The sequence below is a fragment of the Aulonocara stuartgranti genome (genome assembly GCF_965226115.1).
Source record: "Aulonocara stuartgranti genome assembly, chromosome: 16".
In the NCBI taxonomy this organism is placed as follows: Eukaryota; Metazoa; Chordata; class Actinopteri; order Cichliformes; family Cichlidae; genus Aulonocara; species Aulonocara stuartgranti.
In genome coordinates, this window is record NC_138952.1 from 11,615,729 (window position 1) to 11,687,817 (window position 72,089).

Below are 72,089 nucleotides of genomic sequence, written 5' to 3' on the forward strand. Positions count from 1 at the left end.
TGAACCAAAACATGCTAGGTAAGTGTGTTTTCATCTCATGATTCATATAATACTGATGATGGATTTTTAGGCTAATAGTTAGGCCTCCACTTCTTTTAAGTGTCTCCAAGCGCAATTATTAGCATATTTTGGTTCTGGATTTAACTCAAACCTTAGGCTTTCAATGCCTTGTGCTTTTTATTTTTCATACTAAAATTATATTTATACTTATTAAGGTCATTCTTGGTTAAAAAAAATCATGCTGTTGGGGGAGGGGAATAATCTTATATAAATCGGAATTTAAAAAATTAAAGCTGGAAGTTTACAAAAATGTCCTCCTACAGATTTACTAGAAAAAATGAGTAATTTCTTTTTTAAAATAATTTGCAGTAATATTTAATAATAAGAAAATACTTGCTATTTTATTCCAGACTTACCATATTATATATCTAACATATCTTAAGCATCCTTGTGATCTAAAAAGACTTCAGAAGTCTATTGGTTCTAGCAAATTGAATTTACAAAGACATTTTTTTAAAGTTTGACCCAATTCAGTGCTGTAGTTCAATAAATAAACAATAAATAAATGCTAGACAAGATGTTTATCATCCATTTCAAACTAAATAAAGACAGTAATCTAGTCAAGGTCATCCTACTGAAAGCTTTGACTCTGTGGAGTCCAAGGACCAGTTAAAAACTGTTGTTCTGGGTTGGGACAATAAGGCTTAACCCCCCAAATCTCTGTCTTAATTACCCACTGTTCTGATGTAACAGTTAGAGACACAATACACCATCTAGTCAGTTTGTTGATTAGATATGTGATTTATACCGAGTTCACTCAGCAATGTTGTAATGACTTTTGGGTGCATTTTTTCCCATGGTATGAGCAAATTTGCTTCTCATCCTCAATAAATTTATGAGGCTCAAAGGATTTACCCTGCAACGGTAAGCCCATTTTCCTATTCTTTATTATTGCATTGGCACTGAGGGAACACTCGATAATATGTGAAGCTTTATTTTGTTGCCCAGGGCAAGGCTGACATTGAATATTTTCAAATAGCGTTGCACAAAATAGTGACAGAAGAAAAACAATTGCTCAAAACCAAACTGTGATTACACCCAGATTCTAAATTGCCTCCAACAATTTACAGTCTGTGTTGTCTTCCAATTTATTTTTCACAATCAAGTTCAGCTTTTGATTTACATGATGTGTGTGTACAGAGTTTGCCTGACCTGTAAACAAAGGCTGCTGGAGGGCCTTGAACCTATACATATGCAGATATTGATCTACATAGGGATGTGCACTGCTGCAACATGTCAGTGAACCTCTTGCCTGCTGGGCAAAGCAAGGAGTTCAAATTTTGTTTCTGCAAGGACATTTTGAAGAAGGAAAAGATTCATCACTAGTATTAACTATCTGGTTATGGAAACAAACCGTAAAAGCAAAAACCGACATAGCAACACCTTTGATATGGCAAACATTTTAGCATGAAATAGCTTATTACCACTCACTCAGCAATCTCATGATTGGTTTGCAGCCACCTGATAAATATCCGGTATTTACTCTCTCTGTTCTTGTTTTCCATCTTCAGCGTTTCCTGGGGAAAATTTCTGACACTTTAGCAGATAAGTGCTAGTTACTAGCTTTGTTCTGCTGTTGTACTGCACTTTTAGTGCAAAATGTTTGTTAATGCATTTTCTTGAAAACAATTGCCCATTTTGGAAAAAAAAACATATCAGAGAGTGATCTGAAAAGAGGCAAGGGATGGGTATCTATCTATCTATCTATCTATCTATCTATCTATCTATCTATCTATCTATCTATCTATCTATCTATCTATCTATCTATCTATCTATCTATCTATCTATCTATCTATCTATCTATCTATCTATCTATCTATCTATCTATCACAGGGCCAATGGAACAGTGTGTTATTGCATAACCAGAATTTCATTTAAATTAAACTAAATATGTGGACAGGTTATTTGGCTATATGTATTTTTGTGTATATTTTAAGCATATTTTTAAAGGTTTTGTGTTTTCATTGGCTGTTGGGTATGTGGTCATCAAAAAAGAATGAAGCAGAAGAGCCAAAAAGACAATCGTTTTAACAGTTACTTGAAGTGCCTATCTTACTACACACAGGCATGCACACACTTACACACACTTGTGCTACACCATCGAGGTTGCCCACCTCCCTGGCTGCCTAATGGGCCATAGGCTCTAATCTGGATGGCCACGGTGCTCAGGAGAATGAGCAGAGCAAATACAGAGCAGCTCATCAGCCCAGAGAGCCCGTGTGTCGGTAACCCCAGCTGTTAAAGACACATCCGCCCATCGTTCAGAGATGAGAGGAGGAAATGGGGAGACTTCACAAGCTGGGGTAATTTCCAGGGACTGACAGCAGATCCTCATAAACCCCTTTCCCCTCTTTATACCACGTCGTATTTCCCCTTTACTGAAATATTGGCATAGAGTAGAATTACCCCATATGTATCCTATGAAACCATTAAGAAAAATGCTGTTGTTCATTAATGTGTACCTGATCATTTCATATAATGATAATTTGATAGAAAGGAAGACACTTTTAATGTGATCCTCTAGTCGTATGTCTTCAGGTGAAAGGCATTGAAGAATGTCTGAATAGTTCATTGCACACTGAATATCTGCATATTTTCACATAATTCCTGCACATTCTTTTTCTCACTGAAGGTGAGAAAAGGATTTAAGTTTAAATCTTTAAGTTTAAAAAGGTGTCAGGGATAAAAATCGTCTCTGTCTTCCACCGTTCACTAGAGACTGAATATAATTTCTTAACTCAGCTATTCAACAGCAAGTCACTTGTCTAGCTTATTAGCCAAGAAAGCAAGGTGCTGCATTCAACCAGTCATGTTCAGAGCACAAATACAAAATGAATTCCAAATGGAAATGACAGTGTTGATAATAATCATAATCACAGTAAACATCATAACAAGTATCACCCACTACACCTCTGTGTGGATAAGTGTTTTCATTACATTTCAGACAGGTTCTGTAATTACAGGCAGCAGTGATGCAAGGTGGCATTCAGTGACTTGCCAGCTCCTGAAACCTGAACACCACCCCATCCTCAACCTCAGAATTTCCATTAGTAATTGACAAACAAATGGATTAATGGTGTATAAAATGACCCATCCATCATAGGGACTAAATGGGGGTGAGGGTGCACCCTTCTGTCAGACATGCCTTTTTAGAGTCTGGCACTTATGACCTCTGTGTAGCTGACTATAGCAGCCACTGCTATTATTTCACCTGTGAGCTGAAATACTTCTTTTAAAGTATTTCAGCTCACATTTCTCTACTGTTATAATATGTGAGCTAACTTCATCTTTATTAAAAATGATACTTTTGTGAAATGAAGATAGAGATCATCGTTGTCCTCCATCACACTAGCAAAAACATACTGGAACTGATTTTAGATAAGGGACAAGTTTACAAGTTATTGCCATTTTTAAACCACTGATCTTTTCTTTCTTAAAAACGGGCTTCTAAAATAATTTGGTGCTATATGTACGTTGTGTGATGTTGAATCCATAATGAGTTTCCAGTTATTGTAATAGAGAGGGTTTTCTATTGTGTGTGTTTTATTTGTCACATGAAACAAGAAAAACACAGCTCACATGTTTTTTTTTTTTAATTAGTTATTTACAGCCTTGAATTGACTGTCAGTTTCCCTGGGAGCTTATTTCCTTTTGAACCTCTTTTTTTTTCTATCCACAGTTAGTTCACAGTCATTTAACACATGCAGGGAACAATCATTTTTATGTTAAAACAACAAAAATAATGGTTAATTATTGTTATTATTGTCATAATATTAACGCATTTTAAGTTCTGTAGAAATAACCGCCACATGAAACGATCAATCATACGCTCCCTGCAGTAAACGAGACACAATCTAGTTTCTTTCGACTACAAAGCCATCACTTTCTATTTGTCAATTTGGGTCTCTAACCTACAAGTTATATAGATATAGTTAAATGTTTAAATAATTACTTTAATGGAGAGAAAAATAAAAAAAGACAGAGAAGCCCTTTAACCACAGGTCCTCACAGAGCTGTCTGGATGAGGTCATCATACCAAATAAGCACAATTATTTATACAACTGAACAATTATTCCCAATGGACCAGCATCTAGATAGATCATGCACACACATATTATAGTATGAGTGAATATTTTCAACAAATATATGGTAATAATTGTTCAGTCCATTCACCCATGAGACCCAGATTACGGGCCTTGCATTCAGCTGAATCACTGACAACACTACTCATGTCCTGGATGTATATTCATCCTGCTTTCTTCTCCTGTTTCTCTTTAGAGCAGCACTTTTTTTGCTTTGGCTTGCTAAACATAATTTGTAATGCTACTGTCCCAATAAACTATTCTATAAGAGACTTGCTGACATCAACAGGTTCATGTACATTTTCCACAAGGCCAGAAAGTACCAGTGATGTATTTCCAAGCACATCCCCTGTAAACAAAACTTTTAGGAAAAGGCACTGTTTTTAAATAATGGAGTGTAAAATTATAGTTCAGGAGAAAAAAGAAAAACATATCCTGGATATAAAGACTGGGTTTAGGTCAATCTTATAATCTCACCAACTTTAATAAAGTTAAGTTATATACATTCTGTGCAATGTGGAAGGTGAGGCCATAAAACTCTGCCCAGTCTGGGCATGGGGGGAACCACACCAGCTGCCGATACCTGTACATCAGCACTGCTACAGTGAGCTGATGGATTCTCTGAGAATTTCATGTCCCTTTAAGATACCTGTCCATCTTCCTGCTTCTTTTTTTTAAAAGCAAAATTCTAATAACCCGAGGGATTAGAGAGACCTCTCCTATTCAGTTAAATCAATGTTTTGAGTGAGATAAACAATGACAAGGCAAAGTCTGCAGTCAATCCTGGACAGGTGCAAGCTTGTGTGTAGTCCAAGCACTTCTAACACTTGCACAATCATTGTGAAAAGCATATTCACTAACATTTAAGTGCTGCAGCCTTCTGCCTGACTATACATTCATTATTTGACAGTTACAGGGATAGGCCGTAGCATAATCATAGTAGCACAGTATAATAATAATAGGAAGTGAATTTCTAAATTGAAATAACAAAAACACATTTGAGGAAAAGACCGTTATAGCTGTAGCAGTTGTTTGTGACTGTCTAGCTTCCGTTTTAACTAAATCTAACTTTAAATGATTGCCTTCTTTTATAAAGCCATTATTGAGATACAGAAAAAAGAAATGGTTTAAGAGTGATGTCACAATGATGTAGGTTTTTTGAAGTACTGTCTCATTAGGCAAATGTTTTATACATGAGAAAAACAAAAGCGCTTGCAAGTATCAGCATCAGACCACAAAAAGTTTTAAATGCGCCTCACAGCAGGGGACCACAAATTGCAAGCGGTGGAAGGATACCTGACTGACCTTTGATTCCGCAGTGATTTTGATGAGATAATGTTACGCCATAAAATCTTTAGGAGGTATAACTCAAAGGAATGAAAGGAAACTTTCAATAAACTGTTCACTTCATCTTTTCAATGGAAAGTATAAAAAAACAAATCTATGCAGCAGCGTGAGGAATATCACCTATATGTTTTTTTTCTCTTTTTCATGAGCATAGAAGTAAACAGAAGTAGCATCCACAAAAGCAAAGGGAAAAAAAGTGACAGGCCCACTCTGCCAAGCTACTTTTTAAACTTATAAATAGAGCATTTACACTTCAAATGCGTAGTGCCATTCCACTAAAAACAGCATTTCCATCAAGAGATCACAACAAAGAAAGCTTTCGATTAGATATAAGTTGCACTGAGGCAAAAATAAAAGCTCATTTATCAAATATTATGTACATTTACGGGAAAAAATATAATAATAAGAATTGAAAATGATTGAAAATCCTGATATTAAAGCTCATCAACTGAAAATGATTGAAAATCCCAATATTAAAACTCATCAACTGCAGCTGACTTCTTCAAAGTTCAGTACTGAGAGTCATGAATATGATTTAATGGTAATGGCAATATATAATGTCCTAAAAAAAAAGGCAAATATATGCAGAAGTTATAATCATTTTCAAGCAGATTTTTTTTTTATTTTTTTACTGTCACTCTTTGAGTGACGAAAGTAATACTTTTCTTCCTACATTGTTTGATTAGCTGACAGAAGAGAGCACAGCCGTACATGTATGAAAAGCCTTTTTTTTTGTGGTCTAAATAAACAGAAAAATAAATATCAAAAAACTTAAAACAAGGCTAAATAGTCTCCATGAGGTCTGCAAAAAATTTGTGGGCTTCACCGAGTCCCCCACGTGGTGAGATATGATGCAGCCAGTCTTTCCCCAATCAGTGTCTCTCTTTAATATAATAATATTTTGACAGATCTGGCAGAACGATAACATACGGGGACCAACATTGCATATTTAATCTGTCGTTAGTTTTAGTCATTACCACAGATTTGTCCATTTCACAGTTTCTTTTTCCCAGTCCTCCTCCTTCTTACTGACTGAGCTAGAAAGAGAATAATTAGCTTGAGCTATTTTCTTCATGTTAGCAGTATTGCAGCTGACACGGTAATTGCAGCCTTTCAGAGAAGGGGAAAGTGTACAGAGAGGAGTGCAGCTACTCAGAAAACTACTGCTTTATTTAAGACCTCTTCACTTGCCTCAAGTTAGGCTCTCTGCCAGCAGCTGCCATGCTATCATCATGCTCACACATCTGTGCACATACAGTCATGCATGGCGAAACACACAGATTCATGCACATGCAACAAAATAATAGTTCCAATCAAACATTTTCTTTCATTTCAAAGTTAATTTGGTTGTTTTTGTTTGAAGATAATTCCACTAGATAATACAGCATCAGCTATATTTAATATGCTGTATATTCCATCCCCGTTTTAACCTAGTAAAGCACTCAAGTTCTGGAATAGATTACAGATAGTGTAGGGACAGTTGCTGAGCCTAAGGCATATAACTATAATTAGTGTCATAATAGATAACCACATTCATACTCTTCATTTCTCCACACCCTACGGCTGTGTTGATGAAGCTGTTATCACTTCAATTAGATCAGTGATAACACACAGCAGTCTTTTTGAACTACTATTCTGCATTCTGGGCAACAGTTTTATGAGGAAATTGTTGGTAGTTTTTGCACAGATTTCTTACTGGTGAAGTGCCAGTTAGCTATCAATCTGGAAATAAAATAGCCTTTTTGTATCTAATCCAGGATATGCAAATCTAGGTAGAAGAAGGATATTGTCAAAGTCGCTGTACCATTTGTGCAGCAGTCTGCCTTGGTCTGACATTTCTGTCAAACAGTCAGACACAGTCGCTCAGTCCAATCTTTGTAGTCATCAGTAAGAGGAGTGCTCCAAAGTAATGGGTTTGATTTGTTCCAGAGCAGCAGGCTTTCTCTACCAATACACAGTTTGCGGGAGGGGAACAGTATGCATGGCTTCTTAAGAATGACAAATATGCAAACTTGACCTTTTCTTCTGACAAAATTGATTAATTGGAGTTCTGGAGTACGCAAAAAGAATCATGGATTTGTAAAAGCCGGCATTTTGTTTAAAAGAAATGCAACAACTTCCAAATAATAATAAGCACAGTGTAGAAAATGTCCCACATTTCAGTTGGGTATGTTATTTACTTAAATATGCTGCACAGAAACGACCCAAGAAGACAATTAATAACTGTTCAAAAATAAATCATTCTCATAGAATAATTCACTGACAGGCATTAATCACTTAGGACTATTGTGTACTTTTAGACTTTGAACCAGAACATTTTATTTCAAGACATGGGCTTGTTTTAGGCCCTTGAGAAGTTTTTTTCCATGATTGATGGTATTATAAGGATTTTTACCATTATTATTATTTTTTTTTTTTTATCGAGTCACAAAGAGTTTGCTTTTAAAGATCAGAGGCTGGTAAATATATGGTAAGAGAAATAATTTTTAATATGAAAGTCTTTCTTATTTTGACCCATGGAGTTGAGCACTCCATGTGTATTGTTTTTATCAATGGTAGTTGCAGCTCTGTGGTCCTGAAAATTTAAGCATAAAAGTAATATAATAACGAATGTAAAAAAAAAAAAAAAAAAATAGTAAAAGAACTTTCCACAAGCAGATTAAAAACTGTTGAACTGGCTCATCAGTTTACAGGGAGTGCAGAATTATTAAGCAAGTTGTATTTTTGAGGAATAATTTTATTATTGAACAACAACCATGTTCTCAATGAACCCAAAAAACTCATTAATATCAAAGCTGAATGTTTTTGGAAGTAGTTTTTAGTTTGTTTTTAGTTTTAGCTATTTTAGGGGGATATCTGTGTGTGGAGGTGACTATTACTGTGCATAATTATTAGGCAACTTAACAAAAAACAAATATATACCCATTTCAATTATTTATTTTCACCAGTGAAACCAATATAACATCTCCACATTCACAAATATACATTTCTGACATTCAAAAACAAAACAAAAACAAATCAGCGACCAATATAGCCACCTTTCTTTGCAAGGACACTCAAAAGCCTGCCATCCATGGATTCTGTCAGTGTTTTGATCTGTTCACCATCAACATTGCGTGCAGCAGCAACCACAGCCTCCCAGACACTGTTCAGAGAGATGTACTGTTTTCCCTCCTTGTAAATCTCACATTTGATGATGGACCACAGGTTCTCAATGGGGTTCAGATCAGGTGAACAAAGTGGCCATGTCATTAGTTTTTCTTCTTTTATACCCTTTCTTGCCAGCCACGCTGTGGAGTACTTGGACGCGTGTGATGGAGCATTGTCCTGCATGAAAATCATGTTTTTCTTGAAGGATGCAGACTTCTTCCTGTACCACTGCTTGAAGAAGGTGTCTTCCAGAAACTGGCAGTAGGACTGGGAGTTGAGCTTGACTCCATCCTCAACCCGAAAAGGCCCCACAAGCTCATCTTTGATGATACCAGCCCAAACCAGTACTCCACCTCCACCTTGCTGGCGTCTGAGTCGGACTGGAGCTCTCTGCCCTTTACCAATCCAGCCACGGGCCCATCCATCTGGCCCATCAAGACTCACTCTCATTTCATCAGTCCATAAAACCTTAGAAAAAATCAGTCTTGAGATATTTCTTGGCCCAGTCTTGACGTTTCAGCTTGTGTGTCTTGTTCAGTGGTGGTCGTCTTTCAGCCTTTCTTACCTTGGCCATGTCTCTGAGTATTGCACACCTTGTGCTGTTGGGCACTCCAGTGATGTTGCAGCTCTGAAATATGGCCAAACTGGTGGCAAGTGGCATCTTGGCAGCTGCACGCTTGACTTTTCTCAGTTCATGGGCAGTTATTTTGCGCCTTGGTTTTTCCACACGCTTCTTGCGACCCTGTTGACTATTTTGAATGAAACGCTTGATTGTTCAATGATCACGCTTCAGAAGCTTTGCAATTTTGAGACTGCTGCATCCGTCTGCAAGATATCTCACTATTTTTGACTTTTCTGAGCCTGTCAAGTCCTTCTTTTGACCCATTTTGCCAAAGGAAAGGAAGTTGCCTAATAATTATGCACACCTGATATAGGGTGTTGATGTCATTAGACCACACCCCTTCTCATTACAGAGATGCACATCACCTAATATGCTTAATTGGTAGTAGGCTTTCGAGCCTACACAGCTTGGAGTAAGACAACATGCATGAAGAGGATGATGTGGACAAAATACTCATTTGCCTAATAATTCTGCACTCCCTGTAGTTGTTGCTGCTGTCATTGAGTGATACTACGATTCACACATATTGTTTTTAATTTGTGGGAATTAAGAAAAACAAAGCAATATTGACTACAAAAAGTATGTAAAAATTATAAAAAGTTCAAGTTGTAACCCATCAAATATCTTAGCATAAGCTAGATATTAACATGTTTAAAAAAGTGAAATTACATTTTGTAAGTTTGCATTTATATAAAAACAAATTTATGATACAAAAAATATACTATGGAAATTACTATTATAATTTTACAGCTATCTTACCATAAAGTTAAACCCAACACTGGAAAAATAGATATTAGGATAGGGGTAGTATATCATTAAAGAAATGCTAGTAAACATAAACATACCCAGTCTTTAAGTGATGTCTTATGAACAAACTACTCTTCATTTATTAAGGCTGTTGTGTTTTTAACATGTTTTAATGCTTTGTATCTTATTCTCTTTAATTTGAACAAGCCTAAAAAAAGTTGGTAATCACTGTTTGACTCTCTCAGTTTTTATCACCACTATTCATTTTAAACCTCAGTTTTTAAAACCTTACTGTGTAACTACAGCCCAGACCAAGCAGCAATATATTGACTAACCTCATACTGTGGATGGATTATCTCAGTTGTTCTGCTGACTTTAGTTTGGTCCATTGACAGATTCCTGCCATGCGATTTACATTTGTCCCTAACCATCGGGAACCCTCATGTTAACTTTCATCAAGTGGTAAAAGGTTACCATTCATCCTTCAGCTTCAGTGTGACAATGTGTTTATATTATGCTAACCATAGGTATGTAGCTAGCCGCCATGTAGCACATCAGTTATATACCAGCTAGCCCAACTTTAGTAACCCTACAAACATCACTGTTGTTTAGTTTTCTGTCTTCATTTGTGCCGGAAGTGATAGCAGAGCTGTATGTTTTAATTTTTTCAGAAATCTCTCAGTCATATTTAGGTGGAACCACCAAGCTAACTCCCTGCTAACTCCATTAAATTTCATAAATTCTGTTTTCATGGATGCCTGGATTTTAAACTTAATTGTTAGACCTGGTAGAGCAGCCACAGTGATCATTTTATTAAAGATGAAAAAATGTAGACCTTTTGTAACTCTCAGTGATGTGTTCATTTGACTTTGGGACCTAAAGCGGAGTTTGAACCCGGAAACGGCTAATGATGTCAGACTTAAAGACCAGAAAGCTAACTATGGCTGGTAAACATGGTAAACATACAGGGTTTTTTTGGTGTTTTTTGTTTGTTTGTTTTTACAGTATATTAAGCTTTGTTTATAAAACAATAACAGCACTAAAGACGCATTAAGAGACCTTTCATCAGATGGACATAAGCTATCATTTGACGCACACTAGCTTGCATGCTAAAGCATTAAATCCTCAAAATGGATGAAATCTGTTTTAGAATGACAGGAGATTAAATGGAATGAATTTAAATCTTTTAAATCTGCTTAGTAATTGCAGCATATGACAATCCAAAAGGGGGAAAAAAAGATAAATACAATAAGTCATTGAGTTCGTAAAGCTGAAACTTAAACTCAGAAAGTTTAAACTAACTGGCACAAATGACCTTAATTAGAAGACACGCTTATAATATAAACGACAATGACAAGCAATGACATTCATCCAAAGTTAACTTCTTTTTTCATAAGGCAAAAAGGAGAATCAAACTCTCAAATCCTGCACAAATATGTGTGATTATTACAGAATCATTGTATGCTGTATAACATAAAGAAAATATTAAACTTGAATCTTTCATCAGTATTCAACTCAGACTGACATTGTGTGTGTGTGTGTGTGTGTGTGTGTGTGTGTGTGTGTGTGTGTGTGTGTGTGTGTGTGTGTGTACTTTTCGGTCAAGTGGTGACAGTTGGACAAGCCCCTAAACACGTTTAGTTATCTTGTCAACACACACACACACACTCACACACACCCACAAACATACACACACACACCTCCTCTCTCACTCTCTCTCTCTTATTGCTGTCATTCTGTCCACCTTCGTGGCTTCTGACCAATCTTAAAGCTGGGTCACTTATAAACGAGTGTGTGTTTGGGAAGCCAGGATTCAGCCTGTTAGAGCCAGGAACCAATAATCTCTCACTCTGTGTACATGCATGTGTAGTATTGTATGTGTGTGAGTGTGTATTTGTGTATGTGAGAATCAAAAGGCCAAATCGACAATGCTGGATTCAGCTGACAATCATCTGGTTCAGTGGACCAAAGGCAGGTGTTAAGAATGACCTTGACTGTCCTAGTAACGAAGCAGTCAGGTACTGAGAGTCTTGGTGCCTCTTCATCATTGAGCAAAAGAGTAAATAACTTCCTAAGAAATAATTAATCCAAGTTGATTTTGTTCAGATTTTTGAAAACTAAAAGATAAAGAGAATTATGTGCTACACTGATAGAAAGTAGATTACTACCAACCAGCATGGATTTCCCAAAAATTTAAGCTGATTAAAAAAACATATCAATGGCAGAATGGGGAGTATTTAGTGAGAAATGACTCAGGCGTGTTTTTGTCAGCTGACACATGCTTATGCCTTTAACTCAAATGAGAAATTGTAGTAGTTGAGTACAGCCAAAGCTTTGCTGATCAAGAATCTGCATTTATGATATAACTGCTGGAGCATAGCAGCCCAGTGACGGGGACTTAGTGAGAGATTCCACCGTATTGCATCCGACCAGCAAGTTAGTTTTCCACTTTTCCTACTCTTCATTTGTTCAAGAACAGTGGAAGAAGAGGCGATATCATTTACATAAGCATAACCAAAAAAGAGCATAATAAGTAAAATTGATCAGTTTGACTACAACATATTTTTCTTTTCTTCATTTTGTACTTTTTTGTTTTTTCTTTTTCATTGTTTTTTATACCTGTTATATAAGTCGAATGGTTTTAATTAGGCAGTTACACAGTTTTCTCTCATTTTCTGATGTATGCAAAGCCATCTAAAGATGTCATATAAATAAGATTTGTCTTAAAATATATAGTTATTTGTGTATTATTTGAATGAGTATACCGTATGCAGTCATTACTATTGCCTTTAATGAATAAATTATAGGTACAAAATCAGACTCATTTGTTGTTTTTATCAATATGCTGTAAGTCATTGAACAACTGCAAACTTATTTCCAAAAAAGTTGGAACGCTGTGAAAATGTAGGTAAAGCAAGTATGAAATCATTCAAACAATAACTTAACTTTGTTTTGTTTTTTTATAACAAAAAATGCTTTTCATTTTTAGTCTGCAAGCAAGCCAGTTTACCAACCATACTTTAGTGCAGAGTAATACAGCTGTAATGCATGCATAATGTAATCTGTCAATAAGTGCATTGTAATGTATATACGTTGAATAGATTTCCCCAGACAGTATATTTAACTGAAAAGTAAACCACCTTCGAAGTACAGAAACCACAGGGTTAACCTGGAGTCATAACTCAAAATTCTGCCTCGTTGTACATGCCTCAAATTGAGTTGTCCATGAATATCTCAATATACCAACATATTCTAACGGGAAATGTAAAAGGCATGTGTCTGACAGCTAAAGCGTGGCCAAAATTGGGTCATGCAGCAAGACAAATATTGTGTTTGTGTATGTTGCTAAGCATTCATCGGAATTTAGCCATAAAATCAACAAAAGGCACAACACAGTATTATTAAATTCCCTTTATGCAGGTTTCATTTATATGTGGTAGTAGATCTAATTTTTTAATCTGAAATCATTAATGAATATTTTACACTCTTAATGCATGATTCCTTTTATTTCTCTTGCTGTCTCTTTTATCTAAAATATCATGCTCTTGTGTACCTATAGCTTTAAAGCCAATTATTTAAATAAACAATTGACATCATGCACAGCTTAAATTTCTTCTTTCGTAAAAGGAGCAAATTGCTGCCTAACTATTTCAGAGAAGTTACCAGGACAGATGTCTGCCTTGTGGAACATGAGACTTTCATTGCCATGCACTTCTGAAATGATGGATGTGATGCATTTAGTTTTGTAGCATAACTGCTGTAACAAGAATTTACTGGAATGCCCAATATCCCATTACTATTGTGCAAGAAGTAAATACCGGTACTTTAATCAATTTTTTAATTTGTATTTTTTGGTACTATAGTACCAAAAAATACAAATTAAAAAAATTTTTAAATTTAAAATACAAATTTAAAATACAAATTAAATTTTTTTTTAAATTTTTTAAATACATTTTGTAAATACATTAAATGTATTTGTAAATACATTTTGAAATACATTTTGTTTTCATTTTTTTCCAATATGTTACATTTTGTTTTGCTTCAATATATTGAAGCAAAACAAAATGTAACATATTGGAAAAAAATGAAAACAAAATGTATTTCAGGGCCACAGATAGCATTCAATCTATCAACCCTGATACCAGCAACATCTTTATGATAGGTAGGTGGAGATATGAAAACAAATGATCCATTAACCATAACATGATATTACAGCACACATGATGCATATCTTGTGCTTTACAAGGGATTCTTTAATTCAGGTAAATTTTATTCTCCCTGTTAGACAGACAGAGTGAGTTAAAGACAGAGTCAGGGAAGAGGACACCCTGCTCCTCCTCTTTGGCTTCCGTGACTATCACAAAGATTCAGAGCTGACTCTAATTCAACAGGACTGTCATAGCTCATGAAAAAATCATGTCGTATAATCAAATCGGAGTAAAAACCCTGCGCTTGGCCTCATGGGAGTCTCCGTTCGCCCTGAATATTTCATGTAATGGAGGCTCTCACCACCATGGAAACTCTCAACAGTTCAGGATTGCGTGCAAATATTGACTGTAGTGTGCAGGGACGGAGGCCGGGAGAGTCCGACTTCGCAACCGAGCCTGAGTGAGTTTTATAAATAATGGTAATCACATGTGACACCACTAGCAGTAGGGGGCTCGCGGCCACTCATATCCTCTTGCTCGATTGATGTTACTGAGTGCAGCAGAGCTAGAACGAAAGGAAGACACAACAGAGAAAGAAAGCTGAGGAAAATGAGAGGGAGGGGGGAAAAAGTGCCCTGATGCATATGAATTGACAAATGTCTGTTTTGGCTGCTGAGAATGGAGCTCAATTGTGGGTCTGAAGAAACATCAAAACACAATTCAGGGCTGACATCCAGTGGGTGGGGGCGGCGGGGGGGGGGGGGGAGCTGACACTGTACCCAGGCTGCACTGCAGCTAAGCTGCTGGCTTAAGAGGACCTTCTCACACTGGGGCATCAATAATCAGTGATTATATTCTGATGCCATATCTGAACACAGTGGCACATTAGACATTAGAAAACCAAATCATTTTCTCCTTGTTTTTTTTCCTTTTTGTGCTGCTTTTTTATGACATATATCAATACATATTTAACAACACACACCAGGTGATTCTAATAATATTATGTGCGTTTGAGAGAGAGAGAGCAGGAAAGAGAGAGACAGTAAGAATTGAGAGATGTGGTGAGAAAACATTTGCAACTCTTCAATCTCCATCACCACACACTCATTATCTCTTCGTTCCATTTTTGTTTTGCTCACGTGCTTCCTTTGTTATTACTCTTTGGTTTTTGTTTCTCCTTCTTTCTCTTTTATACAATATTTTCTTCTTTTTGCACATTGTTGGTCTGCAGCCACTAAATGCATCCCATTCAAGCTTTGAATTAAAAAAAACAAAAAAACAAAGAGAAAATCAAGTCAAGCTCCAAGTCTCATAAAGCACATTCAAGCAAAGTCCAAGCCAAGTCTCAGTGCATTCGATACATGTCTAAATTTAGTTTTCACAGCTTTAAGGTCACACTCTTACATAACGGAAACCAGAATGCTTCAGTACATAAGCATAATGATCTCATTTTCCTGGCGCAGTTTGGCTGCTATTGTCTGTTGAACAGCTACCTTGTCAATTACACATTATAAAAACAAGACTAGAACAAAAGTAGCATTTGCATGTGATATAAAGTTGTTTCACACAACAATCTCTAACATAATATAAAAATTGCTTTTTCTGACTTTTCTATCTGCTTCCTTTCAGATGAAACATTGGCCTGCAGCTTATTAGCTCTCATAAATGCCCAACACACCACAAGTAAAAGGGAAAAGTGACATGAAAAATATAGCTCAATGGTACTTTATATCACAGGGACTCTCACCTGGCGCCAGGTATTTTAAATTATGCAGACTCTTTGAGCATAAGAGAATAAACCACATAATCCCTTTAATTTATACTATTGCTTGGCACACATTTGTGCACATGCTCAAACATGTGCAGCAGCAGCAAACAAGTACACACATATCGTCCGTTCATCTTTTAGCGGATAATCACTTGACTATAAATGCTACAACATTGTTCAATGAAGTGCAGTTCAGACAGTGTGAAAAGCAAACTCTATATATGTGCTGGTAATGGTTGGGAGTGGTGCCGTTTGCATGTATTATCTGCACTTCTCAGACGTGGTAATTGAGGCTCAGTGCTGTTATGAGTCTGGGTGAGAGGCAAATAAATGCATCTCCTCACTGCTAATGCTGAAATCCGATCCTGTCTGCACATATTTACTGTGGGCTGCGTGCTGTCTGTGCCCGTAAGCCTGTGCATTACGCCTGATTCATCAGGCTGTTTATCTCGCCAAGTGAGCAAGAAAAAAAGACCTGCAGTAAATTTCCATTATTAGATGAAGTGTGAGGATGCCATGGGGGGAAAGGAGACAGACAGCAAGACTTTGATACCTCAGCAACCCTTCAGACAGTGGGTCTCGTCAGCTGGGGCAGATCATTAGTGGTATCACTCTGAGATGATGTTTTATAGTTTGGTGAGTTGATTTACTCTGATCAATGAGGGATCTGACTCCAGCGAGTAGAAACACAGTAAATTTTAACAACAGTGATGTTATTAGCCTCATGGTTCCTGGACTGCGAGGCCAACAAAGAGTTTACGACAAGCTGCCTCACATTAGACCTTGGCACAGAAGGCCAAGTTTTAAAACTGCAACTAACTACTTGAGTGTTAAACAGCCGTACACAATCCCACAGAAATTGACACATATTACACAGCATTTGACATCAATATTTCCTTGTGCTTTTGATGATGGCATAGATTAATTAAGTATATATTTCGTTGCTGTGATTTTGTTTCATACATTATAAATCCACCTGACAGTTAGTCAATTTGGGGTGTAACACTGAAGAAATCAAAATCCAGAACTAAGTACTTTGTTTAACTTAGTCAGAGATATTTTAATGGAGAGATGTGGCAGTCAAAGAATCCTCAAAGAATTCATCAACAACAAATAACTATGAGTTATGGAGACAGTAAACATTATATGGGGGCAGGTTTTAGTCATTTTATGTCCCAGTGACCAACCGATTCAGATAATTCTTCAAAATAACTTCCCAAATAAGTTATTTGGAGGTTTGAAGATGGCATCCAAGACTCGTGATAGTTAGGAAAGTATATATATATATATATATATATATATATATATATATATATGTTTTTGGCTGGGGCATCATTAGAGTAGTTGTCCAAACTGTTAGTTTTATTTGAGCTAGTTTTTTTAAAAGTTAAGTGGCTTTACTGGTCCATCTCAAATGGATAAAATCAAGCCATATGTGGCTCATCAGTCATCCTTGCCATAGTATGAAATGAGAGAAGAAAGATGTAGCAGAAGAAACAAATGAAACTGTTAATATTAATTAATGCAGTTGGTATATATTATTCCTTTTAATTTCATCTTGTCACCATAGCAATAAAACCTTGCAATCTCAGTTTCAAAGAATTCATGACCTTACAAAATGCTAAAAGCATATAAGTGAATTCACATAAATACAGCTTGCAAATTAATAACCTAATTGTCTGAAGTCAGTCAGATGAAACAAACAATGTCATACAGCCCCCAGGATGTCATTAGGGTCACGTCCATTTTAAATGAGAAGTCTACATGAATAACATAGGTGGATGAAAAAGATATAGCTAGATAGTGTTCCCTAGGGAATTTTTGTATGACCTCCCCAGACAAATCTAATGTCTAAGTGAGACAGTAATCTTTGTATTAACATTATCTCCATCTTGAGTTGTTCCCCTGATAGCGTGATCAGCCGTGTTTAATTTCAGCATGCAGGTTTGAGAACTTAGTAGAGTTGAATGAGGTTTTTGTGTAACTTTATCTTATCTTGATTGTTGTCTGCTGCCAGAGTTCCAGGTCATTGCACCTAGTGTTCCAGCTCAAAGCTTGCAGATTTCTATTTCCTTGTCCTCCAGTTTCCCAGTCTCTCATTTTTTCACTGTCAAGTTATGATTTTAGAAGCCGTGTTCAGCTTCCCCACTTGAGTGATGCATCGACCCAAAGGATTGTAACTAGATTGCACTCAATGATCAACAGCTTCTCCTTCTTCCCCTCCTTTTATTTTGACAGGTCCAGCAGTTTAGTTCCATTAGTTTTAGTAGTCATTAATCATTAAGTGAAAACCTTTGCACAGAAATGAATATACACATATATGTTAATTGCAAATAAATGTAAATTGCCAACAGAAAATATGCATTATAAATCATGCAAACCATAAAGCAAAAGTGCCGTATTTCACTTTCAATTTATGCATTATTTTACATTAAATATCCAGTGCTGGTATAGCTTTTGGCTTGACATATATAATCATACTTAAATGAAAAACAAGCAAAAAAATACCCCCAAAACATATTGATGAAATTTGCTATTTACCCTAAAGAATTTTATAATCATAGCTACTTTATGACATAATGATTTTTTTTATTCTTTGTAAACAACCCTTTATTATTAGCCCATAACCAATTACAACCTAATATGTCAAAAATAATTCAGAACTTTTATCATTGATTTGTTTTGTTGTTATTTTTTCTGATTAAAATGAACAAATCGATCATAGACCACAACATAGATGAGCCATCTTGACATTATTAGGGTGACCAGATTACAGAGCTGCATATGAATGTACTACTAATCCCCAAGATAACATAAACTGTCCTCAAACTGATGGCAGCAGTCCGGAGCCAGAAAATTGTCTCGCAGATTATTTTGGCACACAGCATCCTACAGACTTTCTATGTGAATGTGTTTTGCCCTAACGCAGACGATAATATTGTCTAGAAGCAGCTTTTTCTCCTAATGTATTGTTTATAAGCACAGTGCTTGTTAGCCCCATACTGCTTTAAATGTGACCTTACATGGCGCTTTTTAAATGGTGTTGCTCCTGGCAGCACTCGGATTGCAGATTAGTTCCACCCAGTTTCGTCTGTGAATATTTCTGTCAGGTTTCACTATTAATATTTTAATTTAATTTGTGCTTTTTAAAATATTTTTTAATTGTTTGTTTGTTTTTAAATTCTCTCCTTTTAATTTCCCTCGAGGTCTTGTCATTTTATTTTTTCTTATTTGAAAACTCTTTTTTTTTAAAAATGTAACTGACAAACCAAATATATTCACAGAACCTTTGTTACCTTTAAAGACGGACCAGACACATAATTGCTAGTGACATACCACAGCTTTGTACTCAGAAAAACAACCAAATACAATTCTAGAAAGAAAAACCACCCCTAAGTTGAAACATACAGTATAAAATGAATGTAGAGTTAGATCACATAGATAAAAAACTGCCCTTTAAAATCAGTCCCAAGAGAAAGTCCTCTCTCCTTTCCTTCAAAGTGCAGAGTGGTGCTTCACTTGCCTTCCCCTGATGTCACGTTTGACCTCTTTTGGTTGCCTCTCCTAAAAGGAGGCAAGCACGCAATGCTGTGCTGCTCAGAAGACACTGCATATTATTCCATTTATAATGCATGCATCACCTAGGAGTTTATAAGGTCTAATTCTCTTTAGCACTGAGATATGTGTTATAAACATCTTTATGCATTCGTCCTTCCTGTAGGGCCCAAAAAGGGACAATATCTCATATTTAGTAATATGGCACAGAGCGGATTTTGGGGAAATCAAATTTAAGCAAAGCAATTCTCTTTTTCAAACTCATTATCTGAAGATTCACAGTGGAAACAAGATAACTGTAATAGGTACTTTGTTGTTTTACAATGTACAATTAATACCCTTAAATGAATCAGTGCAAGCCATCTGATTTTGTGTTTACCTCTGTTTACTGGACCTGTTTACCATTGCATGGTCCACAGGTGTATATGAAATGAGCTCCGGGAGATATGCCGTTTAGACAACGAAAGCACACAAACAGCTTTGCCGACACCATTCTGTATGTAATTACTTTTAGAGGTTGCACAAATAACAGATGGAAGGTGACCTTTTCACAATATTTATTTATGCTTGAAATTTAATCTGTCCCGGTCTGGCCTTTGTGGAAGAGAATGAGGAAAATGCTCAAATATAAAAAGGAGGCGGTGTTTGACAAAAAGCAGAGTGACAAAGTGCTTTGATTTTTTTTCTTTTAATGTATGGGTTAAAAAATGTAACTGACAGACTTCAGGAAACCAAAAGTCAGGCACTTACTTTGCATTTAATTATTAAAGCTAGGTTGTGTGGTTAACTGACTGGTTGATCTAATTTCCCTTATGTTTACCTCATTGTTCATTATTTTTTTAATCAAATGACCTTGCAAGGCTAGTTTGAAGCTTTGTAGAATGCTAATTTCCCCCTGACTGGAACCTGCTCTGTAACACCCAAACAACACTGGAATGAAACCAACACTGCATGCAGCTGTGATGCAAGTCGTCACTCACGATATTAAAACTCCCCAATTTGTCACTGAAATTCTTTCAAATTTTCTAGCATTGTTTCTCTCCCACTGCGAGTGAAGGCTAATTCAAACTTACTCATTAGCTTATCTCTTCTCCTCCTCCCACTCCTGTCTCCTCCCATGTCCTCAAGAGCTAACTCAAAGCTAATTTGCAATTCTCAGCGGCAGAGGAATTGATGTCTCATCTTGGTGCTAGGTAACAGAATTATGTGAGTAATGAGAGAGTGATGAAAGAAAAGAATAAGAGAGAGGGAGGCAGAAAAATGAAAAACTGAAGAATGTGAATAATTGGGTGTTTTGTCTTGATTTTGTTTCCACGTGGTGAGCAGAAAAGACATATTTGCAGCAGGGTTTAATTTCCTGACGTAAAAAGTGGGATGAGTTATTTCCGTGTTTAATGCTGTCAATGCTAGAGGCCACCATTTGATTCTGATCAACTCTACTCTGCAACCATTACTTTTGATCAGAGATATTAATGTGTTAGGTCTTAGAAAAGAGCTGGACAATTGCTTTTATATATGTGAGAAGCATTACAATTCAACATTAAATCTAAGTTTTATATGGAAAAAACCCAGTTTCCTGCTGGATAATATATAACTTCAAATATGAGTCTTTTTTAAAATTATGAACACATTTTGTTATTTTTTTTATGTTTAATAAAACATTAAACATGGAAAAAAACAACTACTATACTTAACCATGCCATGACAACAACATACTGGACTATGTTAAAATATGAGATCATTTTGAATATACTAAATGAAATTGCCCATGGTGCTTGTGTTGCATATCTGTTTCAGTTATATGAGAGAAAAAAGCTTTTTCTTTCTGCATCTATACATCTTTAAAATAAGATTTAGGGAAATAATTCAATCTTTATCTCAAACAGTTCTTTATTTATTTTTTTTATAGCAGCACATGTTTTCTGTTTTTTTTTCATAATTCATGGCGTGCATTGTACAATAAATAGTATCATGCTTTTTATCTTAAAGTACATAAAAGAAAGACAGTTTAATTTGTAAAACAAGCAGTACACAATAGAATCTTTATGGTTATCCATCTTATAATATACAATTTAGTGTTGTGTTGTATTTCCTCTATACACATTTGGCTACCTTGTTTTGGACAACAAAAATTCCCAAACCTGCTGTGAAAAGCTTCCATTGAATCCCACAACACAATAGTAGCATCTCTCTGCATAGAAAAATACCAAAACAAAGACAAGGTCAATGACACTGCAGCACAGGTTGACGGGTGTACCAGTTAATAATGTGCTAAGCCACAAACCCCTGTCGTGTTTTTCCCCTACTACCAATAATGTTTCTCAAAAGCATGAAGGCATAGAGAAACTGTCAAGTGAAATAGTGATACAGTTGTGACAGGTATGATCACTTGAACAACCTGACAAGTAACGCATACACAATTATTATCACCCATCTCAGGTTTTATATTTTTCTTCTGTCTTCCCAAGATAAATGAGTCACTAGTGGCTGTAGGGCACGGTGCTTATCAGATTTATATTTTGATGCTGGCAAACACTTAAGCTAGTTTTCCAGCAGTACATAGTAAAGTGTAAATTGGACATTTATTGCCATATCTCTGCTGTGTTACTTAATAGGTAATAACCATGAATACAAGACTCAAACTTCAAGAATCAGTGGAACAGTTGACCATTTATGCAAATACATACAGCTATAGAACTAATTTGTGGCAGCTCTTCTAATTTACAGCACATTTAAATTGAATAATCTTACAGCGTAAAGCTTTAAAACTCACTGTGTATTACTGCCATATTAAAAGCATCACCAAGCTATGCTAGCTAGGATGATTAGCATATCCTTGAAGAAACAGAATGTAAGGATCATGCTAGTATGCTCTTTACATGACCCTGAATGACCCTCACAATGGATGGATGGATCCACAGGTCCTTAATATTTACTGGTAGACTTGCTCTTTATTGAGTAAAGACTCTAACATCTAACTTGTTCTCATCGACATTTGGTGTCTCAATGAATCTAAAGAGTTTGTAAAGACACGTGTTAAGAAATAATCAGTGTATAACATTGTATCACATCACAGGAAGTCCCACAGCACTCTCAGCCCATAGTAATATAACTAAGGGATGGCTCAAGGTCACCTGATCTAGCCCTAACTGTAAATTTTATCAAAAAGGAAGGTTTTGAGTCAAATCTTAAACTTAGAGAAGGAGTCTATCTTCTGATAGCTGAACGTTCAGCCTCCCATTCTACTTTGTAAAATTCTAGGAACCACAAGTAAGCCTGCATTGTGAGAGCAAATTGCTCTATTGGGAAAATAGGATACTATGAAATCTTTAAGCTATGACAGGGACTGATTATTGAAGACTTGATATGTGTGGAGAAAGATTTTAACAGAGAACCAATGCCAAAAAGCCAGTATGGGAGAAATGTGGCCTCTCTTTCTGTCAGAACTCTTAAAAGTCTAGTATCACAAAACATTAGTAATGAATGTGTTTGTAAGTAGACTAACAAAACATGCATCTAAATATGTATGCAAGTGTGCACCCTTGCAGGTGTAAGAGCGTGCTGTTCACTTGAGCGCCTCCAACTGAGATGGCATCTGTCTGCATAACGGCCCTCAGGTAATAACAGTAAAAATCTCCCCCTGCTGTGTAAAATGAAATCGGTGCTACTCACACACACTCCTCATGTGGACAGGTTGTGTTTATATTGCAGGTTACCATGAGCAGCCACCCAGGAGGTCTCACAAGGCTCTAATTAGGTGAAGGGCGGGCTATCCAAAACCCAAATCAGCACACCTGATGACTTGACAGAGTTTTGTTTTGACCCACCAATGAGCTTGTTCACCTGGAAGTTGAACCTGTGCAGGGGGTCAATTATTCTCATGTGGCTTGAATAAAAATAGAAGTGCTGAAGAGTCAGGTGCCACAGGAATGCCAATCATTTCTTTTAAAATTTATATTTTTCATTAATTGGGCAGTGCCATGCATGTATTTTGACAATTTCTACCTGGTAATATGATTTCCCATTCAAGATGTTCTCCTCCCATTTTAAGTCATTAAAGCCTGTCATGAATAATCTATCAATTCAATGATCAATCAGTCACCCGAAGCTGCGTAATATTGTAATGTAAAGACCCTACAAAGTTACAGAGAAACCACAACAATCAGAGAATCTGCTAGTATATTGTGTAGATTATGTTTTCTCTGTATCATGAAAAAAAACCCCATCAAGTGACAACATGATTTTCCATAAATAGGAGGTTACAGAATGGAGGTCTGAGGAAGAGATTCCAGCCTGCAGCAAGATGCATAGCTCCTCTGGTATAATGTTAGAGGGGAAGCATACTTCGCCTTTGTCTGGACAGTAATTGCATCATCAATAATAACTGCTAAACGCTTTTTAAGTCACCTGCTGATGTGGCCACCATTAACCTCGCTGCGCTTGACCAAGGTGAACATCAAACATGCCATCAACACATAAGCGCACAACTGCACCAGTGAGGTGCCTTTCTCAGATAAAGCCTAAAATAAATGTCCAGGCTGACATGTAATCTTAACAAGAAATGCAGCAATACATGAAAACAGACACTAGACACTTTACTTTGAAATGAAATAAACAGCCCGATTCCTTTCGTGTTTGAAATCTCTATTATGGGTAAGAAATTTGGTTTCTCACCACTTCTGTATGCGGTTTGCAAAAGCCGTAATGTGGCCTGGATAGCAGTTGGTGAGTTAATATGCCCCTCTCTCCTCAGCTGTATGCCGCTGTCTCTGGATCTCTGAATGGGAAATCAATACTGTCTCCAGACCAGCATGAGTCAATATGTGTCACAGTGCTTTTTCTCTTGAAGCATTCATATGTGTTGCAAAGCTGGGGCTGTTTGAGTGCAGTCACACAGCATGCTGACGCCAATCCAGTTTTAAACCCCCTTTTTGATACAAATCGAGGAAAAATCCTCGACCGTGAGGCAATTTCACTCAGAAGGTTGAAGTTTAATGCTGTAAAATTTTACAGTTCTGTTTTAGATTTAAATATATATATATATATATATATATATATTAGGGGTGCAACGATATTCGTATCGATATTGAACCGTTCGATACAGTGCTTTCGGTTCGGTACGCATATGTATCGAACAATACAACATTTGTAATTTATTTTATCAACTTTCCTTCTGACGATGCTGTCTGTGTTGAGCGCTCAGTGAATCTGCGTTCGACTACTCCACCTAGGCTGCACTGTCGAGCGCAGATCCACTGAGCGCTCAACACAGACAGCATAGTCAGGAGGAAGAGCGCAGGGCAAGCTAGCGAGACAGAAGTTAAGCTCTCCTTGCAAGATGGACCTCCCCCACCCTCATTCAGATCTGGCGTTTGGAATTATTTTGGTTTTCATGTGACGTATGACCCTGAAGGTAAGCGAGTCATGGACTAAAGTAAAACAGTATGTTGGATGTGCCATGCAATGCTTAATTACATTGGTGTGAACTAGTGTGTTAGCGCAGTTAGCTCGTTAACGTGTTGGCCGTCTAGCCCCATGCACGGGGCGATCGGCGGTAGCTCGTTAACGGAGATTTGCCGTGTTGTGGCGTTAAGGTCATTTCAACGAGATTAACCCGAAAGCACTAGTGGGAACACAACGAATATGACTGCACATTTACGCCGACATCATCCTAGTGCAAAGACAAAAACAACAAGCATGCTACTAACTTTAGCCGAGTCATTTAGACAGCTGTTATCACGTGATTCTCCTTATGCTGCTGAGAATATAGCCCAGAAGAAGCGGATAGTATAGCTTTTATTTTGGAAAGAGACATTTCTCTGTAATAAACTCTCTTTTCCAAAGATGAGTGATTCCTCAATCAGATACAGGGCTTGCAAAATCGCTAGCCCGACGTCCCGGAGCTAGCGATCTTTCCAGTCGGGCTACAAAAATCTCTCTGCCCTGCCCGTCGGGCTATTGTAGGAAAAATATATGTCAATGCTTTTGCATTCTTTCAGAAATGTAGCTGGGTAATTATGTCATTGGCATCGGTGAGCCACTGTCAATATGTGACATATTGAAATCGCGTTTGAATTTGCGCTTGTTTTTTTGCTTTCACTTTGCAATGACAGCACTGATCTGTGAGTGATGATAATTTGTGCACCAATTCCTCTGACATCGTCTTATTAATCGTTAGCTTACTATGCAAACATGACAAGTGAAATCTCCCGCAGCAAGCTTAAACATGTGAGAGGTTGATCGCGCAAAGAATCGCTGAGCTTATGTGAGTCGTGTGTAAAAGTAGCAGTATATATATTTTAGTTCTGCTGAGCCAAATAAGACAGGTCAGGGTGAAGAAGTGACAGCCAAAGAAAAGCTTACCACAAAACGGAGAAGTTATGACAAATGAGACTATAAGGCAAAAAGAAAGTGCAGCTTTATGGTTTCATGGACAAAAGAATTTCTGTGGCTGCAATATGACGAGCTAAATAACCAGGGCTGCACATAAGTGGTCCGCAGGTGCGCATTCGCTGTCAAAATAAAAAACGCGCACAAGGGTTAGGGTTAAATTTAAAAACTGTACTTTTGAGTTAAAATATATATTTATAATTTTAATAAATGACAAATTAAAAAGGCATGAACATTTTTTTGTATCGAAAAAATATCGAACCGTGACACCAAAGTATCGAACCGAACCGTGAATTTTGTGTATCGTTGCACCCCTAATATATATATATATATATATATGTATATGTATATATATATGTATATGTATATATATATATATATGTATATATATATATATATGTATATATATATATATATATATATATATATATATATATATATATATATATGTATATATATGTATATATATATATGTATGTATATATATATATATATATATATATATATATATATATATATATATAAAAAACCACCCAGCACGCCCCTGCGGGCGGTTTATCCTTCAAGCTCGGGTCCTCTACCAGAGGCCTGGGAGCTTAGTTGTTCCCAGGACTGCGCTCTTCTGGACAGAGATCTCCGATGTTATTCCCGGGATCTGCTGGAGCCACTCGCCTAGCTTGGGAGTCACCGCACCTAGTGCTCCGATTACCACGGGGACCACCGTTACCTTCACCCTCCACATCCTCTCGAGCTCTTCTCTGAGCCCTTGGTATTTCTCCAGCTTCTTGTGTTCCTTCTTCCTGATATTGCTGTCATTCGGAACCGCTACATCGATCACTACGGCCGTATATATATATATATATATATATATATATATATATATATATATATATATATATATCATGTGTCACCGCACTTCTGGGATGGATAAACATTGCACTAACTGATCATAATGTATTAATGGGGATTTGCATTTTCCCCCCACTCAGTGTTAGTTACTGAACAGGTGCCTCAGCTGCTGGAAATCCTCGCTTATACTCACTCCCTTTATTTCTTTTCTCCAAATACCCGTCTCCAGTTTCAATATTTTGTTTGAGATTTGTTGTTGTTAGAAATTTAAGAACCATACAGAGTCAAATACAAACTCAGATCTGTGGCCTTCTCACTGCCTGTGAAGTAGATTTTAGCTTTATTATATACTACGAATTGAAGTATTTCCATCACTAGTATGCTTTTCACATGGCTGAGAAAGTCTTTATTAATTGAAATTGTAGCTTTTTATTTTAAGCTGTAATTCCTGAGTGTTTCACAGTTATTGAAAGTAGGTTGAGTTGGTACGTTATGACTCATTCACTTAAGTATGTTTTGAGCTCAACCTTCAGTTTCGTGAAGGTATTTTTGTGCATATGTGTACTTGTAAACTTCATTTGTATTTTATAGCTGAGGTAATATTGTAATTCTGTGTGAGTTAAAACCTGAGGTCCTCTTTTACCTTCTCACCTTTGCTTTGAAAGCACAGCTTGGTCACACTACAGGCTAAGCCTTCATACTGTGTTGTACCACACACAACATGCTATGGGGCTATGGGACCACACCGTGTCTAGAACTCGTGTACTTTTTTTCCTTTAAAGTCTCCCTGTATTTTAGATTTTGTCAACAAAACATCTATTAAGTATTTACAGCATCAAGATGTTACTATTTGCTATTTCTTTGTATGTTATGTGGTGACTGGATTAGGAGATTTGTTATTGGCTGTGTTTTCAGTTGCAGCTGCTCAGATAATAAAGAAAGAAATTTGAATGTCCATAACACTCCCTGTTCAACTCTTTATAAAACCCCTGAATAAATTTGTCTTTAGTGGCAGGTTTAGATTGTCGCTAGAAGAATGAGTGCAGGCTGTCATTATATTAGTAGTAATTAACAGCTTCCTGTGGATTTCTCAAACATTACACTGACTGTGAAATCCATCATTTTAATTTCAGATTTTCACATAAAAACTCCTAGATACAAAATCTTACGAAAAAAAAATGTAATCAGCACATTTGGAAAATATTCAGCTTTCAGCTAATACACAGATCAATAATGTGTTAAAAAATATTTTCAATGAAATGGAGAAAAAAATGAAATCACTAAAAGTGATTAGTACTATGTTGCACATCTGTGCGTGTGTGTGTGTTTGTGTGTGTGTGTGTTTAACAGCCTGAGCAGTTTGGACTTTACAAATGAAAAACAATAATGTCCATCAAGCCAGTTCCAGCTTTGAAATGTAGTTGACCTATCAGCTGAACACCTTTGGTGTAGTATAGCTCCAGTACAACGCTATACTACACCATATACTTTTTTAAATTTTCAACCAAGGAGATCTTGACTGTTTCAAGAAATGACATATCAACTGAATTTTTTCAATCGAGTTGATATGTCATACCTAAAGAAAAGCTTTAGCCTTTCTTTGTGGTCGGATTCATTATCATCCTGATGAATAACATCATCATCACCAAATCCAACTTCTAGCAATTGAATAAGAGTTTTCACTTTTCAAATTTTCAGTGTACAACTGGGCACTTACTTTTGAGGTAATGTTTACAGTCTTTCCTGGTTCTTTAATCGACATGAAATCCAGATTAATGGGCATTACATTTTCTTATGCGCTTCACTGGCAACAGACAAATGTTCATAAATTATATTTTTGGACAATACAGATATATATTTCATCAGTTAACATCACTTTCATATAATTATTTACTCTCCATGATTCCTTCTCTTTGCTCATCGTAAGCTGTTTCTAACCATTTGGTTTTCACACTTTCTTTTCCTGTAGTTTAGTTAGTTCAAGTTTTACTCCATATTTTTTTCCCAGTGCCTTCCACTCTATATCTCACCAAGGTTATTATCGTTAACGAAAACTAACGAAATAACGAAAACTAGAATTGAAAAAACATTTTCGTTAATGGAAATAAAAATAAAAACAAAAAAAGGAAAACTAACTAAAACTGTAATGAGTGTTCACAAAACTAACTAAAATTAACTGAATTTATAGCAAAAATGTGTTTAGTTTTCATTGATGTGTGCGTGTCATAAAATAGTCAAGGTTGAAAATGAAGTTTAGTTTACAGATTTTTTTCTTGCTGTGTCTCATTATGCCAGCAGGTGGCAGTACGTTAGTCGAGTCGTCTGTGTTGCTGCTCCGTCCACGCGCAGAATCATGTCAGGAAAAGTCGGGAGAAAGCGCCAGAGTCCAATTTGGGATTACTTTGAATATGACTGTGTTTTGGATAAAGCAAGTGTCTTGTAGTGGAAAGAGACAAATTATGAGGGACATTTCTAAAGGGAAAAAAATCCCACAAACCTTAAAGTGCACTTGAAAAGCTCACACAAGAAGGCTAAGCTAGCTTACCTTGAGAAGGTAAGGGAGCACACTCAACCCTCATCCCCAGAAAACAGCAGCTAACCCCAGGCAAGGCAGCGTGATGCATCCCGAGACAACAGGACGGGGATATCTACATAACTGTGTGAGTCAATTGCCTTCAAAAAGTTTATCAATTCACTTGAACCAAAATTACGAACACCCGGTGCTGCGAGAGTTAATAGTCTCATTGGGGCCAAGATATACATTTTATCGTTGCCTGGTATCAATGGTTGTTCATCTGCCTTTATTTATTTATTTATTTAAAGAACCCATAGGTGGGAATGTGAGTTGTCTGTCTCTGTGTGTTAGCCCTGCGACAGACAGGCGACCTGTCCAGGGTGCAGGGTATGGTAGCTGGAATAGCAACATACCCAAGGATAAGCAGAAGAGAATGATATGATGAAACTGGGATTTTGTTGCACTTAATTATTGCAAACACAACTAAAACTATAACTGCAACTAATTAAAACTAAACTGAAACTAAGGATTTTCAAAAAAATAAAAACTAAACTAAACTAGCAAACAATTGGTAAAAACTAATTAAAACTGATATAAAATTGAAAATCTGAAGTCAAAACTAAATAAAAATAAAAACTAATGAAAATTGCAAAACTATTAAAACCCTGTATCTCACTACTTGGTTTCCCACCAGTCTGGGAACCACTGTCATACCAACAACAGAAAACCCTTCAATTCTAATGTTCTTTTCATCATTTCACCACTCATATGGTTTCACTTTAAATCAACACCAGTGTTACTATATAAATGTTATAATAATCCTGAAATCGGAGCAGCTTTTCAGGGTAAATAATTAAGAATCTTGTGATTAAATACAGGAAATCAATATGCAGACACAGATAGATGAGAGAGGGGAGGGAGGGAGAGAGAGGGGAGAAAGCGAGAGAGAGAGACCAAGAGAAAGACTGGTCTCTTGTGTCTGTAAGCCTCCAGGCCCTGCTTTCAACCCAGAATCAATGTTACTCCACTTAGAAGTAAATTGAAACTGTTTTTCCATTGCGTCCCCACCATTTTAATTTTCACCTGAAGGGGTCAGAGAGAGGACACTTTAGTGATGATGAAAGACATTTTCCCATTTTCACAGCTTGGTCACGCTTTGACACATCATTATCCCATTGACTTAATACATGGTTTCCCCTCTATCTCACTCTACCTCCCTCTTCCATCAGCACCCGTGTCTCTCTTGCACCCACTAGCTCTCTCTCTTTTTTTCCTCCATCTACCTCAGTTTACATCTGCCCATAGATCCCTCTATGCTTACCCACAATTCATACCTCCCACGTAGGTCCCTTAGCTTTCCATCTCTTAATCCTCTCTCCCCATCACTTTGTCCATCTACCTCCTCTCAGTTTTCTGCCATTTCATCTTCCCTAAAGATTCTCACACTTTTAATGCACTACATCCATCTCCACTTTGAGTGCTTCTTCTTTTATATTATCCTCCTCCTTTGCCATTCTATGCCTGTACTTTTGTTCTTTTATCTTCTGCAATTACTTTAGTCTGTAGCGTCTCCCTACTTCTCCCCAAAGACATGGTCCTAACACAAAAATCAAATCCCAAATTGAGAAAAAGATCTTTGCCTTTTTTTGTCTCTCAGTATTGTGCCTTTCAGTGCCAGGACAGTGTTTTCACTTCCAAGTCTTAATTGCTATTTATAACAGAAATATAAAAGGTCCTCTGAATGTTGCTTCTGAATTGCACCACATCAGAGAGAAACTTTAATAGCCCATTTTGCACAAATTAAAACAACAACAAAACCATGGGAGGCAAACTCATAAAGACCAAGTCCATACAAATACATTTTTTATTATATGGAACATGCGTAGATCTATGTTAACATGCTGCACAAACCCACAGATATAACGTGTGGAATGGGGAAACGACCTACAATTACACAGATCTAGAGCGACAAAGTTACACGGACACTGAGATGTAGTACATTTCTTGATGAGGAACTGTGGAACTAACCAGTTTTATTACACAATTTGCACAATAACATGAAAAATGTAAAAATGCAACACACACACATAAAGCTGAAACAAAAGAACTGTGCTTCCAAAACATACATCACTCAAAAACACAAAGATGAGCAAAGATTAACCTTTAACTGAGTGGAGAACAAAACTGCTGCATTGTGGAAACATGCAATAGTGCTGTTTCAGCACCACGGACAGCTACAGCCCACTGTCAATGCACCGCTAATGCTTGAAAAATTGTCAATACCACCTATAGAATTAAGAGATCGGATCAGTCTAATGTAATTATCATAAGGTTATAAATGTAGCCAGTTAGGCTGACAAGTTTCTACACTGTAATAGCCAATATACTTATCAGGGAAGTCATAGAAGGCTCCACTTACAAACTTTTTATTACATTATATTTGTGCCTATCAGGCAATTTTTACAGCACAAACGAACAGATAAACTAACACAGTCAATTTCATTAAATCAATGAAATCAACACACACACACACACACACACACACACACACACACACACACACACACACACACACACACACACACACACACACACAGAAATATTAAATTACAGTATGCTTTCTAAATCTGTCTGCTGCTTGATGTGAAACTACTAAAAATATATGACTCCACGGTGGGAACAGGGATGGGGATTGTTACAAAGACCATTTGCATTCGTGAATTAAAAACAAGACCTGAATTGCATCTATTCATGACTGATGGTGAAAAGCATGATTTCGGGTTTCTTTTCAGCAGTGCAGCCAGGCTGACAAAAGTCACAGCTGTCTTGAGTTTTGTATTTCTTTGGCTCTCAGTAGCAATTCAGGAACTTCTTTACAAATGAAATGTTCACCATCAAAGAGAAAAAAAAACATGTCCTTGCATAGACATAACATCAAGTACAGAATTTTTGCAATTCTGTGATTATTTGCAGAGGAATGGTTTATTTGTAGAGTTTCATTCAGGGTTGAGAATACACAGAAAAGCACAGGAGCATGTTACTAATGATATGCTCACAGCATCAGACAATAGACTTGAATCTGTGCTTTTCCTGCAAGATATCTGTGCAGCATACAATACTGTTGATCATAACATTTCAGTTCAAAAACCATTGATTTTAAGGAAAGTGGTATTTCAATATGGAGAGACTGTTTATGATTGTTTTTAATCACCAAATATGAACATGTAAAATGTATTGTTTTTGATGACTAGACTGATAAGAAAGTATAAAGTGATATCTCGGGAGCAGGAAGGAAATAGTGACTGGACTCCCCCTGGACTAGACATTGGTGATGGAAAAGAAGAGAAAGCAGATTGGTTGATTGACACTTGATGAGATGCCGTGGGCAACCCAGATGAGATTAGGATAAAGAGGAAGAGGGCTGCGTGACAGATTGTCTAAAAGGGAACGTGAGTGATCACAATGAAAGTAAAGAATAGGGACTAGGGCCTGATTTGTTCAGAAAGATTATTGGACAAGAGTGTTGACGTTAAAGTGAAACTTGGGGAAATTAAAGTGACAAAGACATTTAGAGTAGTAAAAATAAAAAATAAAAATCTATATTATCAAGAGGATTGCAGAAAGAGCACTGGGGAACAGATCTTCCTTAACGAAGCTACATAAAAACTTCATTACTTTGCTTTTCAGAAGTACTGTTGAGGAACCCAAGACTCATATTTGACCACATGTTTTAACAACATATAAAAGATCTATAGCAGTGTTTATATTTGCATCTTAAAATCTAGACATCAATTTAAAATCCAGGTGTAGTGTTGTCCTGAATAACTGGGCTAGATAGGCCCCCTTTCATTGCATTTGTATGGCACTATTGTATGTAGTTAACATTTTCTTTATCACTTTTTGGTCCTGTTTCTTGATTTTTTTGTTTGTCTCTATGCTCCTCTTTTCTGTCATCTTTTTTCCCTGACTTCCCACAGCTGGTCACAGTAGATAGTTGTCTGCCCCACAGACATGCTAGAGATACTGAAGGTCTTTAATGTTGACAGAGAGTTCTTCCCCCTTACTGTTGATAAGTGTTTGCTCATAGGGGATCACTGGACTGCTCACTGTTATATTGTAAGTTTTTTAACTTACATTGTTAAGATGGACTGACTATTTTTATCAACTGGCATTATAAATTGAACTGAACTGGATAGATGGATGAATGGATGGATAGTAGATGGGTAGATTGAGGAAACTTTATTAATACAGTTAAATACCAATACCTTCATTTCAATGCATGAGCGGGTTTAATAATGTATACATCATCTTTTTGAAACAAAACACTGTGTATGCATGTCAAATTTGCATAGTACTATACTTTAAAAATGCTGTTAAAAGTTTTCATATGAGCTTTTCATCCTTCATCGACCAGTTTCTGTGACTATTGAGTCTTGTCCATATCTCTCCTTCATGTCCCATCTATATTTTAATGGAAGGAAGTGATGTATGAGCATTGAACAAGGGAGGGCCACAGGGAAAGCTCTATGCTCCCAAGATAATTAAATCAAGCTTTAAAATGTAAATATACCATAAAACAATATTGAGCTCCACTGGTTTTAATTGATGCCCGTCCTGAATGCTCGATGAGGCTGTTAATTTTGACTGATGGCTCACTAAAGCTGCATGATCACTGCAGTGGGCCTGGCAACGGTACCCTTCATATTCCTACCACATGGACAGTTACGAAAAGAGATTTCATTTTTTTTTTCAAATGGAAATCCCCAAAATATTAGAGCAGTTTTAAAATAACTAATAACTAGATGAATCATACTTTTTTCATGCAAAGCAGATAATAACATACATTTATGCAAACCAAGGACATGCACTTAAACACAAACACACACAGCCACCTGTACATGTCATAAAGTGTCCCCTGTGATCGTTTAACGAATTTCAGCACAGCAGAGTTGGAGCAAATATGGCAGACTGAAGCAGCACAGGCCAGCTCTCACATGTGTTTCGAGTGTCAGCCAATACCCCAGTCCAGCCTATCTCTGCACCCTCCTCCAACTTCATGTTTAACCCTGCCACACACAACGAGAACTGTGACCAGGCTCTATGCCATGCAGACAGACTGGCTCCTGCTGGGTGAGAAGACGGATTTAAGCTGATGTTGTATTGGTAACCAGTGACAGTCCAATTGGCAAAAACGTGTCCCTCCACAGAGCAGCAATGAACCGATTTAATTATAACCTCCCCTATGCTGGTATTTTTTGCACAGCTTTGGGAAATACCATTTGCATGATGTAGCCTTTGAAGGCTGATACAACTAGTGACTAAACAGTGATATTTCCAAAGCTACAACTATATAAATTCTCTGTTTAGTAATTTTAAATCCAACTGTAAACTAAAACAGCATACTGAAATGTCAGATGATGGCAATGAAACAATCTGATTAATCGGAAGATTAACCTGAAACATAATTAAAAGATAGTAATTACACATTAGTTCTACTCTCAAGCCTGCTCATAAACTATGCTATGCTTGTAAATATGAATGTCTAAAATATTTTTTGAAATATGTTAATTTTCAGCAACAAGATGAGGCATTTCCAGTGGTGGTCAGTCACTTATTTGATTTAAATATTATTTCAAATTATCACTCAATTATCAGATTTAGCAGCTTTAAACTTGGTGCTTTTAGTCACTGCCTCCGTAAAGTGAGGAGCTTTTTACATCAATGAATTTTGAGGGTTTACAGTTTTGTACTGTGTTGAAGGTTTTGGTATGACTAGTAATTATTATCGATCTTATCAGTAAAAACAATAACATCTATCTTACAGTAGGGCACTGCAAGAAATTCCAGTTAGAACAAAATAAATTATCTGGCAGCACAGTAATAATATAATATAATATAATATAATATAATATAATATAATATAATATTAAATACATATTGAGATGCTACTGTAGAATCATAAGTGATCTGATGATTCTACAGCATTACTGTAGCTCTATAGATCTTAATGGTATGTCGATATATTCTGGCCCAAAAAGATTCTAGAAAACTTATCTTGTCATCTGAAGGAATCCAGATACTCATTTTCCTCCTTCTCTTCTTTATTATATTTCCATCTTTCTCAGTGACTCTTTCACAGAGAGCCTTTTGTTCTTTTCATCCTCTGTGTCGTCTCTTTCTCATAGTCATTTTGTTTCACCTTTTCTTTACATTACAGATTTACCTTTATTACAGATTTATTATTTTCTTCTTTTTTGGGTTGTATGGAAGCCCCAAACGCAATTTCATTGTTCTTGACAATGACAATAAATAAATAAATACTACTACTACCTGTATTGTTCTTCTCTGCCTGCTAACCAACCAGTTTCTCCAAACTTCCCATACTTCCCTGCTAAATTAACCTCTGTTTATTTATTTTTTTATCCAGAGCATGTAGAAAAGCTAGTTTATTGATACCATTATTGTTTGTTAGTGATAATGTCTCCAATCATAACTGATGATGTCTTATTCTGTGTGTTTCTATGTAACAAAACTGGTTAATTGGTTGATCTGAAAATGCAAATTTGATTTGTTCTTGTCTCATCTCAACCTAAGTGATACATCTTGTCATCGGATATAATTAACAACTGTCATCGGATATATATATACATATATATATATATATATATATATATATATATATATATATATATATATATATATATATATATATATATATATATGTGTGTGTTCGTTTTAACTAATTATCCTCCACTAATTAATGTGAAGAAAAAGCAATCAAAATGGCTACACCTGTCTAATTACATAGAAGTCAAACTGTGTGGTCTTAGATCCAAGAAAAGGTGAGTGATAGTCTCAAGGCTAGAGTGTGCTGACAACCTGTTTAATTAGATTAAGTAGGGGGTTGTTAATTAATTAGTGTATCATGGTTGGCTGGTAGGATTCTTTACGGACAGAGTTGAAAGGTGCTTTGAAGACCCGTGGTGTAAAAACTTCAAAGACACAAAGTGCTTCTCGCCAGACATTGTTACTGCCAGTATAAAATCCCATTCTTGTAAAGTAAAGCATAAAAAACTGAAGTAAAAGGAAAGTAGTTATAGTTGAAGTGTGGAGTCTTTAAAGCAGAGTCATTGTTAAAAATGGGAGACAAAAGCTGCAGTCGTTGTTCCCTGCAAAAATGTCTGTTAAAATTTAGCTGAAGTTAATATGAGGTATCATTATTCACTCTTACTAGATAAAGTGGATGTCTTTTAGAGTTATAGACTACAGTCATTGCTGCAACCCGGAAAAAGAATGGTGTGTGAGAAAAAGAAAGAAAGAAAAAAGAAAAGTACATTCCTTTCTAAAAATGAAGTCCTTAGACTAGCTCCTTTACAATGAAGTTGCACTGTGAAGAGATTACTTGGAAGCCATTATGAAATGATGATATATTCATTTTACATTCTACAACCTGGCCATAACAATAATGTACAGCTAGATTATTTAGAACTTGATCTTTAAGATAAAATGATCTGTGGAGTACACAGTAGTGTGAACATCTTGCTGAGTAAGAGTAGTGTTATTACCTGTCCTAAAATCAGCATTGGAAGCTGTATAAACAGTCCCTTCAGAATTTTAAAACCCAAAGTAATTATTTATTTTACTGAATTAACTTTTGACTTTGGTCTTCACATTCCGACAGTCTAGTTGGTCATCATATAAGGTGGAACACAAGTCTCAAAAATAGCTGCTCTTTTCAATTTGGGAACCTAAGGCAGCACTGGCACTAAAAAGACCTGCTTTGTCCATTATAGGTATGTTCCAGAGGGAAGATGAAACCTGGGACCTAATTCTCATTGGCACTTGTGCTGGTATATTTAGGCACTCCAAGAGCTGCTGCCTGGGGCCTGGTTACAGAGTGGTTTTAGTGCCATAAAGGAGCTGTTTGAAATCAGCTGAAAATCAGCCTCCTCTGTCTCTCTTCACTGATGATCTTTTTCTGTCTTTCTTTTTTTTTTTGTTAACTGGCACATAGACAAGTGCCACTGAGCAGGAAAAGGCCAGGACAGAGAACACAGTTGTGCCCTTCACCAATGAATATAATTACTTCAGGACATTTAATGAAACTATGCTGATTTTCTTTTTACATTTACACTATAGAATCACCTGAGTTACACTCCTCAAAATTATATTTCCTTAGAAGACAAAAATATCAATTCAAAGGGGTGAAAAACTCAGTTAAGTTCATTGAGAAAGTCTAAAATTCTTACCAAATCCTTTTTTTTTCTCCAAAAGATTTATTTATTATCAAGTTTTATCTACATTGGTCAAGTTTTCATCTTCTGGATTGAAATTCTATTTACTAAAATAATTGAAACCACAAACCTTTGGGGCCACAAAGTCATTCCGGATGGTTTGAAGAAAAAACACTCAAGTCAAAACATCATGGATCTAGAAACCTGCACATCTGGTATTTTCACAAAATAAAAGTGACACAATGGAATGTATTGCAGAAAACAGCAATGGTAAATGCTTTTGGGATGGAATAGGAGGACAAAGCCAGTTTGCAGCAAACCAAAAGTGATCACATCCTTACTCCACTCGCTTCTGTATTTAGCCAGTGATGTTTATGGCAGCAGGGCATGGTTGATTTAACATTTTGAATCCAATGAGACAGTCCAAGACAACACTAGCTGTGCTACAAGTAAACTTTGCCCTGATATAACATTACATTTTGTGCCCACCAACTACAACAATATTGCAGAAGTTTTAGCTCTTGAGAACAAACATAAGTGTTGAGTGCCAAAATGACATCACCACTCTCCTCAGTCCTATGATAGAAGTAAGTTGGCAATCAAACTGAGAGAACAAAACCTTAACATTGTCAGAACAGAAACTGTAAATTAACAAATTAAGGTTCCAAATTAAAAAACAAAACAAAAAAACACACCATCGACAGCCGTGGAGCAAAAATGAGATGTGAAAGTTGAACTAGTGGTTGTGTTGCAACTTTTAAAATAACTTAAACAATAAAAAAAAAGTATCATGTGGAATTTAAGGGGTAAAGTTTGAATGGCTTCTTTAGATATCTTAAAGTTAATTTAAAAAAAGAAAGAAAAGACAAAAGCAGCTGATTCTAAAGGAGTCAACTGGAAATCTTCATCACATTTGACCGATTTTTTAAACAAAATGATCCAAGATTTTTATACAATAAAAAGTTTCACTTATGGCGTCATCTTATGGTGACATGTTGCAGGTTTAAAAAACAAACAAAAAACAAGCAAACAAACAAAAACATTAATTTAGTAGAATCAATAAAAACTTGTCCTTTTAATACTTTCCGTTCTGTAAAACATATCTTTTCACCTCCTTTATTAAATATAGCAGAACAGTATGAGGGTTCAGCGGCAGAAACAATAAACCAGTGTTCTTCTATGTCTGTGCCACCCCCTGCCCCTCCTCTCACATGTTGTCAGTGTGTTTGGTGTGTGTTTGTTTGGCGTTGTTTTGATCGCCTATGCTTGTGTGTTTGGGCTGTGCTGGCTGGGCGGTGAGCGTGCCCGGTGCAGAGCTGATGGCGTGCCAAGTGCTCCCTGCGGGCCGACTGTGCCTTCCACTCTGCTCAGCCACCGTGAACGCCGAGCCGACAGACTGCTGCAGGGGGAACACCACTTTCTTTATCCGTCTCTTTCTCTCTCGCATACACACAGAGAAGCTGCATCCTCTTTCCCCATCAGCTTTTTTCTTCCCTTCCCCCATCTTCCTTTCTTTTTTACCATTCATTCCCGCCCTCTTTCTACACTTTAAATCTTTTCCCCTTTTTCAGACTGACTTTTGTTAAATATAAATTTACCTATGTAAAAAAAAAAAGAAAAGAAAAGAAGAAACATCTGAATATTGCTAGTTTTCTTTTCAGTTTCATAAACTTAAAAAGATTATCTGGGCACAGTGAAGCAGATCCAGTTGTTAAATGTCTTTTTTTTTTCAGACATTAGAAAATAACTTGCATTCTTTATCTAGATAACATTTATGTCAATTCAGTGAAGTTAGCTGTGCATAATAATAGTTTATAGTATTTACAGTATTACTGTAAACACTACTGTTGAAGATCTGTGTTGTCCTTACTTATCTCATGTCATAGTAGCTCTTCAGAGATGCCCCATCCCCTTTGGATTTTACTGGAACCCCTTGCCCAGGCATTGAATTGCAGTACCTACCGTTCATTAACATTTAGCTCTAATTACCAGGCTCATTAAAGCATTGAATTAGCAGCAAAATTCTTTCAGCCTCCTCTCTGTGCTTAATCGTTAAGCAAATGGAGCATCACAAGTTTGAAGTGATTACTATTGAGATGTATGTGCCATGGCCTCATGAAATGTCACTCAGCTGCCCTAAAAAAGGAGAGGGAGGAAGGACTGGAAGCAATTTACTTCCACTTGGCGGGAAAGATGTTTTGTGTGCACACAGTGAGGTCGCTTCTACCTTCAAACATCGCACAGCTATTATTCTAGTGCTGCATGCTGTGAGAAACCGTTTCTCCAGAAGGTCAACAACATTTACATGTAGAGAAAAAAAGCTGGCAGCTGCTTAGGTATCAAGCTTAAAAACATTTCTCACGCATTTGGGTCACTCGCACTGCAGAGCTTCCCCATTAACCATCACATATGCATGCACACACACACACACACACACACACACAGATGAACATGTTACTTTCTGCAACCTGTAAAAGGCAAACATATATATACATACAAACAAAAATACATGCCGTGCTCCTTAAGATTCAGAAGGTTGGAATTAGGGCTTTTTTAACTGTTTGGTGTTCCCAGGTCGCAAACCTGAATAGGTAATGTCAGAACAATTGATAGGTTAATCTTCTGAGGGACGTGTGGAAAGAAAGCTGTGCAGTGAAGTGTGATTATGTGCGTTTCTATCTATCCCACAACTGATTACCCTTACTTAATTCAATTCACACTTTTGTTTCACCATGTCCCAACATGTCTTAATACATTTGCAAATGAGGCTAAAATTGAAATGGTAAAATGTAGAACCCAGGAGTTCATACACACTCCATAATTATTAAAATCTATTTCCAACAATGGCTTTTTTGATTTAAATGAGTCAGTAGTTGTAACAATATTGAATGCACAGATGCATGCAAAATAATTATGGACAAATATACTATCACCTACATAAAAAATAGTGCATTTAATAATAGTAATAGTAATAATAAGTAATAGTTCAAAACAGTTAAGTAAGATAGTGTTATTTAGTGATTTCTTTCTTTTATCTAGGAGTCCATTCTTGTCTAAAAAAAAACAAACAAAAAAAAAACCTCTGCATTATATGTTACATAAGAAATTACGGTGGTGAAAAAAATCAGTTTAGCCAGCCTGCCTCTTAATAACTTATGCAGTCGAGTTGGCTTGTCGTACAAATAAAATTCAGTCATGAATGTGGAAAAAACAAGTCTTTAAAGGTAGATTTATAAATATCAGCGTAGTTGAAGTGTTTTTCTTTTTTTAATTTTTGGGAAATCTTGGGAAATTAATGTGGTGAGTTAAATAACCTTTCTCATTCAAAAAATATGGTAAATCTTAAAATGATGTCGATTTAAGTACTTCTTAAAAGTTGCCTGGAAGTGCTTGTTGTTTTTAAAAACTGATTTTTGCTATCTCATAACTAATTATTATGAAATAAAAGTTTTTTCAGTAAAATGATGATATGAAAACATATGTGAACAGCCTTGAATTAACAGTATTAGTTGTTGTTGATATTGAAAGCTGTCCCTTTGTGGTTTGTTTTTCATCAGTTTTGACCAAGGAGATGACATTTTAACCATGTTTGCTGGGTTGTGAAGGCCTAAATTTGAAGCATAGGCTGACCCATATGGTATGGGTATGTGAGATCTAAATGAATTGCCTAAATGTAAATATAACTGAACTCAGCCTATCTTATTGGTTGTTTTAGAAAGTCTTTGAACACATTATTAATTAAGTAACAGTAGACATCTGACAGAAACCTTTTTTTGGTTTGTTTTCTTAAACTTTGGATGGCTTAGGGACAACAGGCAACAGGGGCTTCCAGGTAACTTTTAAGAAGTACTTGAAACTGACATCATTTTAACATTTACGATATTATTTTTTTTGAATGGTAAATGGACTGATTCTTATATAGCGCTTTTCTATTCTCCCAGAGTACTCAAAGCGGTCTATACAACATTGCCACATTCACCCAATCACACCCATACTCACAAGCACTTTCTTTATACATAGTGCTTTCTAAGTACATTCACACACATTCACACTCCGATGGATGCATCGGAGAGCAACTTGGGGTTAGTATCTTGCCCAAGGATACTTGACATGCAGACTGGAGGAGCTAGGGATCCTCCTGAGCTACAGCCACCCCATACATGAATGAGAAAGGTTATCTAACTCACCATATGAACACTGGACAAAAGTCAGTTATTGTATCAGTCTTGATGTCCCGCTGTTCTTAACACTGTTCTTAGCCACAAATGCTGACACAATAATCTGAATTTAACAGTTCAATAAGTTGTTGCCTTTGTCACTGCAAAACTTCACATCTTTAAAAAAAGGTGCACATTATTTTAATACAACTGAAAGTCAGCAAAAACAAATGAAATGAAATTAAGGTATAAATTAAGCTATAAATTAAGGTAAATGCACTATATAATTTGAGTAAGGAAGTTGTTTGCATTTACGGTGTGTGGTAAAAGTTCCATGGTGCAGTGCACAAGGTTAGAAATGCCATGGGTGTTTTACTGAAAAGCAGCAGGAGACAGAGTTAATGTGGTGTATCACTATCCGAAAGACCTGTTCCTATTACAAGCCACTCATCTCCAACAAACTCTCCCATGCCTCTTTCTACCTCTACACTTCTATCTCTATCTGTCTCTCTAGGTCTCACCTCTCTCCATTTCATGGCTGTTTTCTTCCTCTATTTGCTTGACAAGACAATGGATAATAACCCTGGAATAGCACAGAGACCAGCAAATGAGAGTAATCAAGCTGTCTTGTCCTGGTGGCGTTCAGGTTCACTCATCAAACCCTAATTATCACCCTAGAAACCAATGTTCCGCTTTAATTGTTCTGATGAATGAAATATTACAGAGAGGAGTCGGGCTGCAGCCGAGCGGAATAACAGCTTTTAGCCATAAAACACATCGGAGCAGGAGGAGGAGGATGAAGAGGAGGAGTGAAGGTGACTCAGGAGAGAATGAAACAGTGTACGAGAGCTGGACAAAGTCATGGATAAAAAGGAGCTCAGCATGAAAGATGTGAGAAAAAGGTAAAACAAGGTTGAGAATCTGGAGAATGACAGGAGTCACATTCAGCAAATCAATCAAATGGTTCACTTTGGGAATGCTTAAGTGTTGTGTGTTAAATTGTTTCAAGATAACACAGTAAGATGTGTCTATCTATCTATCGATCTATCGATCTATCTATCTATCTATCTATCTATCTATCTATCTATCTATCTATCTATCTATTGCATTGATATTGACAAAGAACATCAGTAATCAAATGTTGTACTTAAGAGGCATACATAATTATTTGTATGCTCTTACTATTTATTTTGACTCTCAAAAATTTACATTTGGTACATTCATTTTTTTTTTAAATTTATTTCAGTTACACATTGCAAAATCAACAACCTCCAGAAAATAAACCAAGAGTGCATGAAATGAGCTGATTGCACGCACATCTGGTAACAAACTTTTTGCATCTAAAATTGTACCTTTAGGCTGTCAAATGAATGGTGCACAGCCACATGTATGCAAAACCAATTCTTCGTCCTGACTACAAATGGAGCTAGGAAAGTTTTTGACACCTGAATTTATACACAGAGACCTTGCTGTGATATAATGTTGGAAAAAAACCACAGTCACCAATAAGGGGGCGTATGAGACAGATCCACAGGGGTTAGTAGCAGAATTGATACCACTTCCTTCCCATTCCCCAGTTGTGCCCTGTGCAGATAAAGCAGGGGTGGAGCTAAGACAACAGAGGAAGATGAGTTACAGTAGCAGGAGACTAGTATTACACACATAAATAACAGCCACATGCAGGTACAGAATTGAATATGCTGCAGACAAAAAGGAACTGCAAATCTTCATCTATCTTTCTCTGTTTTTCTCATTTTCAATAAAGATTAGATTAAACGACAGATGGAGTGTTACTAATATATGTTATATTTAACAGATGGCACCTGAAAGGCTGGGCAGAGTTGTCCCACTGAATATCTAATTAGGAAAGAGGAAGTAAAAAAGACAAGAACTGTTGAGAGAGGAAAGAAATGAAGTAAACACAACCAGCAACAATAAGAAAAAGGGGTACTGATAACTTGCCTACAAATGCTTAATAGGGTAATAAATTTCCGCTAGGGCACAGGAAATAATACAATCAAATTGGAAATTTAACTTTTGTCACACCAGAAGTTTGTTAACTAAATGGAATAGTGTTGAGTCAGAACATTTTGCTCATTGCGTGACAGGTCTCCCCAAACATCTTTACTTACAGTAAATTATGAAACAGGTATAACCAGTCCTGTAAAACGATTCCTTGTTTTGCATTATTCATCACTTGTAAGTTCATAATAGATTTTATTGCTATACTTATGTGCAGATGCCTGATGCACATATATAAATACTCACATGTAAATATAGTGTATTTGTATTTTTCATGAACGACTGAGAGCTGCTCAGGCTAACCACTGCCTTTTCCTGTCAGATATTGCTAATGGGATTATTTTAACCCTCAGAGTCCTTTTCAAAGCATTTTGATTTAATATGCTATTAGTTCTGAAATGTGCATTATTAAAAGATGAAACAATTCATCTTGTTCTTCTATCTTTAGTGTAAATCTGATGTTTTTGCAATTTAGCCAGTAATGAGGTGAGATCTAATAGATCTCTCAGTAGAAATTACATATAGTGTATATGTAATTGTGTAATATGTAATGTAATTTAAAAGACAAATCCAGTGACTCATACATGTGTCGTGACCTGTGGTTTTTGTCAGTTTGAGTCTTAGTGTATACCTTCTGGTTTAAATTCTGTTTAAGGATTTTTGTTTTGTTGAATAATTTTTTGGAGGGGCCTGTTCTTGGGGTTATAAACATACCGTAATTGTCGGGCTATAAGCCGCTACTTTTTGCACAAGCTTTGAACCCTGCGGCTTTTAGTCAGGTGCGGCTTTTCTATGGATTGTCCATGATTTTTGTGATATCGTAAGACGATTTGTTTTGTTTGTTCCGCTGTTGTACGGCACTACGTTGCCTGGCGGAAGGGCATGTGATCAGACACACAGTATCGGGGTTCAAGAGTGGTATGTTGGTCATGTGTCCATCCACCAGGCAACATAGTGCTGTACAAGTAGCGCGAAAAACAAACTTCAAAGTAGCGCTACGCGTTCAGCGGGAGTCGTGGATGACGAGCGGCGATAAACTTGCGAAAAGCAAGTTATGCTCAACTCCACCGGTGGAATCTGACAGCGTGGAAAAGTGTGAAAACATCCATGATCACCAACGGATTTCGAAGGGCTGGACTGCTGCATGATGGAGAGGAGGACACCGCCACGGCCCTTCTGAGGGTGTTCGACTCTGACACTGACAACGAGGATTTGTTTGGTTTTGAAAGTGACAACGAATGAAAGAAGCTGAGAGTGGATGACGAAGCCATCCTGAGCTTGTTCGTATCCGACACTGGAGAAGAGGACTTTGGTGGTTTTAGTGCGCAGGAAGATGGTGGTGAATGACTGACTTTTCTTCTTGTTAAAGCCGTGTCACTGCACCTGAGCCTAAAAGGTAGTCCGAATCTATTTTTCTGGTGTGCTGTAGGTTATTGTTATGTACTACATTTGTTACTCATTTATGAAGCACAGTACATGTTTCGTACGTGTAATTACCGCTACTTGTACATATACCTAAAAAGTTATGCAAATATGTACCCATAACTTGTTTTTCAAAATATTAATAAAAGGGGTGTGTCTCCAAACAGCCATCTCTTTCCTGACAATTCCCTTTGTGCATATTCTCTCACATATGATAAGTCAGCATTGAAACACCTGCGGCTTTTGGTCAGGTGCGGCTAATGTATGTACAAAACAGGATTTTCCCCTGATTTTAGCTTGTGCGGCTAATATTCAGGTGCGCTTTGTAGTCCGGGAAATAGGGTACTTGTTTTTAGTTTAATGTTGTACTCCAAGTACCTTCTTTCATGATTACTGCTTCCACGTAGTGTTGCTTCCTGTTTTATTTTGACAGTCATTTGTGGCTTTTTCCTTGTATTTAGTATCCACCAACAGTTTGGATTTTGTCAATTATGTGCCTATTTATCATCATTATTGTTGTTATTGTTGAAAATTTATCTTTCATTTACTTTGTTTTGTCAATGAATCCTTCTTCTGGGTCTTTTCGCTACATCCCATAACAACACACTTTCTATCCTTAGTTATGCTTAGTATGTGCTGAGAACTGAACAAGCTGAATCTTCAAAATTTGCTTCAATTGATCATTAAATGAAAAAAAGAAGCAATTCACAAATACTTTGGTATGCTGCATCAATAACTGGTGATAAATCACTCCTGAACTGCAAATTTGAACTATTAAGCTAATAAGGCAGTGCAGAGCATGGTGGGTTAACTTCAAACAACAGGAGCAGAGCTCGTAGGAGGTGCATGCAGCATGAGATGAATGCTAAATGTGAAAATTAAACATTCTTATCCAATATGTTTGAAACATAATGCAAAGATTTGAATACATGCACAACAGAAATGAAAGGTGAAACAAGGCAGTTTAGGTTTCATCACATTATACAATATAGATCAAAGTATAAAATACAAACAGCTGAATGTCAATATAATATTTATGTCACAAAAGTATGTCTGACCAAAATGAGTTTGCTGAGACCAGAACTAATGCTTCTTTTTTTCTGGAATGAAAAGTTATTAAATATTCTGGAAAGATTCTGGGTTTCTCTTGATTTCCGTTAGAATACAGGGAATAAAGAGAATAAAATAATTACTTTGCAATCCCAAATGTTAATATTAATTATGAACACCTACAGTATAAACACCTGAATGTTAAATACACATGTTGAAATAACAGCTTGAATTGTAAAGTAATTACATACAGTTTGCATTTGAAAAGTATATAATTTTCAGTTTTTCTTTGTGCAATGTGGATATAAAAAATGGCAATTGCTTGAAGCAAGCCAAAACGTAAGTAATTAATGAAGAAAATACAAAAAAACAAAAGAAAAAACAAAAAAAATAACCTTTTTCATTTTCTATCTCCAAACAGAAATGGTGATGCTGCTACCACAGTAGCGCAGGGTCTGTAGAAATTAGAAATCTTGTTCCTGTTGAGGGCAACAAGTCCTTGCCTCTTATCTGCAGTCCAGCTGAGTTGCTTGGTCCTATCAGCAGGCTGTTATCTTGGTGCCCTCATAAACCTCAGCACTGTATGAGCTGCCTGGGCCTTATCAGAGTCTGTCCTCCTAGAGAAGGCTCCATGGCCGCCGGGCCTTCACCGACCCTGGATCGACCTCTCCTTGGTACTCCTCTTCCAGCCCTGTTGGTCTGTTTTACCTTGAGCTCTCTCACTATCTGTGTCTTTCATTCACTTTCTTTCCATTCAGTTCTCACTCTCTCATTCTCCCAATGTCATGGCAGATCTAGTCAGATTTAAAGAAAACTTACAGGATGTCATTTTAAAAATAAAAAAGGGCCTTTGCTTCTTTTTCCTCAAAGAAGTTTACTTTAAATTTAAATCAAAATGGTCTCCTTAAACATATATTACCTAATGATGATATTATGTTATGTTAGATGTCCTTGTAATTGTATTCACATTTGGCAACACAAATTTGGCAGCTGCTTAGTCAAAGAATAATACTTTACCACTCTCCCTTTAATTTTTCCTGGAAACCTCATGTTTTCCACCTGACAGCAACAATATGTCTGCATGTCTTTTCATGCTGGGATGCCACATTGGTATTCATGGTGTGCTGTAGATGGAGCACCAGCATCCAGCATATTACAGCCAACCAATTATTCTGTAACAATAGCGAACATGCATATTAGAAATGTCAAATGAAAACAAGCTAAATGTGCTCAGAGCTTTCCCTCCAGAACAGTAACTGGATAAACAAGACCACACAGCTTTGCCACAGTCAAATGATTTCTCCAGCTTCAGTAACATACAAAACATAGATACATATATTTGTAGCAAATTCTAACCAAAATCAAATATTACAACTTGAAGCCAGAAGATCAGTTCATAAAAATCAAAAGCATTACTTGATTTTAATTTGGATGATTTTCACTCTAAGGCTTTGAGTGTGGCTGCAATTTTTAGATCCCTGGAAGGACCATTATGATAATTTGCATTTATGCTTCTGTGATTTTTCAACAGCCCTTAAACTTGGGTACCAAAAAACATGAAATATTAGTTTCTCTTTCAAACTGATGAAAGCGTGATGTCTTGCTACGTACCACTCAGAATTTTTCAGTAATTTCCAGTTGAAGAGTCACAGTTTCTAATAATTCACAAAACATGTGATCAAATAATTAAAAAAAAAACATTATCTTTATGTTAGTATGATATTAAATCTTCCAATAAAATAATATGATGGCTATGTGCAAAACACTGAATGCCATAATTTAAAGCAATCTGGTTGTTCAGTCTGACGTCACTAGCCGTGTCTGGGTCTAAACTCCGCTGCAGGTCCATATATCAAACGATCACTATGGCATTACTGAGAGTTGAAAAACTGTCTAAAGTCTTTCATCTTTAATAAAATGATCAGCGTTCTGCTCTACCAGGTGTAACAATTGAGTTTAACATCCAGGCATCCATGAAAACGGAATTTATGACATTTAACGGAGTTAGAAGTTAGCAGGGAGTTAGCTCGCTAGCTTCTATCTAAATACAATATAGCATGTCCTGACTGCGGGGTTTTGGAAACAAATTCAAACGTACAGCTCTGTTATCACTTCCAGCATAAATGAAGACAGAAAACTAAACAGCAGTGACGTTTGTAGGGTTACTGAAGTTGGGCTAGCTGGTATATAATGATGTGCTACGTGACCGCTAGCGACACAGCTATGTTAGCATAATATAAACAAGCTAACCTTTTTTCCACTCGATAAAAGTTACCGTGAGTGTTCTCGGTGGTCAGGAACAAATGTAATCGCATGGCAGGATGCTGTAAAAGGACCAAACTTCAGCCAGGAGAACAACTGAGATAATCCATCCACAATACGAGGTTAGTCATTCATATACTGCTGCATGGGCTGGGCTGTAGCTACATCCTAAGGTTTGAAAAACTGAGCTTAAATAAATGATTAGCGGTAATAAAAGCCGAGGGAGGTCAACAGTGATCACTGACTGTTTTAGGAGCTTTTTGAGATCAAATAGAAGAAAATACAAAACATTAAACATGTTAACAACACAAAAGCCATATTAAACGCAGACTACTTTAGACCCGGAAGTAGGATTCGTCGCGTCATCACTGAACAACCGGATTGTGAGCACACAGCTATTAAAGGACCAGGATATTTGAGTTTTCAGCATAAAATGAAAAAACAAAATGAGGCAAACAAAACTTTAATAAAATGCAAAGCCATACATAACGTCAATATAATCATATAATCATCATTAATGAAAAAAATTGCCTTACACACACTGTATATATGGACCAAATTGCCAATTCATTAAAGTTGACAGGAAAATGAAACACCATCAAAGACCTTTGACGAACCCTTATTTATGGAAAATTGCCTGTCTAGCACCAGCAGTTAAAAAAGGGACATTCATGTGCAAGTAAACCTGGAGAGACACATGCTAATTGACAGGCTCAAGAGGCTGCACTACACTGGGCAACTGGCAACTCAGGTAGATGTGTGCTGAGTGTAGAGACACTGGTGAGTTTACAGTGGCAGTAATTACCAGAGGTGATGGTGACAGCAGCACTAATGAGTGTTGACAGCCACACCTTCATGGCTGTTTGTTCTAATAGCCTAAACATCAGGGATAGAATTGATTAGTTTCTGCACTCACACACAAACAATGTGGCACACATGTAATCTGGCCCATGGCACTAATGGGCGATGTTCATAATACTGCGTGCACACACAAACGTACAGATTTCATTAAAAGTTGAATAAAATATTTTAATCAAATCGATTTTCTGACATTGTTTTTATAACTGCAATGTGTTCCCACTGAGCATCTCGATATAACAGCTGTGCTTTGGACACCTCAAGTGTAAAATTTCTCTGCAGAGGTGGGAGTAAGTGACATGCGTGCAAATCAGAAGCAGGCTCAAATCTTTAAGAATTCACTCTGAGGAAGATTACGTTTTTAACCTGGTAACATGTCGACACAGTGTTTTTCTAGAAGAAATATTTAAGAGACAGAAGCTATTGACATGGTTTAGCATTTTTGACTTGTGAATGTATGAAAATAACAAACTAGAAAAATGATTTCCTTACACCAACATTATCAGTTGTTTTAATGCTATAGATCCTGCTATGAGTGGGATGTGGAGGACCACACCAGTCCCAACCTCACCCTTGGTTTGTGCACAGCAACAACTTTTCATAAAGAACTGTGTCCCAGAAATATGTTTTTTAAGCATTTGGTTTCCAGGAATAAGGTAAGCTGCAGGAAGATAAATTAAGATACAATGAAATGACATGGCCCACAAATTATGACTTTGCAGGATCTCTTGCAACTATATTCTGAAGATAAGAGAGACTGATGTGATAATAATAATTACAACTGCTCTAAGTGGCAGAGCTAGGTTTCTGAAATGCAAGATTGTCTGTAAATATCATTGTTCATTATAAACACAATGTTATTTTAAATACAATTTGGAATGCATGTAGAAATTTGTCTTTTAAAGATGGAATGTTTTTTAACAATTGTATTTTTTCACTTTCCAACTGCACACAAAAAAGCATAATACAAAGATGTTTTTAATTTTTCTTTCAGTACAAAGATAGTTGGTGAAGAAAAGTCTAATGCAGTTGACCCCTAGGGCATAATATTGCAGGGTTGCATGCTTCTAAAGGGTTTATAATGTCAAAGGCCCCGACCATCTATGGTAAGTTATTTATAAAGTGCTACTTGTAGAAGAAAATTTGCAGACTTGCCGGTCGTACACAAGGGAAGCAATGAAGTTCTATCATATTGTCAAAACACGGTAGAGTGCAGGACCCAAATGGCATCTCTGATGAGGATCTTGATACAGGAGCCAAACAGAAAGTCCAAGCTGCAAGAAAACAGCAACAGTCACAAGAGTACACAAAGGAAATCACACGGGGAATCTCAATAACCACTGTGACAAAGACTGAGATCAAGACAAAGACAGTTTTTTTTTTTTCTTTTTGCCTGTCCCGTTTGGCTCTTTTGCCATCAGAATTGTTGTCTAAAGGCAAAGAAAGATGCCCAACGGATTTACTTTACCAAATTGACCATCCCAGCCTTGCCGTAATGGTCCATTTGATTCACCTTTTATTGTTCATTTTATTTTCACTTACTGAATATGGGACAGACTTGACTGGGGGAAAGAAGGGGAGAAAGAAAGAGGGAAAGAGAAACAGCTGAGAAGAGGGACGGGGGAGAAGGGCAAAAGACAAAAACCAACAGAATGAGCAGAAAAAAAAATAAGAAAAAAAAATGCATATATCAATCACCTGGGTCACCTGCTGAGAAAGAAAAAAGAAAACAAGCAGAAGAGAACAAGAGTAATAGAATAAACAACATCACAATGATATATGGGAATATGACAGTAAATACTAAATATTAAACATTATTGTGCAGCACATAAGATCAACAGAACACAGTGTGCTTTGAGGTAGGAGCCAAAAAGGGTGTAGTTTGTGGGTGTGATCACCCGTGTGTACACCTGTGAGCATGGACGCGCTTGTTTTTTGTTTTTTAAAAGGTTCCTTCATGTAATGATCTGCTAGAGGGTGTGGGGGGGCCACAGCCCCGTCCTCCAGGGCATGAAGCAGGTATGGAGGAGATCAAAACTCCAGACATCCAGAGGCCCCCAGAACACAAGAGACCAAGGAAGCCGCGCCACTGTCCCAGAAAGAGCTGAGGAGAGTCCCAGATGAGGGCTCACTCAGCAGCCGCGGAGCAGAAGCCGGGGGGAGTTGCAGTGACGCGCCCGTGAGCTCCGCCGGCAGCCAGCCGTGCCTGAGTGACCGAGCCCCAGGCCGAGAGGCCGGGGGCACCCCACCTCCGAAGTGGCCCGAGCAAGCCCCAGGCTCCAGGCCCCGATAAGCGGCCGCCAAGGAGTGAGCCGGTGTGTACCTGGACGCCCATCCCCGGACACAAAGAACCACCAACGCACCGATGTCTGAGGGAGTCCGCCACTGGCAGGGGAAGTGGTGGTAGGGGGAGATAGGCCTCCAAACCTTGGAGGGCCTAAGATGTCCCCAGAGAGGTGGCGCCTGACACCCAACCTGACATATAGACACAGAAATACAGGCACACACATATACAAACATCCATTCCCACCCTCATGCTCTCATATGCACTTACTCCACACTCAACCAACGTGGAGACAGACATAAAGAGACGCTGTACACACGATCACACACAAGACAAAGACTGTTGATACAATGAGGGGCGGGGTAATCAGGGAACGGAAAGAGCTGAGGGAATGAGACAAAGGTGTAAAAAAGACAGCCGCATGAGGGGATCCAAACTCCAGCGACAACTAACTACTAAAATACAATAGAAACTAACCGAAAAGATAACTACTAAGAAGAAAAACAATAACACAATTACAAGTTTTCCACTGATGCACTGGTGGTTAGAGTTGGGCTGTAATCACTAGTGCATTTACTTTGAATTTGACACTAATAATTAAGCATTAAGTATATTTAGAAGTTTGAGAGATTTAAGAACTTTGCCTCTTGGGGTCAGAGCAGTCACAACAGGTTAAAAATGTGGATGTTTGTGAAATGACGAGTTTCACGATGAGCCAAATGCCCAATTCATTCTAAAAGCTATGAATGGTATGGAGAAGACTATGAAAAAAGGAACGCCAATGAGATTATGGTAATCAACAGATGACAGTAAATTTTAAGCAGTATGGAATAGTATTAAATGTAAAATAATCAAAAAAACACAAGGCTCAAATGACTTTTTATAGATTAAAACACAATCCAAGATCCAAAATGATACAGTTTTCAAAATAAGTAAAGCCAGGAAACTCTCTATAAAATATGTAATCTAATTCAATTCAATTCAATTTTATTTATATAGCGCCAAATAACAACAAAAGTCGCCTCAAGGCGCTTCATAGGTACAGAGAAAAATCCAACAATCATATGACCCCCTATGAGCAAGCACTTTGGTGACAGAACCAGGCTCAGGGAGGGGCGGTCATCTGCTGCGACCGGTTGGGGTGAGAGAAGGAAAACAGAATGAAAGACATGCTGTGGAAGAGAGACAGAGGTTAATAACAGATATGATTCAATGCAGAGAGGCCTATTAACACATACTGAGTGAGAAAGGTGACTGGAAAGGAAAAAACTCAATGCATCATGAGAATCCCCCGGCAGCCTACGTCTATTGCAGCATAACTAAGTGAGGATTCAGGGTCACCTGGTCCAGCCCTAACTATATGCTTTAGCAAAAAGGAAAGTTTGAAGCCTAATCTTGAAAGTAGAGATAGTGTCTGTCTCCCGAATCCAAACTGGAAGCTGGTTCCACAGAAGAGGGGCCTGAAAACTGAAGGCTCTCCCTCCCATTCTACTTTTAAATACTCTAGGAACAACAAGTAAGCCTGCAGTGCGAGAGCAAAGTGCTCTAATAGGGTGATATGCTACTACAATGTCATTAAGATAAGATGGGGCCTGCATATTTAAGACCTTGTATGTGAGGAGCAGGATTTTGAATTCAATTCTGGATTTAACAGGAAGCCAATGAAGGGAAGCCAAAAATGGAGAAATATGCTCTTTCTTTCTAGTCCCTGTCAGTACTCTTACTGCAGCATTTTGGATTAGCTGAAGACTTTTCAGCGAGTTTGTAGCACATCCTGATAATAATGAATTACAGTAGTCCAGCCTGGAAGTAATAAATGCATGAACTAGTTTTTCAGCGTCACTCTGAGACAGGATATTTCTAACTTTAGAGATGTTGCGCAAATGGAAGAAAGCAGTCTTACATATTTGTTTAATATGTGCGTTGAAGGACATGTCCTGGTCAAAAATGATTCCAAGGTTCCTCACAGCATTACTGGAGGCCAAGGTAATGCCATCCAGAGTAAGAATCTGGTAAGATACCATATTTCTAAGATTTTCAGGGCCGAGTACAATAACCTCAGTTTTATCTGAATTAAGAAGCAGAAAGTTAGCGGCCATCCAGGTCTTTATGTCTTTAAGAGATTCCTGCAGTTTAACTAATTGGTGTGTGTTATCTGGCTTCATAGATAGATAGAGCTGGGTGTCATCTGCATAGCAGTGAAAATGTATGCTATGTCTTCTAATGATGCTGCCTAAGGGAAGCATGTATAATGTAAACAGAATTGGTCCTAGCACCGAACCCTGTGGAACACCATAATTGACCTTAGTGTGTGAAGAGGACTCTCCATTTACATGTACAAATTGGAGTCTATTAGATAGATATGATACAAACCACTGCAGTACAGTACCCGTAATACCTACAGCATGTTCTAATCGCTCTAATAGGATATTATGGTCAACAGTATTGAACGCTGCACTGAAGTCTAGCAGGACAAGCACAGAGATGAGTCCACAGTTAGAGGCCATAAGAAGATCATTTGTAACCTTCACTAAAGCTGTTTCTGTGCTGTGATGAGCTCTGAAACCTGACTGAAACTCTTCAAAAATGCCATTCATCTGCAGATGACCTGTTAGCTGTTTGACAACTACTATTTCAAGGATTTTTGATATGAAAGGAAGGCTGGAGATTGGCCTATAATTAGCTAAGACTGCTGGGTCTAGAGATGGCTTTTTGAGTAAAGGTTTAACTGCAGCCACCTTGAAGGCCTGTGGTACATAGCCGATTATTAGAGATGAGTTGATCATATTTAAGATCGAAGAATTAATTAATGGCAGGACTTCTTTGAGCAGTTTTGTAGGAATGAGATCTAAAAGACACACTGATGGTTTGGAGGAAGTAATTATTGAAGTTAACTCAGAAAGATCAATTGGAGAAAAAGAGTCTAACTTAACATCAATGGTACTAAGAGTAGCTGTAGACGATATTACATCTGTGGGATGATTATTGGTAATTTTTTCTCTAATGATATGAATTTTATTTGTGAAGAAGTTCATGAAGTCATTACTAGTTAACGTTAAAGGGATGGTTGGCTCAAAAGAGCTCTGACTTTTTGCCAGCCTGGCTACAGTGCTGAAGAGAAACTGGGGTTGTTCTTATTTTCTTCAGTCAGTGATGAATAGTAAGGTGTTCTGGCTTTGTGGAGGGCTTTCTTATAAATCAGCAAACTATTTCTCCAGGCTAAATGATGATCCTCTAAATTTGTGACACGCCATTTCCTCTCCAGCTTACGAGTCATCTGCTTTAGGCTACGTGTTTGAGAATTATACCACGGAGTCAGGTACTTCTGATTTGAGACCTTAGTTTTCACAGGAGCTACAGTATCCAGAGTCGTACGTAGTGAGGAGGTAAAATTATTAACAAGATAATCGACCTCTGTTGGAGTAGCATTCAGGTAAAGGAAATGATCAGACAGGAGAGAGTTTTCAGGAAACACTGTTAAATGTTCAGTTTCTATGCCATATGTTAAAACAAGATCTAGAGTGTGATTAAAGTGGTGGGTGGGTTCTTTTACATTTTGAGAGAAGCCAATTGAGTCTAATAACAGATTAAATGCCATGTTGAGGCTGTCATTTTTAGCATCTACATGGATGTTAAAATCACCCACAATAATTATTTTATCTGAGCTGAGCACTAAATCAGATAAAAAGTCTGAGAAATCAAAGGGAAACTCTGTGTAAGGCCCAAGTGGACGATATATGATAACAAGTAAGACTGGTTTCTGAGTTTTACAGCTGGGGTGGACAAGGTTAAGCATCAGGCTTTCAAATGAATTAAAAGTCTATCTTGGTTTTTCATTAATTAATAGGCTGGTGTGAAGAATTACTGCCACACCGCCCCCCCTGCCTGTGCTTCGAGGTTTCTGGTAGTTAGAATGACTCGGGGGGTGTTGATTCATTTAAACTAACATAATCATCCTGCTGCAACCAGGTTTCTATAAGGCAGAGTAAATCGGTTTGTTGATCAATTATTAAGTCATGTACTAACAGAGACTTGGAGGAGAGAGACCTAATATTTATTAATCCACATTTCACTGTTTTACTCTTTGGTTCAGATGTGGATACTGTATTGTTCTTTCTTTGTGATATTTTTATGTTTAAGCTGTTTATTGCTGGTTTTTAGTTTGTTTTTTGTCTTTTTGGGAGCTTTGGAGACGGGTAGCCAGGGCTGGACTGGGACAAAAAATCGGCCCGGGCATTTTGACTAGAGACCGGCCCACCAGGATAAAGATTGAAAATGTGGCGTCATTCGGGGTAAAACCGCAAAGGATTCTGGGAACTTGTGGCAAGAGGTACTAGCGCACGCAGGCTTTCAATTGAACTCAGTTACACAGCGATAAAAAGAAACCCAAAAAATGGCAAGAAGCTGTTGTATTATTAACTGCAATAGCCGGTCGCATGACAGCCACGGGAAGCCGACGGGTAAAGAGATCTTTTTTTTTTTTTTATCGGATTATGTCGTTGAAGAGAAAATTTTTTAAGCCATGTTTCCGAAGTAAGAGCCGACGGATGGTCTGGATATACCAAATATAACACTCCAGCTCACATGTTAGTCTGCTCCAAGCATTCCCACAAAGGTCAGAGTTTTGTAGTAGTTAATACGTCATTTTTCTTAACATAATTGGTGATATAGGTTACAAGCAAGTCTGGCGCTGAACAGAAATTGTCGCGCTATGCTCCTTTATTTATTGTGCATAAATAGTGAATTGTCCTGACACAATATTGTGTTTCGCTTCTGTTATTACCATGGTACATTGACAAAAACATATACTTTTATTCACAGGATAAAACAGTTGTTTTGTATCACTAATTGTCCAGTACGATTACAGCATACAATATTATTGTCACTGCTACATTTCTGTAATGAATCAGAAATTATTTCCACTACTAATTAATTACCGTTGAGCTCAAAGGTTATATTAATAAACGGTTAACGAATGTGTATTTATGATGACGATTTGTGAGACTGGTAAACTTACCTTTGTTCGTACGATGGTCTTTCGTTCTACACGGTGCATTTCAAGGTCCTGTACCCATCCGTCGTTAAACTGTACCTGGGCTTGTTGCAGTGACCTGAAGTTACTAAACTTCATGAGTGTATGCACTCACTCCAAGAACCGTATAATTATAAATCTGCGCGTGGTGAAAGTTGGGCAGCATGCTAACGTCTTTTGTCCACTCTGTGTGCTCGTAAGGGTCTGACCCTTTCACTCCTTTGATTTTTTCCTCGTATCTTTTCTTTGTCTTTTCGTCAAGTCTGTCTTTGTATGGGTGGGGAAAAACGGTTAGACACATGAACAGGTTGGTGGTGTACCTGGGGCTTCTGTTTAGGACTATGCTTCCTCCTCACCGTCACCCAGCCGCCCTCTTTCCCCAGCTGCTTGGGGTCTGCCGGGGAACAGCTAGCGGGGCCTACGCTATCTTCGGCTGCACCAGCTACAGGGGCCTGGGTAGCTACGGGTGAATGAAGGGTGCGAAGTAGAGTCTCCAATTCAGTAATCCTGGCCTCCAGAGCTGCAAATATGCTACATTTGTTACAGGTATCATTACTGCTGAAGGAGGCCGAGGAGTAACTAAACATCTGACACAATGAGCAGAAAGGTGCAGGAGGGACAGGTGAAGTAGACATGGTGCTAATGAGTCGGCTACAAGCTAAGCTAAGCTAAGCTAGCGAAACAGTACAGAGACAGTGATGCCGTCTCTGTACTGTTTATGGCTGCCTGGAAGTGGCCATAAATGTATGTATATGTATTGTAGGAATACAGCTGGAAATTAGCTGAGGAAAAAAGTGTGTTTTGGGGAAAGAAATTATAAAGGGATGACTATTATGCCTAGTGGGAGGGGCAATGGGATATAAAAGGAGGCTGTCAGGGCCTACTTGGGCATTCTGTGAGATGTTACAGTGAGGGTAATATCGTTAGCTTCATAGCATAATTGCCTAAGTCATTTGACTAAGTCAATGACTTAGGCACTTATGCTATGAAGCTAACGATATGTAGACTGGCTCAGCCTCTTGTGTTTTGCATACAGATTTTTGTTTTGTTTTGAATTAAGGCAGCTGTTTATTTTCGTTGTAAATAATCTTGTGTGCACCTGGGAGACCAGCAGAATAAACTATATACACTGAACGCTTCCTGACTACACCTGTATTTGTTCGGGAGAAGTTCAGGAGAGGACCCAGCAACAAGGATATGTAACAGTTATTTTGCTAGTGTTCTTTAACTTGGAGTGTGTTGAGCTGTCAGTGCTATAGTTCTTTACTGTTGTGATAAAATGTATATATCATTAGAAATCCATTATATCAATTATATCAGTGTATAATATTGACAGTGAAAAGTATGGAATAGAAAACATTTGATAGTGCAAATGTTCATGGAAAGTTCATGGAAAGCTCTGATCTTTAGCCACTGGATTATTTTTGAAAATATGCTGTCCTTATTTAAATAATTCAAATACAGCTTACCTTTCATAAAGGCTACATTCATTTTAACTCACTCTGCTCCAGTGGAGTCAATGAACTCTGGAAATGGTTGGTAATTGTTTTTCTTATGTATTGCAAAGCAATGTTGTTGTTTCTCCTGGGAATGGGAGATTCTGTTCACATGAAGCACTCATCATCATGGGCAATCGTTAATTACTCAGGTCAAACCTGAACAAAAACACATTCTGAATAATCTGGAGCTGGTTGTTATTATTACACTAGTGACTTTCAGCTGGCCATCATGTTTTTCAGCTCAAGTCATACAATAGTCTTCCACCTGTATTTCACTGGTAGTTGGTTTGTCTTCGAGTCCACAAATTCAGATCTGCAACTGACAGATTATAAGATCGCACAGATTGAACAGAATGACAACATAACTTCAAGTGAGTCACCTCACAGTCACAAAAGCCTGAACGATCTGAGGCCAGTGCCAATACAGGATATCTTTTATTCAAACAAAAAGGGAGGTCTCTTTACAGTTTTAGTAACCTGGTTTTAGTGTGGTGGCTGGCTGGTGTATATTGAGTTAGTTATTTCAGGAAAAAGAATAAGAATAGACGGAACAACAGAAAACAACCTCTTGCATTTCCCTGATCATTATATTGAGACAACTTATCTGGCTCTAATTTGGAAATAATGAATTATATTAGCTGCAAATCCTGTTCCCTTCTAATTAGTGGCTCTGGGACCAGGTTTGTCGTTTATGAGACGTTCGAGAATGGAGTAATTACATTGTATAAATCAATTAGGGCCCTCCAATTGTGTACAATGTGTTTTCCAAAGCAGATTAAATGGTGCTTATGATAAAGACAAAACGTGTCCAGTACACTGTGAAGTGGGAAATTAAAAGGAGGAAGGAGAAGTAAAGGGAACAAATGAAAGAGGAGGGAGGACAGAGGAATCAAAACAGGGCTCCAAGGGCAAGGGCATGCTGAGAGGATAATTTGCACTTCCAACTCAGTCTCACATGCAGGCTGAGACACAGATGTGTGCAGAAGGGCAGAAAAAGTATATATCTATATATACATATACACACACACACTCTTTCTGGTATTATTAGTATTATTGTGAAACCCCGATGTCATCATACTGGAGAGAATTAAAAGTCAGCTATAATATATTATATTACATACCAAGATTTTTGGATATGCACTGCATATTCACAATTTTAAGCGTGGAAGAAAGAAATGAAACTCTATTACAGCTGCAGCTTTTTATTTATCTCCTTTTTAAAATTAAAAATGCAACTTTCAATATCCCTTTAAAAGGGCCTGAGTCATCTATATCATAAGGCATGTAAGGGTGATGCCACAGACTGATGACACAGCCTCAAACTTTAAGTTAAATGTTATTTATTTACAGTGATCATTTTTGCAAGGTAGACTGTATGCATAGAAGTATATGATATTGATCGATAGAAATTATGGACACAGATCTAACAACAAAAGCTCAAAACACTCCTGGTGTGGTCTAGTTGGCAAATTGTTGATTACACGTAACCCCCATTCTATCACTATAACATGAAACAGTGGATATCCAGGGTTGTGGCATTCATGTAAGGCTAAAATAAAAAAAATATTGAATATTTTAACTTTTTATTTTGTCCGTTTGAACTGGAACACATGGGGACTGTAGCAATTTCTGCACTGAATTTGAAATAAGCCACGCATGCCCATTATTATACTCGCGTGTTTCTTTTTTTAAGTTTACAAAAACGCTCAATCGTGGTGGTGGTGGTGATGACAGCGGCTCACTTTTTGGTGACTGAGTCATAAATAAATTAAAAAAGAAGTAGAGGCTTGCGTGACAAGAAGCGATTTAACAAGGCACTCTTTCCTCTTCAAGAGAGGGTTAGTGCTTTGGCCTCAAATGTCACAGTTTTTGATGGTGACAGAGTTTGCTGGTGCAAGCAAAACAAATGTTAAATGAATTTGGTGTGAATCCCTTACAGACTGGGAGGAGGCGGGGGTGGAAATGGAAAGAGCTTTTAGCGATACACACCATCACACACATCACTCTATTATGAGATCAGGTCGGGTTGTGAAATAAGAGTCACAGAGCGTCCTCTGCTGCTGTCTGCAGACTTCAGTCTTCTGTTGGCGATTTTGATAAGATGACATGTTATGGTCATACCAATATTACCTTGGGAAAACTCCTAAGGTGAAATTTTTGTAACAGCTAAATGTTCAAGTACAAAAAGTAAAAAACAAACAAACAAAATTAATAAATTTATTCCTGCTACATTAAATCTAAAATGCATCCTCTGAACACAAAATTGCATTTCGCGGGCATGGTCATTACACTATGAGGCCCTGTATGTTGTATATTAAGTCAAAGACACTCAAAAGGCTAGAATTGCTGGCTTAAGATTTAATAGATAAGGAAGAAAACATTTAAGGAGGAAGTTGTGAAAATAAAGAAGTGACTGGATAATGAGAGATACTACAAGATAGTCAAAGCATGAAATAAACTTTGGATTACTTAGGGCTGAGCTGGAGAGTTCTCTTGTCTGTGAAGTCATTACAAAGAGAATCCAATCATCTATTCAGCTTGACTGTCAAGGCAGAGAAGTTGCTGGAGAAAAACATGGAGTTTAAAGTTGGACAAAACTATAGAAAATGTGACAGAAGAATAAAGCTTGAAAAAGAGTTTGTGATCTTGCTTCCGCTTGCCAAATCATTTCTAAATTGGTCCACCTCAAAAATCTGTAGAGAAAATACACCATCTTAAAAATATTTTCAAATGTCCTGCCAAAGGAAAATCTAAATCCCCCTTTGGTTTTTAAGTCACCAGTCACAAAACCATTATATTACTCCTCCCAGTGTTTCTGCACAGTTGCAAAACAAGACTCATTTGTTAATTTAAATATGAAACACAAGGTATGACCAAGTGTAAAAGGTAATATTAGAGGATTCTGTTGATGTTATTATTACAAGCAAATATTATCAAGTTATTAATAAATATTACACTTGGTTGTTGACAAAATGTATGGAATGATTCGGATATTTTTCATATAGGTGAAATCAAGAAACAAAAAAACAAACAAAAACCCCAATATGATTGTCATTGAAGACAAAGTTTAGAAAGTTTTTGCAAATTCTACTGACTCAGCTGTATATTTTTAAAAAGTTCAAACAAAAAAAACACCATTAAACAAAACAAAACAGAACTAGACATAAGTTTGGAGGAATACAGAATTTAAAATCCTTACCTGATTTAAATTGGGCAGACCTCATGTTCAAAATGATCTTGCACACATCTGGATCATTTGTATTGGTGCAGCTGTTCTTATTATCTCTCAGTGGAAGTGATATAATGCTCCATTTGCACTTTTATCACTACATTTAAAATAAACCACAGTATATCTATACACTGTTCCCTAATTTAAAACTGCTACTTTTTGGAAAAATATTGGCAAAATATATTCAAATATTTATCAAAATGACATAAAACAATGCTAAAAGAAGCAAGATAAAGCTACTTGTTCCTAAACAACAAAACATAAAATAAAACTTTTATTATTGTGAGGGTATAAATTATGTAAGTATAATTATAAGTGCAACCGCAGTGCCACTTTGAAGAAATGTGGGTAATGACTGGACAGTTAAAGGTGCTACCTATCTGTACCCAACCATTTTTTAACATCCTCTCTGTTATTTCTACAAGAAAGTAGAGCTGTAGCTTTCCTCCCACTTAACTAATATTGCTCATACATTTCCTTTCCCTTGAATAATGATAGGATTTGGGCTTATTCATAAACTGAAAGAACATACAGCAACTGCTAAGGCCAGGCTGAGTGCATTGACATGTCATTTTCAATCATCTTCAGTCTTCTTCATGGAATACTTGGCTAATAATAATATGCTTACCTCCTGGAGCGTATTGTTCCCTTGGATGGATGCTCTGAAGGATTTTTTTCTATTTACCCCAGAAAGGATCTTGTAAACATCGAGCACTGTTGTCTTCCATGGACTTCCAGGATTTTTTATGTTGCTGAGCTCACCAGTGCATTCTTCTTTTCTCAGAATGTCCCAAATGTTCCTGTTATATCTCTGATGGGTTGTTTTTTGTTTTCTTGCACTATGGCTGGATGGTTTCACTTCTGTTGACAGCTCTTTTGACTGCAAGTTGTGGATAAATGTCACACTTGGATTTGTCTTCCCTTTACTATAGATGTCCTTAAACAGGTCATGAAGGGTTGCAACACTTTTCAACAAAAATAGTCTCTGTACTCTGTAGGTTAATTTAGTTCTCATTAGGTATAATCTTTCACAGCATAAGACGTAAAATGCTTCATTTTGCTTCCTTTTCTTTTAAGAATATCCTAATGTAATGAATAACATATGATTTTTAAGTGTTCAGGAAATGCTTGTGACTTCACTGTGTGACAAGTTACCCCAGTGACATCACTACCAATTGGACAGTTGAGAGGTAGCATTTGAATTCTTTAGCCTTTTCTTCAATGATCTCCAGCAGCATCTCTTGACTTAGAATTTAGGTTGTCTGCTTCCATTTAAACCATATCCTCAAGCCAGATTTTGTGAAGCACTGAATTCATTGTTAACAAAATTCAGTGAATATTTTCTTGCTCGCTTTATTTTCATTTCTTGATTAAGTTTTCACTCATTTAGTTATTTTAGTTTTGCCACTACACTACTAAATTAAATTATTAGGGTTTTCTTAATCCCAAATATTTGTCATCATGTCTTAAATAAATTGTTTCTTTGACTAGCGAGCAAAGAGAGTTTAAATAAATATCTAAAATACCTTTATCACTGAGCAGATGATAGCGGAAAAACAATCTTTTGGTATATTCCCAAGTTTCTTTTCCAATCAGTATAGCTGGAAATATAGGAGCTAGAATTTTGTCAACATCGTACACAATAGTTCCACAGTGGCAAAAAGAAGCTGTCATGTTTGCTAAGCTATACGTCTCAAAGAAAAAGTTTAATGATAGTACTTATAAGAAAACTCCAAATCTCTGATTTTGTACTATAAAATTTTATTAACATAGGAAACAGGTATTAGGTATTTTGTGTCATGAATCTGAACATTTTATTCCTCCTTTGCCTTCTTTGTTATAACGCTTTATTTGTATTTAACCAACAGCACGTGTTTGCTCGTACCATAGCTTTCTAGCTCTCTAGAGTCTGAAAGCTGATATTAGTGTCTTAAATTCTAGAGAAAAATAAGACATTGAACATAACTGTCCCAAAGGAAACAAATTCCATATGTTAAAAAGCGTAACATGCCACTACAAAGAAAATTATACTAAAATTAAATTACTGTCTTGAGTAAATGAAAAGCATGCTCTACTCTGTTGAAATCAGTTCTAAGTCTAGAGTAGAGAGAGCAAATGATTTATTCTTCCATTTCTCTTGCATGTATGTCTTGTTCCAGATATCAGATAATTATTTAAATTCATCCAGCCTTGGACTTTAATAGGTAAGATATGTGTTAACAAGATATAAGTCACATTTTCCTCCACATTGCTATGAAATTCATGTCTATGGGTAATTATGTCAGTTGTGTCTTTACACTATTATTCAGGCCACAGTCACCCATATTTTCAGCTGACAACTCTCGAATGTTACACCAACTTGTTCTACTTATATTATCCAAATTTGCAATAATAATCAGCATATGTTATTTCCCTCATTATTTTCCACTTTTTCATAATTACTAATCTTTCCGTTCATCACATTTTTGACTTTCCTCCTTGTCAACAAAGCATTAAAGTCTGAAAAATAAATATTGCAGTACAACCAAGTGTGAACACTTAATTATCCAAGTCCATGACCTATTTTTGTAGGAGCTTTTCTAATTTGATATAATCCGATGTTTTATGAATATGGAAGTGATAACATATTACAGAGTTAAAATTAGTCAGACTATTTTTTTCCCTCTGTTTAAAAACCTTGCACTTGTACTCTTTGCTAACACAGAGTATATAAAATTCTCATCCAGAAAAGTACCCTCGAGGTAAAGTAAACACAGATCCAACGCAGCAAGCAGCAGTTCACCATCCTGTCCACAGTAAGGTGGAGATCAAAGGCAGCCGTTCCTCCTCAGTGCCTGGGAACACATGCTTTGATCCTCTATTGGCTTGACCTCCATTCGACCTCGTGATTTTCAAACAAAGGCCTTTGTTCTCATTCTCAGACCTCAGGAAGGACCCAGGCGAGTACAAACTCAAAAGTTTGAAGACGAGGAAAGATGGGTAGAATTCAGTTACGGGCGAAATGAGACATCATGTCAGGGATGGAACGAGGAAGCTAAAGCTGAAAATATTCAACAACTCTGCTGAAATGCAGAAAAATATGTGTGCGACTAGATAAGGCTGGAAGTATGCCTTGCAGAATTGCAGCCCACCTGATTAATAGTTAATCTCGTAAGCATGAATTCACAGCATTGTGCTAAAATGATTTCTGCACACTAATTTAGTGCCGTTTATATTGTCATGTACTGAGGTGAATGTACACTATGTCTTTTAATTTGCTAATGAATATCCATTTTAATATGCATAATTGTCAAGCAAAAAACAACAGGCATGGTTTCCAAGCTAATGCCTTTTTTCTTTGTAGCTTATCTTCCAGTAATGCACATGTTTTTGAAATCAAAGTCAATGAGAGACGTTTGAATTGTGAAATACAAGATCAGAGTTTGGTGTGGCATGTTGGTGTGATAGCTCCATTGTAACAAGTTCTACACTGATGTTTTCCATTTAGTAATAGAACATTGCATACCTGATTTTACTCTGCACTGACATGACAGGCACAATCATCTCTAAGAAAAGAACATTATGTTGGGAATGGCTAGAGTTAGTTCAAATTAAAAACAATATATTAAAAAAAGCAGATGCAGCATGATGTTTTATGAACTGTATCACATGCAAAGGTGTCGTGTTGGGAAGCAGCCATAAGTTAACCAACTCCAAATATACAGAGACACACATACATAATTTTAATATAAAACCTACTCTACAGCCATGCTTCACCCTGTATCCCATTACACCGACAATCATCATCTTCCCCTCTATGTCAAATTGTGTCAGGGACTGTGTGGAAAGACTTTGGCCTTGTGTCATAATGCACCAGTCAGAATGGAAGAGAAATATTTATACCTGCCAGACAGATAGACTGATGTTTAATTCATCGGTTTAAGACTCTGGCCCTCCTGACCCTGGACTCTGGGAGACGGAGGCTTTTCTGGGTTTATAACCCCTCATTAACACCCAGTGGGGACACACACGTCAAATAGGTTCACTTGTGCGCATGTGTTTGTGTGAGCATGGTTGCAAAGGTGTGTTTTGGGAGCTAGTGTTTATATCAAAACATCATAACTGTGTTTTTTATGCAAATGTCTACCATATAATGTGTTGTTATTTTTATTTGCCCAGCTGTTGTGTGTATCTGTCTATCTACTGTAAGTGTAGGGGTGTGTCTGCTATTAAAATAGCCACTGCGGCAGCATTTGTTTGCCCCCTGACCCAGCTGTTGGCTTGCCTGTCAGCAAGTACACACCTTATTGCTCCCAAGGCTATATTCAGTACAACTCTCAGCATATTAAGTCATTGTTATTCAGGCAAAGGACTTGTGGTAAATGATGGCAATGAAATTATAATTTCTATAGTAAGATCAAATGAAGGTAAATAATGGGGGTGGAAAGAGTTTAGATATGGTGATGAGACTTCTGAGAGTGAGAGACACTCCTACCGATCCTTTCTCTATTCTTCATTTCCTTGAGCCTACCACAACTTTTCCACCCTCTTTCTTGACAAATGGCATATAAGTGAAAACCTGAATCATCAACTAAGAAGCGATATCTTAAAATATATGACTCGGAGCATATTGACATCACTCTTAACGTGCACAGACACAACAGAAAGGTATGTGAAGATAAAGGAACATGCTAACACTCTGCTGAGTGTCTGCTCTCAAAAGTAAGCAGGATAAAACAGATGGGGAGCTAAATTGGTATTCAGTCAGTCTTGGTGTTGTGTGCCATCTGTTGAGAATAAGATGCCACCTTCAGATTGCAGAGGATAGATGAGAGGGCTACTTGCTGGTTGCAATCATCTCGCTAAAGCCACAGCTTCCTGGCTTTGCTGTAAACATTACAGCCACTAAAGTTAGGTTTAATGTGCAAAGTACATATACATTACTAAATTAGAAAAAAAAAAGAAGCACAAAGTTAAGACAAGCAGAAAAAAACATCATTAAATATATAAAACAACAGTTAGTCAAAACCAATATATTTAATAAAGCAGGATCACTAGGGTATAGTGTTGCGTTTTCATTCTTGTTCATATGTTGCCGTGCCTGCTAGGTGTCCCTGATAACTGCTGCAGAGACAAGCTGTCAAAAAGGACAAGTGTCATGCTTAACCACACATAAACATACCACTGTCATCTTACTTTGACATATCAGAATATGTGTATATATGTGATTTTTTTTATGGCTTCCTTACAGACAGTACAAACACTGTCAAGATAATAACAGATAGTGTTAACCTCAAATGCGTCTAAATATTAATAGCAATGATGCATATAGGCCATAGTTTAGTACATTTAAACAAAGGTATATACACTTACGCATACGAGAAGTGGTCTTATAATTGAGACTGCAAGCAGTGCAGCTGTGAACTCAGCAAGACAGATGCACAGGTTCAACTCTAGTACCATTGCCTGATTTGCATGAGCTGCTGCTGGCTTGTCAGTCATTAGGATGCACTCAAACTCACAGCGTACTGGCAGCTAAAGAAGTCTCCCAACAAGGAAGCACAGTCAAGCTTGTGTAACAGAGAAAGAATAGGAGAGCAGCTTGTGTGTCATGGCTTGATTTATACATAGGGCTGTATTGCACCACGATAAGGCTGGAACAGCCTTATCATACATGAGAAAACAAGACAGCACTGCCTGTACAGCGACAAAACTCACTCAAGTGAATATTTTAATTTTCACTTGTTTATGAGAAATACTCAGTGTACAAGTTCATTCATGCAACAGTTCAGAGGCTAATTTGCGCATATAATACAGGCATCTTTAGTCTTAATGGAATGACTCATGCGTCACTTTACATTTATTTGTGCACATTTCCTTTTCTGGCTGTAAAATGTTATATTCACATCCGACCATGATTCATCTAGTATACATCTATGAGCTACTCATGCATCTGGTTAGTGTCTGGGTTAATTATTGCTCATTTGGGCATTAATGTCAGGGCTGGTGAGACTAATAGTTTGTTCATATTATAGGAGTGAGGATAATAGCACTATAAAAGTATAGGCTCACTGTTCTTATCATATGCATGGCTACAGTCTGTCAAAATATCACAAGCGAACAAATGGATACACCATTTACTGGTGCATCTGAAAAGGAGTCACATTTTTGTGGTATTTTAATTGAAAAAGGTAGAATTTCTTTCACATATTCTATATCGACGTAACACTCCTGAAGTGTTGCTGAAGCCCAGGTGCCTTGATCTGTACTTTTAACTTTCCCTTGACAGTATCTCATTGTCTATATGGATCTGGCTAGGGAAGTTGGCTAGGGTGCTGAGTATAGTGCTTTCATAGACCGCAAACTAGTTAGTGGTAGTCTTGGCACTGTAAACAGGTGCTGAATCCTCATCGTTAGCGGACGGAAAAAATCTTGACAAGTAGATGACATGGCACTCCAAATCACAGATTGCTTAAACTTCACAATGGACTTAAAACACCTTGGATTTTGTGGCTCTCTATTCTCCAGAGTCTAGGTGCTTGATTTCCAAATTTCCTTTCATCTGAAAATCTCATCTGAATCCTTTGAACAACAGAGTTCGGGAGTGGCTTGATATTAGAATGCAACAGTTGTACTCCTTTTCCTGAAGATATCTGTGCATGGTCCACTGACACCAGAATCAGTCCACTCCTTGTGAAGCTCTCCCAAGTTCTCGAGTCAACTTTTCTTCACAATCCTCTCAGGGTCACAGTCATCCCTATTGCTTGTGCACAGTTTTCCCTTCAAGTCATCTTTCCGTTACCATAGTTCAGTTCAGGTACTCTGCAGACAGACTGCCTTTTCAGCAATGACCTTCTGTGTCTTACTCAAAGTTGAAATTTTGTGAGTGAGATCTGTGTATATTTTTTTGAAGGCAAGTAGTTTTCTAAGAGAGTTAAAGGTTGAGTAAGACATGAAAAATACTTAATGTAAACAGCTAAGTAAACACACTGTCCCTTCAATGCTCTTTCAAAAGCTTCGCTAAGCGAATTCAAGGACAAACTACCAGGAAAACAGGCAATAAACGGAATAATAAAAATAAAACTTTATAATGTAAAATATAATCATCTGAATAGCATGCCGGTAAAAAAACTTAACAGAACAAGAACTAAAAAGTGTTTGTTATGTTTATTTTATAAATAAAAGGTAGTCAGGGTTTGTTTTTTATATTTGTAGATACGCACCAAGGAATACAATAATACCTAAAGAAAAATCCAAATCAATCAGAATAATCCCACAGAGCTACTAAGCGCACCCAAAGCACATGAGAATTATAATTTGCAAGAGTTTGTTTTTTAATGAAAAAAAGAGTGAAGAGAGGAATGTGGGAGTGTTACATAACTAAAATTACATAATATTACATAACTAACCTGTGGATTAGCAAAAAGTTTGCCAGATGTGTCCTAATATTGTGTTCCCCAACCGCTGTGCTGCGGCACACAGGTGTGCTATGAGAGATGATCAGGTGTGCCGTGGAAGATTATCTGGTTTCACCTGATTAGTCCCCAACCTTTTTTTGCGCCACAAACCGGTTTATTTCCAACAATATTTTCACGGCCTTTAAGGTGTCGCAGATAAATACAACAAAATAAAACCAGTACTGGTACCAAAAAAAAAAAAAATGAAGATTTATTCATAAGACATGGGAAAAGTCCCGGGAAAACCAAATGACTCACGGAGAGGTCCATGGCCCTGGGGTTGGGGACTGCTGCTCAAAGCGAGCAGCTTGAGTAACGAGCAGGACAATGCATTCACTTCCACTAGAGGGCAGTACAACTACCTGCTCTAATTAAATGGGTTGCCAACTGCCAGTAAAATAGAAGAAGATGAAGAATAAATTACATAATAGTCATGCTGTGATAGGACACAGCTTGTAATAGCAATAGATAAATATTTGAAAAGAAAAAGTAGTTAATCTGACCTGGGTCCTGGAGAGAATTTTGACCCACATGAAGGCCCTAGCATGAGTACTGGTCAGAAGAAAGCAAAAAAGGTATAAAGGGCAAACCAAGCCAATTCTGCTATGGCTGGTGTGCAGGGAAAAATATCAATATCCTTTTTGTGACATTTTTGTTTGGTGGCGGCCGTGTGATTTGTCAAATGTGAAATATATGCCGTGGCTGTAAAAGGTTGGGAAACACTGTCCTAATAAACACAAAGTATGCAACTGAGAGTAACTAATGTGTCTTACTCAGAGACACGTATCGACTATACTTGGCTGCATTACCTAGTATAACACTGCGCTGACAAGATTAGAAGAATTTGAATATTTTAAAATATTTCCCACCACTTCTAGAGAAGGCACAGGAGCAGTCCAGTCCAAAGTTAACACTAACAGAACAGATCACCAAAAAACACACATAGGAAAGCTGAGCAGTCCAACCAGCATAAATATCTGACAGGTAACTTCTTTTCAATAAGTCAAGATTTAATTCAGTACTCTTATGGCAATTATGCAAGTAAAGGTTATGGAGAGATAAGTGTAGTTAAACAAACAAGATTATGTAGGACAGGAAGAGGAAGACTGAAGCCATCATACAGTACTTCTTTAGCCAGTAAAAGCTGGAATATCAGATCAAATAGAAAATCCCCCCCTGGCAGCTCCTGCCACAAATAGAATCTAATTATGTGGGAAATATTTCTTACTGTATTTTTGCCCCCAGAATTCAAAGTTTCTTATTGTTGAGTAGATTACTCTTCTTTGTGAGAAAAATGACTGTGCATCAATAACATTGTTGCCTGGATTAAGCCAGCATGACCAAGTTAATCTTCCTTCTTAGGTATTTCAATCACATATTTTCTTTTTCTGTAACAGTTAATAATCTAGCTACTTGCAGTGTTGTATACAATCTATATTTAAAATTTTAGGATTTATGATATTGAGCTATAAAATAAAATGAACTTAATTTGACTTGACCTTATACAGCATTACAGGGCACTAAAGTTCTGGTTCTTAAATTGGTGTGGTTCTGAAACTTTGGAACCTTCTTGCTACCAGCCAACCCAGCTCACATTTCCTTCCCAGATGCTTATTAAAGCTAACCCCTTTCTTTGACAGCCATGTGAACCATGTAGTAACTGTAACTTCCCAACATTCCCATTAGAATTACTTAACTAAAGACGTCTACAGACCTTAAAAATATACTAAAACAAACATATATACTTTGTGTATATATGTTCTGTATAGATGTTTGTTTTGCACCTTTTCCAGGACTCATTTCCTTCATATCTAAAATGATCTTAAACTGTGTTCAGTACTCACCACAGCATGCATCTGTCTGGTAAAAATGCAGAAAACAACAGAAAAGGCAATGTGCAATGGATCAGTGATGGTGTATGATGTTTGAGATCTGGGATCCCAGGAATGATGGTATGCAAATGTATGCATAAAATGTTTACACGTGGTTAATTCCCATCTGTCAATCAACAAAGAGTCTTGGGAGACTGTAAAACCTATCAAAATGTGATGGGAGGTAGGAAAAAAAGATCAAACAAAACAGAAAACACATACACTTTATCAAGATAGTGAAAAGGTAGAAAAGACAAACAATTGGCTTGAGCTCTGTATAACTTACTATTATTGTAACACATATTTTACATATTCTACACACTTACTAAGTAACTGCTTGAATTAACCGCGAATTGCAGTATGAGACAAGTATTTATAAAATTTATATTAACCTGCTTACAAACAGTGAGCTCACATCTTAATCATCATATATACATATAAATGTGCATTTATATACTTTGTTAATCACTTCTTTAGACTTTCTAAAAGATACAATTACACATTATATATGAGCTTATTAACCCAAAAATAATATATGTATTTCTAAATTATATACTAAGGAGAAGTGATCTTTCCAGTACAAGCCAGGAATGTTTGATTGCCTTGGTTTTTAAATTTGGACATAATCACACACACACATACAAACAAAACACCTTGAACTCTTTGCCATCATCTTCAAACCACTTTTCAGAGGGAGATTATCCTTCCAAAAGGGGTCACTGTCATAATGAAATACTGTTGCCGCTCGATTTCATCATCAGCAATAATATCATGTTGTATACCTGTCAAAAGTAAAATTCAAAAGTATACTAAAGACTATATTCTGCTGACATCTTTTTTCCAGGAAAAGGATGTGCATGCCTTCCCCAGGATGCTGAGGATCGACCTTCTGTTGGACCATAGTCCAATCCCTGATGGTGACCTGCTCACTACAGCCACTTTCAGCAGTCTATCTCTTTCCTGACAATTCCCTTTGTGCATATTCTCTTACATATGATAAGTCAACATTGAAACACTTGCGGCTTTTTGTCAGGTGCAGCTAATGTATGTACAAAACAGGATTTTCCCCTGATTTTAGCTTGTGCGGCTAATATTCAGGTGCGCTTTGTAAATAAATAGGTAATTGCCATTTACCCTTCTGATTGATTTGCTGGTTCTCTAAGCAAATTTGATTCTCTTTCATAAACAAGGAAATTTCTAAATGTGAATGTGTTTAGTTTTTAAGGGTAGGTTTGTGTCTTCAAAGCAACCTGACATCCTATAAAAGAAATCCAGTTCATTATTTTGGCACAGTTAATTGAGATGACTGGAAAGCTTTACAATTTAATGGCATGAAGAAAAAATATGTATAGAGTCATAGATACTGTAGATGTGGGTGGATGATTGAAACAGAATATGAGGATGTGGTAGTGGACCACAGACGGATGGACGAATATGTAAGATAAAATAAAGGAAAAATGAAAAAAAAAAATCACTAAATTGAGGTGAAACCTGATGAAA

The 72,089-nt window shown here is 37.1% G+C and overlaps 1 long non-coding RNA gene across 1 annotated transcript; it reads left to right on the forward strand.

The window, feature by feature from the left end:
• Positions 1–24,551: 24,551 nt before the first annotated feature.
• LOC309691357 lies at positions 24,552–46,171 on the forward strand. The gene is made up of 3 exons (XR_014271965.1): positions 24,552–24,892; positions 42,139–42,526; positions 42,871–46,171. It is a non-coding gene; the product is annotated as an uncharacterized lncRNA (long non-coding RNA).
• The last annotated feature ends 25,918 nt before the right edge of the window (positions 46,172–72,089 follow it).